A 72,089-nucleotide genomic window follows, 5' to 3' on the forward strand; every position below is an offset into this window, starting at 1 on the left:
TTATTCCACTTGCCTCTCAGTTTGTTTCAAATCTTCATAAGAACAATTTGAACAATGAGTTAACACGCCTAGTTTGCAAGTAAAATAAATATATAATAAAAGGAGTTAAGTAATTCCACTCAAAGCATCCAACTCATAATGGTAGCTTTTCAACCAGAGCTTAAGATTGTCTCATTCTGAAGCCAAGTTCTGTGCTTCCCACATTACCTGTTCACAACCATGTTCTCATTAATAATTATAGTTCACATTTCCTTTCCAGAATGTTTACATTATCTGGCTTTGTTGTAAACACTCCACTTTCTGCTGGTATCACTTAATCCTTGTCACAACTCTATGGGGAAGACATATTGCCGCCATGTTTTCTGGAAGAAGACACTGAGGTATAGTTACTCTTCAAGGCTGGCTGTTGCTGTGCTTTGTAGGCCTGGTACTGTAATCAAGGAATGCTGTGTCCTTCCCTAGTGACCAATGTTCTTTAAATGCCATTGCTTCTCAAACAATTATCACTTACAACATAGAGGGAACATCTTTCCCTCTATATAACCAGGACACTGGAAGTGTCAACTTTTCTACATTATAATGCCTACATCTTGAACGGGATCTAGATCTGGGCATCCTGGATACCAGCTCAGTGTTTGATGTACTCCTTTAGGTCAGGTGGCAGGAGAAGGGAAGCCACTCTTTACTTGTTCTGTGCTTAGTTCCATGTGTGCTGAGCATGTGTATAAAACAGATTCTGGAAGCAGGGAGGTCATGCAACTTGGGCTCTGTCACACTTTTGTATTATTCTGACTTCTCTCTTGAATGTCTAGATTAGCTCTCTGGCTCGTCTTGACCGTCAGTGTATACTTGATCTCTCCTCTTGCCTCCTTGTTGTGTGTGTGTGTGTGTGTGTGTGTGTGTGTGTGTGTGTGTTATATATCTTTTCAATGTAGCATAACATATCTGACATGTCCTGATTAAGTAGATAACTTATATCTAACTCTTGCTGGCTATATACTATTAGTATAACACTCAGAGATAAATAACAGCTGTTTTCAAATGCCCCGCCTTCTATTTCTGTATGTAAAGTACAAACGAATATCTACATACATTCTTTTCTTGGCAGCAGTGTGATCTAAGAACTCTTAGTTCCTCCAACAAAATTGTCCCTGAGATCAGGTACAGTTTGCCTATTTGTCAAGGCTGCCACAGGGGGACAGCACAGATATAGACACATACCCATAAGAGAGGCAAGAAAAGATATGGAAAGGGAATAATCTTTAGTGCATGACCTTGTGTGTCAGGCATTTGCTGATATATCACCTTGCTTAATTCTGATTAGTTGACATATCACAATCATAATCACATCTATGTTTAGAGAAGATGAAGCCACAATTGAGATGTGTGCACCCGATCCAACTCAAAATGGCGGAACCCATCAGAGTGTATGACTTCAAAACCAATGTCTTTACCATAAAATCTCCATCTTTGGCAGTTCCGGATGTTTATATGCATGTGTTTGTTTGTTTGTTTTGTTTTTTCTAGACAGGGTTTCTCTGTGGCTTTGGAGCCTGTCCTAGAACTAGCTCTGTAGACCAGGCTGGCCTCAAACTCACAGAGATCTGCCTGCTTCTGCCTCCCAAGTGCTGGGATTAAAGGCATGAACCACCAACGCCAGGCGTATATATGTGTTTTTGTCACACAACACTGTAGTGAAATATTCACACTGCTTGTACCTGTTGCACTGACCATGCCTTTTTGGGCATGGTCACAGGTGCGGACATGATGGGGAAGTCTAGGTCTGGGGTCCGGGACATCCCCCAGCTTGCCCACTCTTGATTATGGTCAGGCCACAGAGAGGAGCCTGGGTGTGGATCCTTGGAGGGGGAACTTGTGGGTCATCGGTTTCTTATGTAAGTGACTTCTCCCTGAATAAAATTAACGTATATTTAAGCCCATGTATCTTAATCTGTGCATCATTGCAACACTTCTTTCTAAAGGTATATAAATGACACATTTTTTTTTTTTGGTACCTAGAAGTTTGCTGAAGGTCACAAGGTTGTTTCTCAGAATTGCATTGTGCAAACTTACCAAATGAACACATTTCACATATTGGCTGTGGCCAAAATTTCAGATAACTTCATTTTTCCCCCAAACATATGTACTTAGACTATGTCAAATGTGTACTGATCTGAAAGACAGGTAAAAATCAAAGAACTCCGTACAGGAATGGAACTCTCTGTGATTGCTCAACTTAGGATCCACCTTTGGAGGAGGTACTCAACTGTATATAAGCACAGACTAAGTGTGGGGAATCTTGGCATTTCCCTTGACTAACCAACAAAGTCACACATTTTCAGAGTCAGTCCGTTTTAATTACCACTAACGGGAAGTGTGCATTGAGACTGAATGGATAATAGAAAAAAAGTAGGCATTTGCCCAAAAGCAAGTACTGAACTATTTAAATCCTTCCCTTTTAACTTAACATATTGTACATCTACCACCTCTTCCTTTAACTTGTGTCTAATCAAAGGACAAAATGCAATTTGTAAAGGTTTGGTGCTGTGTGCACTTTTCCCCCAGCACAGTCTGTATTACAGTCAGTCCTTCTAATTCTACATAAAACCGCCTTCTGCAGCTATTTTCCTAGGCTGGCCTCAGATGACCTTATTTCTGACTTAGACTTCTTGATGCATCACTCTCCATTTTAAAAATAAAACTCTTGTTCCAAGACCTCTAATCTTCCAATTAAAAAGAATGACAAAATAAGAGCTCATGCAATTAACATCTTTAAATTAAAATATAAAAGTCTCAACGATTTTCTGACTGTTTTCTCTGAAAGTAATGTGTACCATATCACCCAGAGTCCTGAGGGAATCTTTCAGGAAGAAATGCTTACTAGTCCTCTAATTCCTTCCTGGTTTTTAATGTGCATGGTTAAGATATCCGTGAAAAAAGCAAAGATTGGGTATCTTTTGCAGGCACTGCATCATAGCAGGTACTATGGGGGTACTTGGTAACTGTAGAAAAAAAAATAATACTCAATTTGACATTCTCAGTTAGTTACACTGGGACGACATGTTTTCACACAGATTAAAAAAAAATGTGGCCATCACAAGTTCCAAAGAACTCTGTGTTAATGGAAATTGAAACTGGCACTTGACAGACAGAAATTTTGAGAAGCACAAAGACAATGTTGGCTGATGTGACAGCAAATGGTGGACACAACAAGTTGTCCAATCTGCAGGCCATGGGACACAGGCAACTCAGGATAGCTGAGGCTTTGGGCCAATATAAAACCATAAATTTCAAATACCGCGAGATTTTAAAATATGAATGTATCATATGGTACTCAAGTGTAAAGTTTGTAGATGACAACTCCATCCTGCGATTTTAAATTGTTGAAACACCTGCAAGAGCACTGGGAAATGCTGAAGGATGGACTTAATGATAGCAGAATCTTCTCAGACAAGGATGAGAAGGTGGAAATGGTACAAGCTTTGCCAATCAACCACTTAAATCATTTGTCTGCTCTTTACCACCCAGTCACAATGCCAGGTACATGATTTATCTCCCATCAGCCTGAAGAGTGGGATCTAGGAAGTGGAGATAGTAAGCTTATCTACAATTTAGCATTATTGTGAGGAGTTAAATGTAGCAGTTTGACTGCTCAACTATTAGATGGTTTTGGCAAACAATGGGCCATGACAAAAAGTAAGTGGGTTTTGGAAATTTGATAAAAGAGAGCTTTTGCATCAACATTTGGTAGCAGTTGGGTCCCTGTCTCCCTGCCTCTACACTTCCCATGAGGTGAATGCTGCCCTTTTATCCATTTCTCCTCTAAGCCCTGTATGGACATCCCTTAGTTTGATGTTAGCTAGTCTTTCAGAGTGATGAGGAGTCATGGGGGGAGGCAGAGGGGACTCAATAGTATTACAGACACAGCTATGCCAAATATGCAAGGCTTCCAGGCTGGTTTGTCAGTTTTCTGCTTTGTTTGTGCAAGTGTAGGGGTTTCTTATACTCTCCATTGTCAGCCACACATCTTGGATATCGCTCACTGCATCAATGAGTCATTTCTGGTATCATTTAAGCTAGGATTTTACCTGAGCTTCATGTACACCTGGCCCCTGTGGTGCTGATGAGGGCTGTGCTAACAATAACCACTTGAAATACCACATGTAGAGTATGGACTTCTGAATGATTTCCTTCAGATATGAACCAATGACTCTGTGAAGTGGTTTCCTAATTTCTGTTTTCCAACTAAAATGTCTAGCCTAGGAAGACAATGTTAAAAATGTGTTTTGTCGGCTACTGTTTTCAAAACAGAGAGAACAATGCTAGGCACACCATGGTTACCTGATAAACATGATGTGAATGAATGGACTTGGTGAATGAATCAGCTTATCTCCTTTAAGGCATAGATTAGTTTAACACAATTTCTTTATATGCATGTAGATACTGATATTCTCTAAATTACAGGTAGGAGAGAATAGGAAGCACCTGGCATATTGTATGCTTTCCTCTCTCTATCATCCAATATAAACTCATTAGACTTACTCTCAGCAAGTCTAGCAAAGGTCTGAACAAATCAGATGCCAGCTAGTTTAAATTAGATTCAATAGAAAATTTTACCCATTCATTTTTTCCATGAATAAATTGGAGATGATCTCTCCATTCGATGCACTTCATTGAGCCATTGGGACACCTAAAATGCAGTGAACATAGCAAAAATACACAGAACACTGTATCACTAGACAATGTTTGCAAAATATGCAGCACTCAAAGACCCCCATCAGCAGCATCTGGACTACACTGAAAATGTTGAGTCCTGGGATTCACTCTATGATTTGCTAATTTAGAGCTGAGCAAATGGATATTCACATTTTAATAAAATCTCCAGATGAGTCTTTTTTATTCCCTTGTAAACATTTGAGGGATTTTTTTTTTTGTTGTCCTTGTTTTTATTTTTATTATTATCATCTTCAAGTTCTTTACCAACACAATTAAAATGTTGCCTAAGAGATAAAGAGAGGGATGGTCACAGTGTGATAAGGGTGTTTACAAAGTGAACCCCAACCATTACTGGACAAGAACTCCCCCATGAAGGCGAAGGCATTGGCGATCTGCTTATCATTGCACTGGGGTTCCTAATATAATGACTACCCTGTTATCAACCCTTAGAAAATGGCTTGTGAATGAATGGCATTGGTAAAGTGCATGGTGTCTTTTGAACTCTCTGTGACATCCAGCACAGAGGAAGTGACCCTTCCTCCTTGAGACAACAAATGCAGGTCAAGCCATGAATTTCTCTCTGTGTCTTGCCAAAAGGAAGAGGATTTCCTTCCTGTGCTTGCTTCCCCTCCCATTCAGGATCCACAGGCAGGGAGAAGGCACATAAACATATACATTGTGTTTGTACATCAGACCCTGAGTTAATGGCCCCGTTTCCTGCCCTATGAAACTGTCAGACCCTCTGCTATTAAATGTCTCTCTGCCCCTAGACTGCAGTTCGTTCACTGTCCCTAGAGGAAAGGAGGGTGCCCAGGGGTCTTGTGTTATATTGTTAGCCTTTAGCTATCTCCTTTCAACCTATTTCCACAGTGCTTCATCAGAGGCAAAAGGGAGTTCTTGGGAAACTACACAAAGCTTGAAGAGATAGTCGTAGCCTAACTACAATGTAAACATTTTAGTTTCTCCTGTTGTGATTGCAGAATTTGGGGAACTCTTAGTATGGTTTAAAAAACACAGAAACCTCTATGAATGAGTAGATTGCTACAGTGATAATTCAGACCTTTCCTTAACATACATACCTCCACACAGCTGTCAAATTCTGGTAGCAAGCTGCTGAACCAATCCCGCCTGGGCTTTATGTAGAGCACAGTGCTATTTATGTAGAGCACACAAATAGAAGCTGTAATGCAGCATGCTATCTTTTAAAACTATGTCTCCAGCAGACATCATTGGGCCAGGAGGCAGAAGCGGGTGATGGAGAAGGAAGGGGAAAAGGAAGTAAAATTACTTCATGTTAGCAAAAAGTGTTGCCAAAGTGAAATAAATTCTGGGCCCTGAAGCTACTGATGGACTGGTAGCTGTGGTTAACTAACCTGTAACCACACAGTTTCCAACTAGTTCAGATCCCAGCATCTTTGCTTCTTTCTTTAATTCTGTTTTGGCAAAATGAGGTGTCGATGTGCTTCAAATGAAAGGTGCAGGCATATAGAACATCCCTCAATTGAAGCCTTTTGTTGTTTGAATGTCAGGTATTTCAATGTTCCCTAGGAAGAGGATAGGCTTGGTCTCTTGAGCTGTAAAAGTCCAGAGTCATTTCTGGATTTTATTAATTACTGGGTGTATCATCATCTCTTGGTTGCCTCCTATCTGAAATTTCACTGTGTCTCATCTTAATTCAAAATGGCTTTAAGAGTTAGCCTTTATATAAGTTTCCCTAAAATATGTCCTTAAGAACATATACACTTAGAAGTATGTTTAAGGATTTGAAATTTTCAGGGAAGATCACTGAACTTCCTGCCTTCTCTCACTTACCTCTCTCTCTCTCTCTCTCTCTCTCTCTCTCTCTCTCTCTCTCTCTCTCTCTCTCTCTCTCTCTCTCTGTCTTGCCCATTCTCTTTTGCTCTCTACTCTTCTCCAACACCAAGCACTCATTGTTTGTCCAGCTATCCCCAGCTCTTACCACTGTTCAAGGCTCTGGATGTCCGGAGCAGAAAAACTTGAGTGTGAAGTTGGAAGGCTTCCTTGGCTATCAATCACAACATCATCTCACTATGATGTCTTTGTTTTCCAGCTTTGTATGAGATAAAGAATCATAAGAGAAGTAGCGTTGCTTTTATTGACATGTGGAGGAAATTGGATTTGATTTTGTGTTTCTTATACTGAAACTTATTGTCTTTCTGGTCTTCCACATCATGTTCTGGCACAGGGCTGAGGGGGAGGCTCAGGAGATTATTGAAACAACTTTATCAATGGTAAAATCAGTGGATCTCACTCTTGGCAGAGTCCAACACCATTGACTATAGATCCAGCAATGTAATACTACCCCTGCAAAACAGGAGATGTCTGAGTCAGCTCTGCCCCTCAGCATTTATGCTTAGTTTCAGATTACTGCTGTACTAAATGACTACAAGCTAAAAGACTTACAAAAACAAAAATGTTTTATCTTAGAATTCTAAAGGTTAGACTCTCCAAATCAAATTTATTGGGCTAAAAATCAAGACAGCAAGAAAAGGGGGAAATTTTATAACTTATAAAACAAAAAAGAATTATACTGAATCTAATGTATAGTCATATTGAGAACAATTTAGTCTTTACAACTTTCTTGTCAGTTTCCATTATAGACTATAGGTATGTTTTGAACATCTGTTACACATTGGCCACTGGGTTTGGTACTAAGGGGACAAAGATATGAAAATATTAGCACTTCTTTCAAGGATCTCATAAACTGCTACCAACAATCTTGCAACAAGTATACAAAACCCTTTTAAGAAAATTGTGTATGGATGCCTGATGCACAGAGACACATAGGGGTCGGGGGCGTTTGCTCTGGCCACTGGCTGCCTGCAATACCTTCATATATTTGTCTAGCTTCTGTAACCATGAGAAAAACAAAGTCCTCATTTGCCTTCTTTCAGACAGGATCAACCAAACTGACGACATAGTCAACAGGCCACTGTTGATGATTCTAAGGGAACTTTGAGGGGTGGAGAAAATGAAAGGTTGAGTGATTAGGGAGGTTCCTACATTTTCAATCAAAATGAAGCCTAGCACATGATAAGATTTTATTGAGAGAATATTCCAGGTATTGTACTAAGGTATTTAATGCCTATAGCCTGCCCACAGAAGACAGAACACATGAACCCAGCCATCCTCTGGGTTACACAATTCCTTGAGTTATGTTTGCCTTCCTGGCGCACACAAGCAACACAATAGTGCCTTCCACGATGATTCTCTTTTCTTCTGGTCTCGGAGGACATGTAGGTGAGCTGTAACTTCAGGTCATTAGCAATGCATTAGTTTTCTAATGTCTTGTGACAAATAACCACAAGAGTAGAGGTGTAACAAAGTAGTTTATTATAGTACTGCCAGTTGGAGGTTCTCATACAGCTAACTGGATTCTCTGTTCAGTGGATCCCAAAGGTTAAGTTGAGGCATTTACAATCTTCTCTGGAGAGATGGAACATTTTTCAGTATGGAATTCAGTTACTTGCCAAGGTAGGATTGAGGCCCCATCCTGTTGCTGGCTACAGGCCAGAACTATGCTCAATTTCTATACATGACTTCAGTTCCTTGCCAAGCAGCTTCCTCTGAAGTCTGTTCTCATGCTCCAATGTTCTGCTTACATTTAGTGGCAAGAGATAATTAGAAGTCTGAACATAAGACAGTAGGGATTTAGGGAGCATCTTAGACTTCTCCCCATCTCAATCACCCCCAAAAGACATAAGATTAGAGGGATGGGGATGTGTGTCCATTCATTGTTTTCTAAGTAAAATCGTTCATGGTACAGAATGCTTAATTATGTCACTTCACTAGACAGATGTGCTGATAAAGACCAATGCTGTGTGGTTGTCCTGGGCCAGCAATCGTACAAAGAGCTTATATAACTTTTTGATTTTTCTAGAGATTAGATCCAGGGCTGCGCGCGCACACACACACACACATATGTTAAACACGTGGCCTCCCACTAAGCTATGTGTTCTCCAGCCCTTCCAGTCTAATTTTTACAAAAACCCTGTGAAGACTCTGCATAGTTCACAGATGCAAATACAAAGCCACCAGGGGAAAGATGAGTAATTTGTCCAGCTTTCCCAACTAGTCTGTGGCAGACAGAGGCAGGAACTCAGACAGATAACCCTTCAACATGCCATCATTGGATGAGGATCCATAAGTATCTCTTCTCCATCTCAGAAAAATGAGTTTGGCACCAACAGCAAATGAAGTCCTTTGTTTGGTTTGGTTTGTTTTTTTCAAGATAGGGTTTCTCTGAAACTTGCTTTGTAGACCAGGTTAGTCTTGAACTCACAAAGATCTGCCTGTCTCTGCCTCCCGAGTGCTGGGATTAAAGGGGTGAGCCAACACTGCCTTGCTGAAGTCCTCTTTTCAATGATATTTATTTATTTATGTTTGTATGTAAGCACGTGCATACATGCATGTTTGCATTTGTGTTTGCAACGCCACACATGTGGAAGTCAGAAGATGCCATGCAGTAGTCAGTTTTCTCCTACCTGGTGACTCCCAAGTAAGCAAGTCAGGCAGTCAGGTGGTGGCAAGCTGCCTTATCCGCTGAGCAATCCCTGCAGCTGCAAATGCAGTTCTTAAAGACCATCCTTTCCTCAAAAATTACAGATGAAAACAAACCAAACAAAACACAGAAAGGGATCATATACACCACCCAAAACGAGTTCCTCTTAATCAGAATGTGTGAGCTATCACAACTATCACATCCATTCTGTCAAGAGAAAGAATGAAGACTTGCATTTCAAATTATTGATCATAATACATTTCTATAAAATGCTTCTTAAACTTTCAAAAGGGCTCATACATGACCAATCCTTAGCTAAAGTAGGAGCAAGTAATGTTTGGTTTCAATTCTGTTTATTTAACCACCAGAGTGATTTGCTTATTCAATGAAAAGACAAGGGACACATTTGGTGGATCGGACAATCAAGCTCTCTACGAAGATAACTATATTCAAGCTAATGGGGGCATGGCTCAATTATTAGTTTCCTAGCAACATGTGGGGGCTACTTTCCCTTCTCTCTAGTTAGCTAGGCAGACTTTGCCAACCTTCATAGTTCATGGTGTTATGGCAGTTTCCTTTGACATAATTGTCTACCACGGGTCTTTCACATAGAGGCACCAAATTGTATCTGAGTAATTTTACTTTATCATAAGAGTGGAGCTTGTCTGTGGCCCAACAGCAGACAGGATCTAGGTTGGTGTCCATTGCTCCCATTGTCATTGGGGGCTGAGTGGATGCCTGGAATCTGCACAGCTATCTGAGACCACATGGGTGTCCAAGGGCCTTTCTGTCCCTGGGGCCATACTGGTCTGGGTGATCTGTGCTGCTACTGGGGCCATGGTGACATCAGGGCCCCAGCTGCTGCTGAGGGCATATCTGGGTTTGTATCCCTGATACAGATGTGGTCTATGATGATGCCCATGGTCTGTGTTACCACAGGGGTAAGAAGATAGTGTGTTGAGATCTGAGCACCACAATGAGCAGGATCCACCCCTCACTGGCCATGGGGTACCTGGCTCTGCCCCTTGCTGAACACCGAAGCAGGAGAGCTGGCTCTTCATTGGAGAGCTGTCCCTACAATAGGGAGATAGCCTCATCCCTCACCACAGGTGTGGGAGAGCTAGCCCAGATGGCATGAATATAAGAGAGCTGGCTTGGTCTCTCTCATTAGGGGAAGTCCCAGTGACCAGGACTGACAAGCTCAGCTACCAAGCAGACCCACATCCTGGGCCTTGGGGTTGCCTACCCTAACATCTACACCATCTATGATCTGCTGGGATGCGTTAAGGGAATGGTCATGTAGAGCGATACACATAGAATATCTATGGCTCACCATGATGTATCCAAGAGGGGTTTCAATGAGGAGAGAGTGATGATGATGTGCCGGAGGCCTTGAAGAAGACCAGTGACTCATTTCAATGAACATTTTGCAGGTGGGGCTCATTGGAAAAAAGTTAATGTCACTATTATTTATTTATTTATTTTTATGAATTTGGATCACATACTTCAGGAGTGAGGGGCAGATATAGAGGGACTAGGAGATGAGTAGGATTGGGGTGCATGATGTGAAATTCCCATAGAACCCATAAATAATTAATTTTTTTAAAAGAGGAGAGCTTGTGACTGTGATGTCTCTCAAGGAGGAAGCTGAAGTTGTGGTAGAAGACATCCCAGCACAATGGGCTATGTAATTGCAGAAATAAAGGGTATCACAAACATCATCATACAAAGTCAACTTTCAAAGAAAAAATAGTCCTTTACCAGAATGTGCCAGAAATTTTCTTGACATATTTATAAATGTAGTCAGAGCTGTAAGCAGGTATACCCAAATCATAACACAGTTTCAAAGTGCCACTATCTACCTATGTTTAGAACAATGGGAGTTCATTTTTTTTTCTTCCAAATTTTGTGAGACAGTCTTGTTCTACATGGGCGAGTCTTGTATGAGTAGAATTCTGCACAATCATGGTTCCTTTATACAACAAATTTCCAATTCTTGTTTTTATCTCTATTTTTATTATTACATTTTCTTATTTTACATAACGATCCCAGTTCCCTCACCATTCCATCCTCCCATGCTGCCCAACCTGCATCCCATCCCATTCCCCACCCACTCCAGAGGGAGGGTGAGGCCTTCCAGAAGAGATAATCAAAATCTGTCAAGTCATTTGGAATAGGGTCTAGGACCTCCCTCCTGTCTCTAGGCTAATTGCACACCCTACCTAAATTTCTGGAAATCATTATTAAAACAAAACTAAAACTAAAACAAAACCCTGCTTTACTTTTTTCCTATCCATTGTTAATGTTTTAGTACTTTGCTTTGGAATATGGTTTGTTCCCCTGTTAAATAGAAGGACTACACTACAGTGTCCCTCAGCAGATCATTTTGAACAATTGGAGACTTCAACTTTCCCAACTTCATTTCTGTGTAATGAACTATTTTTTTCTATACTATATATAGGACTTAAAAAATAAAATGATTTCATTTTAAGGAAAATGAAAACTCTACTCAAGTAGGCCAGACATGAAAGACAGTTATTTAGTTATATGACTAAGAACTCCAGAGGCAATGGCTTTGGGTACAGGTTGATCCAGCAGGTTAATTATATTTACATTAGAAGTCATTTCTTTACATTTCTCAAGAATCTGTTCCGTGTTCCAGTTTGGGCCTCAGGCTTGAATTGGTAATGGCATCGGTTCCCTAACCACTTCTCTTCCAACAAAAAAGCAGGTGCTAGTAGCCAGCTTGTGTAGCCTGCTTTCCAAAGAACATTCTGCTCGAATGAAGGTGACCAGTATCCACTTTAAACCAATCGTGATCCTGGAGAAATATTACCCCAAAGAGTAACTTAAGAGAGCCAGGAACTCATCCTGGAGGTGAACCCATTACACATAATGTTATGTGGAACATGGTGGTTCCTCAGAGAACATTTGAGTATCAAGAGAGAGAGACAATAGGAGTAGTTGGCACTTAACTCGCAGCCAACTCAAAGGCTGCTGTGACGAGTCTTGATTTGGGATTGCCCAGAAACAAACTGTAAAAGGACGTCGCCATTAAGATTAACTGAAGGAAGAAAGGCATCACTTCCACAGTGTGGTTTTGTGGCTCCATCCCATAGGATGGTGACCCATTCCAAATATAAAGGAACCAAGGTCAATGTGAGCAGAGCACTAGCACCCATCTTGCTCTGCTTCGTGGGTTAAACTTCTGCCTCCTTTTTTCTTAATGAAGATTTACTTTGCTTTCCTTTGATTCAATGTCAAACCCTCAGAAAGGCTTAGGCCCACAGTTGATCCCCTTAAAGGTAAGAATGGGTTAATGACTGAAGGCACAGCACTTACTGTAAATAATGTCTCATGTGTCCCCAGTAAAAGGCCTGGTAGTACATTCCCTCAATTTGCATTAACCCAGAGGCCACTGTGTGATTATTTAAATGAGATTTTTTTTTTCTGAAGAGGAATGATTCCCCAAGGATTGACTGGAAACCTATTGTTGTGTGGAGCTAGTCATAGCCTGAAGGAAAAGAAAAATCTTCAATTTACTGTGGAAGATGTCACTAAACGAAAATAAACTCTTCTGTTTCTTAAGAAGGGACCTTTGAGGCTAGAGTATGTCCATCTACCTAATCCTCACTCATGAAACAATTCCCTGCCTGTGAGCTGATAGCATCCCTGTTGCCATGGCATCGAGGGGTAGGAAATTCAGGCATCCAGGGAGCCTTATGAGCAGGTGCAAGCACTGTAAAGAAAAACATGGGAAGCACAAACACAACCTGTAAGGAAACACAGACACTTTCTCTTAGCAAGCAAAAAGGGAGGGGTCTTGACCCAAATATGAAGCGAACTACCATTAAAACTGGTGTCAGGAGCCTGGCTTCTTTCAAGACCTTGTATCTTCATCTTCTTTTTCTCCTCTGAAAACGTATCTTCTCTTTTATTCATCTTCAAGTCCATGCTCAAATGGTACCCCTGCCATTAGCTGGAATAGTTGCAGCTACCTTCTGAAGGCTGCTAATGCAATGCCCACAGAATGCACCTTCCTCTGTCATCTGCTTTCTTTACCTGGGAAAAGCGTTCACCCTCATTTTCTTCACTTATAAGATACAGACAATAACTCCTTTGTAAAGACAGATGAGAATGGCATAAATATTTACCATTTAACAAATGTTGAGCAAATGTCAACTCGAGTCCTATAGAAAGGTTAAAATTGAAATAAGTTTTTGTAAAACCAACAATACTTAGGACCAGATGCAGCACTGCAATCAGCCACACATACAACACTTACGGAAGAAACGGATTTCTTAGACTCAGTAGACTGTGGTCATGACCCAGCTGGGATTAATACTACTTTCCAGAGAGATTCCTGTGGTACCCAGCCTGCTCTGTGCAGGCTTCCATTTGCTTTGCTCATATGGAATACTTAAAAAAAAAATACAGATTCTCACAGAGGGCACAAATATCTTGTCTCCCTTAAATGTATCAAAGAGCATCTAAGCGGCAATACTATAAGGGGGCCTTGGAATGATTCCTATGCTAACACCAACATTCTATGGAGCATCAACCCAGGTTTCTGAGGTCTGCAAGCAAGCCTTGTTCCTTGGGTGAATTTCTTTTCTTCTTCTTTTTCTTTCCATGTGTCTTTTATTTGTCTGGACTAGTTTTTCTTTCCTGTATAGGGAAAGTAAATTAGTGTCAACATATAGTTTCTCCATTAAAAGATGATGGCACTTGAGGTCATAACAACAGATTTATGTTATGAAATAGTTGGAAGCAAAGTCGAAAATAATTCTAAAGTTTTACCTTAGGATATGGATGATTCACATGTCTAAGCAACTTACGTATTCTGCATATTTTTGAACCTTTCCCCAGAAAACACAGAACCATCCCAGGCACCAACTTCAGTACAGTTTCAGCCCTTGGGACAACTAGAACACAGTTTCACCACAATAAGAAGTGAAAAATACCTGTGCAATGTCTTTTCCTTTTCTCTTTTTGCAATGGAGGTGGAAGCCGGTGATGAAAAGAATATTTACGTAACCCATTGGATGGTGTCTCTGATACTCAGCTGGGCTGGACTCTTTCCAACACAGCATTCAGCAGGCTTTGCTCCCTCTCCCTGCAAGTTCCCACCTGCTCATCGCAGGGCTTATTTTGCTTGCTTGAGCACCTCTGCTTCTCCCTGTTCTAACCGTGGTACCAAAGAGAAGCACAGACTAATGACTGCCTGGGTGTTGTCAGCTTTATGGATGGGATTTAAAGAGGATAGGTGGTCTTCTTTCCTGGCTGGCTTGTTTGTGCCTCACTTCTTGGGAGAAAGTGCAATGAGGGCCTTCTCTGGGTATTGCAGGGAAGTAAGGCTCTAACTGAGAGGCAGAGAAAAGCATCGCTCTCTGTGGCCATGCCTGTGCCTTTACTTTTCCGTTTGCAGACAGCCAGCAATATGGAAGCATGATAACATCAGTGAGAATCAGATAGGGATTGCTTAGGTGTTTCTCGTTTGCTAGGTACTGCCAAGCTAGTTTCCTTCCCTGTTTACACTTTCATTCTGGGGAGAAGGATCAGCGACAGCTGAATGGAAAAGAACAAAGAACATGACTTTTCTACAGTATTGCCTGTGCAGAATCAACCATGAAACACTGGGGAGTCGTGACACTTTCAGATTGACCACACCCATCTCCGTAGCCTCTGTTTCCCTAATTCTGTCTGTTCTGCTCTTTTCCTGAGGCACTTGGGTTCCCTGGGAGCTTCTTTTTCTTATTAATCCTTATCTCTAGAACATGTCCTAAACTTATCCCATGCTAATATACAAAGTACTTTTGAATTTCAGCATAAACATGGGGATAATGTCATAATCCAAAATAATGATTCACTGTGGACTATTAGACACAAGGAGATCAATATTTACTTCTGTAACTACGTTTCCTATTTATTTAACAAGTGTATGCAGACATCACTTCTCAGAGCTGGGTGGTAGGAGCCTGGAGTGTAGGATTGAATGAGATGTGATCACTTTCCTCAGAGGTCCCCTAGTATTGTGAGACACAGCTGTGTAAATGCAATGACAACAGCCAACAGTTACGGAACACTCACTATTTGCCAGGCACTCTCCTATGTGCTTTGCATACACTACTTAATTTATTCTCAACAGCAGCTGAGTGACTTGAATAGCATTATCAGCTACGGTTCAGAGTCAGCAGTGGGCTACCCAGAGTCACGCAGCTAGCTAGGCAGTGTAGTCTAGCTCTAAAACGTTTTTATCTTTACCACTGGGCTTTGTTACCGTGCCATATACAGGACAGCTTAGAGTATGTGCCTACCATCCCCATGTGAAGTAAATACTATCTAAATACTATCAGGAGCATGGTGGACAGACTGTTTGAGAAAGATAAAAGAACAGGAGGCATTAGAAGTATTGGAAGTACCTTTCAATACGACAACCTTCAAATTGATTTTAGCTTTCTCAAATACTGTCTCCTGCAATGTGTCATTTGAATTCAAGGGTTTCGCCAGTATCCACGAAGGTTAAAGAATTGGAGGCCAAGCCTACCTGCTGACTACAGATTTTTCTCTTGCTCTGATCAGTCGATGAATAGTCTCATACTCCATGGTACACTGAAAGAAGTTCTCTCCTGTGCACAAACAAGGAGGAGCCAGCACTGCTGGGGGGCTGCTTCTAACTCTGAGCCATGAATGATCTCTAAATTTCCTAGATCTTCATAGCATTAACTTGGGAAAGGACTCACTCAAAGCAAATGATGTTGTGTATTGAGGATATCACATGGGTACCTGTAACATATCTCCTGGCTCACCGAAGGAATTTCACTGGTAGTTGGTAGTTACGATTTCATTTCACGTAACTATTAGAAAGCAAGCTAGAGATTGGACCCAGATCTGTCCCCATTAGCCCAGCTCCTCTCTGCTGTGGCTAGAGTTACTCCCTAGCCTGCTTCTCTGTTTCCTCTGTATTCTGTGGATGTTTTTCCTACCTGGAAGCTATGACTTTTCGTTGGAGATAAGCGCATCCACTCTGGCCACTCCTGAAACTATCAGGAATTCATGATGGCTTCTACATCAAAGGCACAGGGAGTGTGCTCAGGAGAGTGTTTGCGTACATGCTGTTTCAGGCTGTACCTGGGAGGGTAATCTTTCATTCTCGCTGTGCCTTCCTTAGAAGCCTATCAAACAACTCCTGGCCTTTTCTTACTCCTTTTTATCACCCCGTGGAATGAAGTTGGGACTTGTGCAATGGCGGGGGATCTTTTCTGTGGGAACAATAATCTCATTTCAATATGTGTGGGTGGGTAGATTATACATTATGGGCTTGGAGCTCAGTTGTAGGGCTAGGGAGGGACTCGGTCAAATAGTTGTATGATTAACAAGCTGCTGCATTTTTATGGTCAGTGGAAGAAAGGCTGCAGTGGGAATAATTGGTTCAGATTGAGAATGAGTCAGACTAAGGTATTCGGTAGCTTGCTTGAGAAGAATTGAATGTTATTTAGCCAGAGGTGTTTGAGTGGGTTCTCCCTACTTCTCTTCCCCCTTCATCTGCCTCACCTTCTTGTTCTTCCTTTTCAACTTCTCTACCACCTTGAGAGAAAAATCTCTGAGTTTCAGAGGGAAAGGGCCCTGTGATAGATATTGCTACTACCTTCCATCAGAGCTTCCTGTTAGTAGCAGGCTATTAGTTGCTAGAGCAAAGAGTTGGGCATCTGCTGTCAAGCCAGGCTATTTTTCATCAATCTGATCACCCATCTTAATTTTACTTATATATTTGTAAGTTTAAATTGGGTTTAAGGGTTTTCATATGTCCTCTGAGTTCATCTACTCATTGAAAGTTTGTTGGGACGTGGCAAATTAGTGTAGGGCTGTATGTCTATCAATGAACACTTAGTCCCAGCTTGAGCTTTGAACCAGTGGAGAGAAGGACACTAAAGTTAGGTGGATGGAGACAGGACTGTCACCACTTCTGTGGAGAAGCATTTCAAAGGCTCAAGGTTCCAGGGAAAAGCACTAATGGCTTTGGTAAGACCCAAAACTTCAAAACATAAGCAATTTCTTCAACCACTCTCCAGCTCGGACAACGATCTCTCCCATCAGCTGTAGATGGAACACCACTTCTCTGAGAAGCTTGCAGCATGAAATCACAATCCATGCTATGTCTTTTGCTCTCAGGTATACTCCCAAGACTCCCAAAGTAGACTTCTTGTATTAATAACCTTAGATTTTGCTTCTGAATATATTAGTAACTAAGTCACTGCCGCCCCTTCCCAAAAAGTGACATGTGGCATGGCCCAGAAACATGGAATGTGGAGAATGGCTGCAGTAGAGCCAACAGTCATCTTTCTAACACCTGTTGCTCATTTTTATGCATCTCAACCTATTTGGTTGTTAGATCAAGGGCATGAGAACTAACCTGGCCAGTGGTCTTCAGCAGAAGCCATATGTGTGGACTGAATGAATTCAAAACTTCTGAAGCCAGAGGTCTTGAGCCAGATCAATGATTCATGGTAATGAACACCTAAAAGCAAAACTGATGGACTAAAGGGTAAACTGTGTGATTCAATAGGGCAGTTACAGTTTCCTTGAAACAATTCTTCTTCTTTCAGTTGCTTTGTTTTGTTTTGGTTTTTCTTTTAAATTTGGCTTTTATTGGGGGGGGCGTTGGGAGGGCAGAGGGCAGATACAAAGACACAGGGAGATGAGTGGGATTGGAATGTGTGATGTGAAAGACACAAAGAATCAAGAGAAGTTAAAAAAAATCCTTTTTCTCTCTTTCTGCCATGGTAACCCCGAAGGATGTATGTTGTAGATGGCATAATTACACTGTGTGACTGAGAAATCAACTTTATGTTTCTGAACCATTGAGATGAAAAGGAGTTTTTGTCGTTGTTGTTGTTATGGAAACAAAACCTGTTCTCTTCTGACTAAAAATATTCTTTCTTCCTTAAAAATAAAGGACACGTAGGCCTTGAAAATTAAAATAACTTTTGAACTGAAGAAATACTTAGTCTAAGGGGAAAGACAGAGAACACATAAGGTAGAAACAACTACTAACTGTGTTAAGAGCTCTGAAAGAAATTTGAGAACAGTTCTTGGAGATGCACACTAGAATGTGTGGTCAGAATAAAGATCCCATATAAAGGACACTTTAGCAAACATCAAATGATGTGTGAAAATAAACAGTGATCCATCTTGCACACAATAATGCCAGCCTCTTCTCACGGGAGAGCTTTCCCCCTAATGATGGTACATGTGTAGGGTCTAATTTATAAAAAGTTTATTCTACTCTTTCCCCTTAGCTAAGAAAGTTTATAACATTTCTCTTCCTCTTGTGGTTTCTTATAAAATGTAAAGCTTTGATTTCAGTTTGACAGACAGGTACTTACACTCTTAAGTATGAGATCCAAACTATATGAAACCCCATTCCCATCATCATGTAATTGTTTTTCTGCAACCCCACCTTGTTTGATATATTATGCCTTCTTAAATATCACTGATTTGGAATGTAATCCTGGACCCCAGCATAGATGGAGACCCAGTACTTGCATCCTTCAACCAGGGGAATGTAGATATTCCCTTTAAAAACAAGTATTGCTACTTGTCTTTGTAATTTAGACAGGGCTGTGCTAGTCAGTTAGTTGGGCGATCTGTGTAGAATCCATTGTTCTTTATTTTGGTGACATTATTTTATTTTCCTCCCAACTCTCCATCTACCTGCTACAGATGGACATGTGACCCAGATCCCCACTCTGAAGGCAATGTTAATCTTCTGACAGTGAGTGATCCAAAACTGGAGCTGTTGACTCAACCGAGTTCACTAACGGTTAAGCTTTAGACCTCGGGGAGAATCTAGCATCTTTAATTTTGAACAGAGAGGAAATAAACTTTCTTTTCTATTGGCTGTCAACCTTGGAGAAACAGACCTGTAGCTACTAGCTTCCGTGTGACTTGCTCAGAATGCCAAACTTAAGGAGAGCAGTGCTGCTTCAAGCCTGGATGAATCCATCACTCGTGCCAACTTCCTCTTGGCCCCATGCCAACATGAATTTGCTTTTCTATAGCTTGCAATGAAAGGGAATCTAATTAATGTTGAGACAAAAATTCTCATGAGGAAAAGAAAGAAACCTATGTACTAATATCATTATTTTGCTGATCTGAAGTTTTTCTTCATTTTCTATAAATCCCTAAGTACTTTGAAGCCTTGGAAAGACTCATGTTCTAATCACTTTGCTTTCATTAATGTGGTGCATGCTGATTAGAAATAAGGATCAATTGTTTCTATAAAATAAGCAGTTCTATTCAAGGTGTGAAATGGAAAATGATGGCAACGATCCTACAAACAAATCTGAAATTTTGTAGTCAGATAACTACAAAATCAAAATGCAAAAGTTTCTATTTGAAATTTCTTTTCTCAGTGAGAACTTATATAAATGTTAACTGTTTTGTTGTTTGGGTGAACTTTATTTAGTGAAAATGCCTAGATATTTGATCTCTATTCCTAAGTTATACATTCTTGGGTATAGTTCTAATTCTAGAAGGCCCAAGGGATATTAAACAATTCAAAATGGATAAGTAGGTCAAATTCACCTTAAATTGTTCTTGGGTTTCTGTTAAGATTTTCTCTCATCTCTAGAAAGAAGGCAAGGAAAGGGGTAGAAAAAAAGAAGGAAGAAAATGAGGGAGGGGCTGGGGAAAATGAATAAAGGAAAAGAAACAGAAAGGGAGGGGAGAGAATGGAGAGAAAATGATTACATGCATTATTAAAACCTAATTGTCACTATAATTAACCTTATGAGATAAATGTTATTTCAAGTTTATGAATGGAACCAGGAGCTCTGAGAGAGCTGTAATTAATCTTCATTTCAAACATTGTAGTGTTTTCTATATGCCTGTTATGAAGTGTTTAATTCTCACAGCAACCTGACAAAGTAGGCAAACTTATCTTTAGTTTATAGATGAAGAAACAGGAGTGGAATTATGCATCCGTGCTCATAAGACTTCTTTTAGAGTGAGGACTCCAATTCAAGTAGTCCTGCTCTCAAACTCGTGTCCTAAACCATTAAACTTCCTTGTCTCTGTGGCCAAGGGATTTGTGCAGTTCATTTACTCAAGCTTTCAAAGCCCATTAGTTGTTATAACTGTCATGTTTCTTTAGTATAGATAATGTCATTACATTGTTATTTTCAGAAGAAAGGGATCCAATGAAGAATGAAGACAACTCCCCAAACTGATAAAGAGGGCTGGTGATACATTAACTAAACTTTTGGGAATGATTCCCAGAGCCATGCTTGAGAATAATCCACCCAGAGAGAGGCTGACCCTTCCATACTCAGAGAGGTATTGATCCAGGGGAAATCAGCGTTTCCACTCAGGGTTCTTAGTCTATTAATAAAAGAACTTAAGAATGGAATCAAAAGAAAATTCAAGTAAAATTTCATTTTATTTTAACAGAATAAACACTTCAGGGAAGACAACCTATATATCTCAGCAGATGCACAAAGGAGGAGAATGGGGGAGGGAAAGAACAAAAAGGCCATGTTGCTTAAGCAGCCATGGAGGTCAGACACGTAGTAGGCGAGCAGCCAAGTGGTGTGGGGGTGGTGGCTATAGAAAAAGAGTAAGAAAGCAGAAAATATAAGAAAAAGTATACTTGGATTCTGGCCAGCATTCAAAAGAGGGCTGGAAGATGAATTCCAACCTCCTGGCTTCACAGCTCATGGGAAATGCACTGTGGGACTATAGTTCTGGGAGGAAAAAGCCAGTATCCCATCAAAAGAATAGCTATTACACCCATCTCTTCAGCTTGGCCTAAGGTGAACTCACCTTCTTAGGGTAGGTCCTTTGGCCAGCTCATTGATCTAGTTCAACTGATATATTTGATCTCCACTCAGGCCAGATTCTAGAGAAGCCATACTAGCCGAGAACTTCAGAACCAAGCTTCATATCCATTAAGCTACTTTAAAAAAATACAAATTAATACATTTCATTGGGACTTTTTTATATTTATTATTTTTTCTTATTTTACATATCAATTCCAGTTCCATCTTCCGCCCTCCCATGTCCCCCAACCCCCTTCTCCCATCCCACCCCCCAACTCCACAGAGAGGGTGATGCCTTCCAGGAAGAATCATCAAAATACATCAAGCCATTTGGAGTAGGGTCTAGGCCCTCCCTCCTGCTTCTAGACTAAGGGAGTATCCCTCCATGGGGAGTGTGCTCCCAAAGTCCTTTCCTGCACCAGAGATACATCCTGGTTTCATTGTCAGAGGTCCCTTAGACTGCCCAGGCCTTCTAACTGAGACCCACGTTCAGGAGCTCTGAGTCAGTACAATGCTGGTTTCACAGATATCAGTCTGGGGGTCCATGAACTCCCCCTTGTTCAGGTCAGCTGTTTCTGTAGCCTGGTCTTGACTCCTTTGCTTATCACTCCTCCTTCTCTGCAACTGGATTCTAGGGGTTCGGCTCAGTGTTTAGCTGTGGGTATTTGCTTCTGTTCCCATCAGCTACTAAATGAGGGCTCTGTGATGGAATATAAGTTAGATATCAATATCATTATCAGGAAAGGGAATTTAAGGTAGCCTTTCCACTGTTGCTCAGATTGTTAGTTGGGGTCATCCTTGTAATTCTCTGAACATTTCTCTAGAGTCAGTTTTCTCTTTAAACCTATAATGGCTCCCTCTTTTATAGTATCTCGTTTTTGCTCTTGTCTATTGTCCTCCAACTCAATCTTCCTGGTTTCACGTGTTCTCCTTTCCTCCCCTTCTCTTTCTCCTAACACTTTCTCCACTCACTGACCCCCCCAATATGCTCAGAAGGCTTTGAAACTTCAAAGTCTACCCCTCAGTGCTTCCAATGATGCACTTCCTTCAACAAGACCACACCTTCTAGACTTCCCCAATAGTCCTACCAAATGGAATCTAAATGGCCAAACACATAAGGCTATGAGGAACAGACTCATTCAAGCCACCACACATCATCCTGTACAGTACAACCACTCTACATGGCAAGCCATACTTTTTTTCTTACTACAACCTAATCACACTGTACAGTAACAGCTAATCTCAAATTTGACAAAGCCTTACTGCTCCACAGTAATGCTGGTAATTCTTTTTCATCTTCCCCACAACCCCACACAGCACCTAGACTCCCAAGAGACCCGTTAGCAGAGCCATTCCAAACTAAACCCAGTGCTCCATCCACACAATCATGTCATACTTTATAGTAACCCCTATTCCCCCTGCTCCCTAGGTTTGCCAAAGAATATTGGTTATTCAGACGACATTTTGCAGTCAAATCCAAGAGTCAGGCTGCTACAATCTAGTCTGTAGTCCTAAAAACCTATTTGTCGATTCATATTGCAAGACTAAAATCCAGTCTGTGGCCCTAGAAACCTATTTGTGGATTTATATTACAAGAGACTTCCTTTTTTTTTTTTTCTGCACAAACATGTATTTTGCTATGATGTGCTAAGGGTGTCAGGGAAGTGGAAGTCTTTCTTACAAACAAGCCTTGAATAATGCACTATGGTTAGACAAAATGTAGTCTGCAATGTGGAGCCTGTTCACCTCATACCATTCTCATTCAGAATGATAATGTCTTGTAAATTCTAGCTTCTCAACTCTGTCCCTGTGCTCAAGGGAAGAAGATAACACAGACAAAAATATTTGGGGAGAGTACTGGGTTGTAAATGTATCACATGAAGATTTGTATATACTGTCAAATTAGTTATTATTAGGGAAATCTAGTCCCTCATTCCACCTTCCAGGTACCATCTTTATGTCCTTGAATCCCCCCATGAATCCTGATAGAGAAGCTACATTGGAGGCTCAGGGGGATAAAAGTAAGCTATATGTCCAACACCTAGCAGAGGCTTTGTTGTATGTTTAAGACATCCTGTCTAAAACTCATTTTAATCACATGATATTGATTATGTTGTTTTGGAGAAGGTTTAAAGAGTTAATTGATTGTCTGCTATTCTCTTTAGTCCTTGTAAAATGAGGCTGACTTATTTGTCTGCTTATTTTCCTAACTTAGAATCAAAGACCTTGCCTCTCTTATTCAACAGTATAGCTTCATAGCCCAGGTGCTCAACAAATGTATTTTGATAGGTAGTTACCTATTTGGAATTGTGAGAAAACTGTGGTGTGTGTGTATATATATATGTGTGTGTGTGTGTGTGTGTGTGTGTGTGTGTGTGTGTGTGTGTGTGTTTATATGTGTGGTATGTTCCAAATTTCATCATTTATCCTCTTTGGCTATATTTTTAAAAGAATAGGTAAAAGTTGTAAATGGTAGAAGAGTAAATATAGACAAAATAAAATACAATTAATGTAAGGATTTTGAAAACTCAGAAGTAATGTTAAAAATTTAAGGTGTTTATTTCACTTCTTTTAAATTATATAAAGCATAGGAAATTAAATTAGGAGCTATCATCCAAAATAATTTGCCCATTATTGAGAATCTGTTTAGGTTAGAAATTTTCAGCTACCATTTATTAGCCAACAATCCTCATCCATAATTGGAACTGTATTAATATCTTAAGAAAATTGTGTGGAAGAAGACACTATCAAACAAATTTTGGCGGAAATACCATTCCACCAGTTGGCACGCAGTTGGCAATTACAGGCATGTTTGATTCAGGCATGGCTCAGCCCAGGTATCAATGTTTGGCTATTAATGGTAGTTTCTTTTGCAATGAAGAGAATAAGAGCAGATTTTGAAATGGTTATTGGTAAAAGCATCAGGTTTCACATCCTCTGTCTGAGGATATAACCCATTCTAGATCTTTTTTTAACAGTTTAATAATCTTAATTTAAAAATATTATCTGGTGATACTGGCTGAGGGAAGAGTGTGTAGTGTAATAAACTGTTGTATAGCATTTAATACCAAGAACAGAACTTAATTGCTGGTAAGAGGTGATGGTATTTCATGGCTAACTCATTTTTACTGGCTCTTGAGATCCTCTCCAAACCAGTTGAGTACATTAACATAAACAAGTCAAGTGTATGATGTGAAAACTAAGATTTCCCTGCAACCAATGGGTATGTAATAAATAGTCTATCAAAACAACAAAACAAACAAACAAACAAACAAAAAAACCAAAAACTAAGATTTCCCAAAGAACCAAAGAGAAAGCTTAAATGTCTACACAAATGTCTAGTCTGTCTGGATTCATACTTTCTACACCTGGAAGAGCTGAGGTGCAGGCAACCTTGAGCTTTGACAAGGCAATAGCTTCAGATAGTCTCAGTACATGAAAGAGCCAGAAAGAAATGGCACCTTAATTTATGTGAACACTTTATAAATTAAACTCAACATTAAATTACTTCAACCCACAGTTACTGTTTGGTCTGTCTGTTGACCAGAAGTTTTCAATATTAATTTGTATATGCTTAATAAACAAAACAATGGAACAATCTAGGATGATGAAAATGGTCATGCTTAGTTTTTGGATCACTTCTTGCAGAACACTGAAATGTTCTTGAGCAAAAGCCACAAGAATGCCCTCTCTTTTAAAAAGACTGAATGTTGGTACAGTTGTCTCTTGATATCACCAGGAAGTAGACTCCAAGGTAAACCCAATGACTTACAAAATCTGAAGGATGAAGGTGGAGGAGATGGCTTAGTGCATGAAGTGCTTCCTGGGTAAGCATGAGGACTGGAGTTCACTGAACACAGCCCCCATAGCATCTTGAGTGTGGTTGCTGTACCTGTAACCTAAGAGCTGGTCAAGCAGAAACAGATCAATTCCTGGAGCTATCCTAGATCAGCTAACCTAGCCTAATGGTAGAGTCCCAGGTCAGTGAGAGACCCTGTCTCAAAACCAAAGTTAAGGTGTGAATCCCACCAGAGGAGAATAAGACAACTACCACAATTTAAAGCCAAATTTGAATCACCTTTTAATTAAGTCTTGACAAGGGTGAACTCTGGTGAGTTACATCTCTGGATTCCCAGAAAATATCTACAAGGCACATTGGAAGGAATTTAGAAAGGTATAACCTACAAGTCACTGCATTTCCCATCAGGTCCAATCAGGGACAAGCATGCATCCAGATTTTCTGCTCTTGTACTTCCTGAGTACATGTGATCAGGCACAGCAGGTACAGATGGGTCAAATCAACATAGGACTAATAGGAACTCATTCTGAACTGAAAACACAACTCTTTTTTTTCCCTTTTTTAATTTAAACAAGGTTGTTTTACATGTCAATCCCAGTTCCTTTACCTTCCTATCCTCCCCTATCACCCCACTAAACCCCAGCCTATTCCCTTTCTGCTACCTAGGGAGGGTGAGGCCTTCCATAGGGAGTCTTCAAAGTCTGTCAAATGACTGGGGCAGGGCCTAGGCCCTCCCCCCATGTATCTAGGCTGAGAAAGTTGAGAAAGTAACCCTCTATGTGGGATGAGCTCCCAAAGTCCATTTGTATACTAGGGATAAATACTGATCCATTACTAGAGGCCCCCTAGTCTGCCCAGTCCTTCTAACTAACACCCACACTCAGGGGGGTGGGTCAGTCCTATGCTGGTTTCCCAGCTATCAGACTGGGGTACATGAGTTCCCCCTTGTTTGGGTCAGCAGTTTCTGTGGGTTTCTCCAGCCTGATCTTGACCCCTTTGCGCATCACTCCTCCCTCTCTGTAACTGGGATTCCAGGAGTTCAGCTCAGTGTTTAACTGTGGGTGTCTGCTTCTGATTCAATCAGCTGCTAGGTGAAGGCTCTAGGATGACATATGAGGTAGTCGTCAATCTCATGGAAGGACTTTAAAGGTACCCTCTCCACTATTGCCTTGATTGTTAGTTGGGTTCACCCTTGTAGATCTCTGGGTATTTCCCTAGTGTCAGATTTCTTCTTAAATCTATAATGGCTCCCTCCATTATGCTGTCTCTTTTATTGTTCTCCTCTATTCTTTCCCTGTCTCCATCTTCCTGCTCCATTATGCCTACCTCTACCCTTCTCTTTCTCATAACCCCCTCTCCCATCCCTCCATGCTCCCAATTTGCTTGGGAGATTTGTCCCTTTCCCTTTCTCTGGGAGACCGTGTATGTCTCTCTTAGGGTCCTTCTTGTTTCCTTGCTCTTCTGGCGGTGTGAATGCTAGGCTGGTGATACTTTGTTCTATGTATAAAAATCCATATATGAGTGAGTATATACCATGTTTGTCTTTTTTGTGACTGAGTCACCTCACTCAGGGTGGTTTCTTCTAGTTCCATCCATTTCCCTGTGGATTTCAGGATACCATTGTGTTTTTCCGCTGAGTAGTACTCCAATGTGTAAATGTGCCACATTTTCTCCATCCATTCTTCAATTGAGGAGCATTCTTCAATTAGGTTGCTTCCAAGTTCTGGCTATTACAAATTATGCTGCTATGAACATAGTTGAACAGATGTCCTTGCTGTACGAATGTGCATCTTTTGGGTATATGCCTAAGAGTATAATTACTGGGTCTTGAGGTAGACTAATTCTCATTTTCCTAAGCAACCGCCATACTGATTTCCAAAGTGGCTATATAAATTTGTACTCCCACCAGCAGTGGAGGAGTGTTCCCCTTTCTCCACATCCTCTCCAGCATAAACTGTCTTTGGTGTTTGTGATTTTAGCCATTCTGACAGGAGTAAGATGATATCTCAGAGTTGTTTTGATTTACATTTCCCTCATGGCTAAGGATGTTGAGCACTTTCTTAAGTGTCTTTTTGCCATTTTAGATTCCTTCATTAAGAATTCTCTATTTAGTTCTGTACCCCACTTTTTAATTGGTTTATTTGGTGTTTTAGTGACTAGCTTCTTGAGTTCTTTGTATATTTTGGAAATCAGCCCTCTGTCAGATGTGGGGGTAAGTGAATATCTTTTCCCACTCTGTAAGGAGCCATTCTGTCTTGTTGACTATGCCCTTTGCCTTTACAGAAGCTTCTCAGATTCAGGAGGTCCCAGTTATTAATTGTCAATCTCAATATCTGTGGTACTGGTGTTATGTTCAGGAAGCGGTCTGCTGTACCAATTCATTTGAGAACTCCTAACTTCCCATTTTGGTCTCATAAGGATATTCAAGGTAGAAATCCAAAGTAGATTTCCAGTCTCCATAACTACATACATGTTTACACATGTGTGATGGCACATGTGCATGTACACACACACACACACACACACACACACACACACCTCCAAATCCACAAGTGCTTACATGCTTGAGTCCTGTAAACAAACTGCATACCATTTACATCTAATATATATAAATTCTCATGTTAAATTTAAATGATCTTTAGACTAGTCTCATACCTAATATAAGAGCTATGTAAATAGCTATTGTATTATATTGTTGAAAACAATTTCAAGGAAAAGTATGTACATGTTCACAATATGTCTTCATGGGGATAATTTTGATCAGAGGTGTTGTTTGCATGCGTAGAGGCAGAGGTCACAGGTCACAATCATTCATGCAGGAAGCATTATCCTTCTCCAGGCTAATGACTGGGCTGGACCAGTGCCTCATCCTCCCTTGTGCATACATAGGCAGGAAAGCAAGCATCTTATCTTCTTCACTGTTTTGTTTTTTGAAATTTCCCCAGGGCCTACTTAATGAATATCACTAATTAACATCTGATTCAATCTACTGTCCCAGGTAACATTTTTTTTTCTGTTCTGTAAATATTAGTGGATCTTTACTTCCTGACAATGTAACCAACACTGAATAGTATCATAGAGTGAGGCATTTATTTGTAAAGTACTAGCCTATAGTGTCTTAACCAGAGTCTGGTCACTGGGCTCTTGTTGCCTCAGCAACAATCACAGAAGCAGAAACTCAAGTGTGTTTTCCCATCTTATAGCATCAGAGCACTGTTGAAGACTTGAAATGTGACGATCTAGAAGGAACTGCTTTGAAGGACAGTAACACAAGGCTGTCTGGAGCTGGGAAGTTCTGGTCAGGAGCTACACAGTGTGACCCTATTTGGGGCATCACAGTAGCAACTTCCCCAGGAGGGGCAGAGGAAACAGAAGCCGAGTTCCAAAATTGTGATGTTCTGATAGGAACATCTGATTGGAAGTAAAGGGTGATGTCTGGGAGTGATAAGACCCAGTTATTTGTTTGTACCTTACTGGAAAGCCATGCAAATGACAAGAAACTTCCTGGCAAGATACCTTCCTTGATTTGGAGCCAATCACTAAACTATCATGTGAGGTTGATAATCCTAGGAGAGGTTTACTCATACCCTATTCTTTTAAACCCTAGAGGCAAGTTTTCTCCTTACCTCAAAGGAGTTAGTAAGTAGAAGCTTGAGAGGTAATGGCAGCACAGAGAAAACTGGGGCATTTCCTAAGCAGCCTCTGGACATCACTTAGTCACCCTCACAGCCTTTCTCCCAGGCCTCGAGGACATCTTCAACAGGAAAGTCTCTCCCACCCCCATTCTTAAACTGAAGTCAATGCATGGTGATGCTCACCTGTGTGCCCAATGTTGCCTCTGGCATTTTAAAAAATAATTTAAGAAACACTATTTGAATATACTGGATTAAATAAAATGGCATCTGAAAGTTTCTAACACAAAGTAAATTCTCAGTAAACTAGAATTGAGTAGCAGTTGAGAGCTATAGTAGCAGGGTGCATAGCACCCAGATCCCATCCTCCGTGTGCTCCTGGTCTGGGGCAGAAAGACAAACAAACGAAAAATGTAACACAGTGTTCTGGCTGTTTGGGAGTACCTTCCCTGTGTCCTGTGATTAAGAGGGAGGAGGATGCCCTAGAGATTATGAAGCAGGGATGAGGGAGAAATAAATACCTGGATTTATAGCATCTACACATGTACAAGTGTCATCCTATGTAGGCATGCTTATTACATATAGTAAATACCTTATAAACATCCTTTTAACCAAGTCCAAGGGTAAAAGTGCAGATTATTATTCTTTAGAGAGCCTCTTATTTGCAAAAAGGATGCGGGCAATGGGGAAGGCATCAGCGCCATATTTGTATGTGTACCACAATATATCATTACAAATTATAGAAGAACTGGTTAAGGTGTCTTCTATGAGGAAAGACAAAGGAGAGCGTTTCAGACTTTTTACTCAGGAAGGAGTAGATTGGGGTGGCAGGTGGGGACAATAATATGACACCAGTAACAAAAGCTGTGACAAGAATGTGGCCCTACACAAACTGTCAACTAATAAGGAAACCATGGAAACTCAGTACTGTGATCATTTATAGATGAAGAAATGAATCCTGAAAGCAGTTTGTGAGTCAGTCAAGATTACACACTAAGGGAAGAAGTGGGAAACCATACCCAGGGTTATTTGGGTGAGAGTGTTATGTTTTTCATGACATTGCTTATTAATTTAGAATATATATATATATATATATATATATATATATATATATATATGTGTGTGTGTGTGTGTGTGTGAGAGAGAGAGAGAGAGAGAGAGAGAGAGAGAGAGAGAGAGAGGGAGAGAGGGAGACCAATCACCTGCAACAGTGCATACGTGGAGATCAGAAGAGAAGCTCATAGTCTGTAAGTGAGTATGAGAGAACAGGATGGATGTGGGAGACAAGACAGAAACACTTCTTCCTGGGACAGACAGAAAAGCACAAACTTGTGATTTAGTTGGGTGAACAACGTTGGTGTCACTTTGAAGAGTTCCATAAGTGTCTGATGCAAAACAAAAAGCTGCCTAGGGTGGTAAGTGGGGGGCGGGCCAGGCTACTGAAGAGCAGGTTTGAAGATAGGCTGCACAGATTCAAATCTCAGCAGACAGTTTGCCAGTTTGCCAGATACGGAATGTCGAAGACAGGAAGTGTTAGAGGTAGAGACAAACAATGAAGAAGAGAGCAGGCACTGAATTTACCTGTCCCGGTTCCTTAAAAGGAAGAGTCAGGAACCAATTAACATAAATGATCTTGTGTTAGGAAGCATGAATTAGAATGTATAAAACTTGCACTTGGACAGGGAGAGAATGTAGAACAAAGAGATAGGATGAAATTGATTGATGAACTTTGCTAAGATTGGAGAACAAGAGAACTGAAGCTTGCAGCCAGTAGAAGAAGAATGTGAACATACCCACGTGTTGTGTCAGCTCTGTTTAGAGAAACTCAGGTTCAAAATCCCCTTCTGCTGAGTGGACCAGATTGTTCTGGCCCTTAAACAAAAGGGCTGAGATTTACCACATATCACCTATCATTAGTTCCTGATGATGTTTTATAAGATATTAACAATAGAATTCCTGTTTTCCTGGGTTATATGGAATAATTATATGCTATTCGTTGCTGAATCAAAAACTTTGTCACACAGAGCTTGGAATAGCATGCTTGACATTAGTAGGATACACAGAACAGGAATTAACATACACTGACCCCAGCAAAAGCAACTGCATGTCATGGGCTCTTCTTGCACACCCAGCAGCCATCAGTCATAGGCAGGAAACAGAAATCAATGTCTCGTCTACAATTTCTTTCCTTCAGTAGGAGGAAGTCAGTTTCTGGGAGTCTAGAAGGTTCCTCCAAGTGTGGTCTGAGACCAGGAGTGTCAACCCCAACATTACCTGGAAACTTGTTTAAAATGTAATTGTGGGACCACACCCTCAAGATCCTGAATCAGAAATGCTGGGCTCGAAACAGCATCTGTTTTAACAAGTTTGGTAACCACTGACCTAGAAAAAATGTGATAATCTGGCAGGAAACATGACCGAACAGTTATGCTGCATATAAAGAACATCCCCGACATAACAAAAATGCCACTTTTTTGAAACACTCCAATTAAGCAGCATCTAAACTATGTAGATACTATGTGTTTCAATGTGGCTTAAAAAAAGTGATTTTGCTATGATTTCATCTTTTTGATCCTTTGATGGACTGAATGCTATATCCCCCCAAATAAATATCCACCTAGAAGCTGAGAATATAATTCTTTTTGTGAACAAGGGTTTCTGTAGACACAATCAAGTTAGTTTGTAGTCATACCATAACAAGTTGAGGAGTCAATTTGGCAACTAATGCCTTCATAAGGAGTTATATGTCTAGAAATTTGGATGAAGCCTCTATGAGCCTAGGGTAGCCTTTCCAAACCTCCGCATTCAAACAATTGTTTACCTGTTGCGTGCATCCCACTCAGTTAACACCATGCTGTCTTAATTTGACTTGAACTTTTTGTCTTCACAGTGACCTAAAGTATCATTTTATTATTCCATATTTTACTTTAAAAAAGAGAGAAAACAGAACACAATTTTCTGACATTTCTTGTGGCAATGCCACCTTAACATGTATCTGTTCCATATATTCAACTTTCCCCCAGTTAGTATTAATAAAAATTCCATGTCGGTGGCCAAAGCCAGCCTCTGCACATTTGCACCAGAGCCCAACCCTCTTGCCTACTCAAAGATGTTGCACCAGGGAGCAAACCTTTATCTCCAACACAAATGTTTGTACTAGCAAATTAAGTGGGTGTGTGCCTTTTCTCATCTTCAAACCCCTCGCTCAAATGCCAAGTTTCTTTCCTGCTACCACCATCTTTTCCTGACTCCTAGTTTAGCCAAACTTTTCCAAGGACAGGCTTATGCTTCTAGTAATCTTGTCTGTCCCTTTTTCTTTCTGGAACTCACTCCGTTCTTCATAAAAATGTCTTGCCAATGTCTCCCAAGGATTATATGTCATCAATTTTGTTCCATGTATTAATTGACTACCTAGCAACCCACTCTGCATGCAAAGATGTTCTCATTTCTTCCAGGATACCATCCATGTACTCTATCTCAATTACCTTTTAACTCTCTGAACACTAAATGATCCAGGACTAGAATTGATGACTCACAAATTTACATGCCAAGTTTGTGTCTCCCTTGCAAATACCACAAGGCTATGTGCACGATTAGTTTGACATTTCCTATTGAATGTTTAGGATCCTTTGTTCCAGCCCTTCCCACCTTAGTAAACAATAACTTTACTTCTTAAATAGTCCAAAGTCAACAGCTTCCCCTTTATTCACATTCCACATCTAATTCATTGGAAAATTCTGTTGATTCTGTAGGAAGAATGAGTTCAGGACCTCTCCCCACCCCAGAATTCCATCCCTATCATTGACACTGTGGCCTAAGCCACCATCATTTCTTATTGGGTTTCTTCCTATATTCTGTTCATGTAGATCTCATCTTTGCTTTACTTCCATTCTGAAACTAGGGCCTCAAGAGATTCCTACTTCATGATTCTTCTGCTTAGAACATTCTTCTTTCATATGTCTCTCACTTTCTTCAGGTAATGGTCAAAATATCACTAGCCAGAAATGCTTCCCATTCTTTATTTTTATTTTTCAAACTACATCACAAGATCAACCTTTATCTATTTTACCTGCTGCTAAATGGCTTCAATGAGTTCCTGAAGCTAATGTGTTAGAAACACAACCCCCAGTGTACCCGTGTTGAAATGTATGACCTATGGGAAGTGAGTTGACTTGAATATACAGTTAAATGAATTAATATCATTGTCCCAGGAGAAAAATCAATACTCCATGATTTTACCATGTTCTGTTCATTTAGTCTGTCTTGGCCCCCAATCTTCTGCACTGGGACTATAGTCTAAACACACTCTCCAGAACACCCTTGTTCTTAGATTTCCAGCCTTAGACCTCTCATACTTAACCTCATCCTCTTTATATGTTACCCATCCTAACTCCCTTATAGTAACATTAAATGGAGTAGAATGTCATTTTTAATCATTTCCATAGGACATATCAATATCAAAGTACTAAGTTGTTCTTCTATCTGTAAGAAAACGTCACTGGTAGGGATTTTTGTGTATTTGGGTTCCAAGTGCACTCTCACTGTGTGAAAAGGTATATATCACATACTGTTTGCTGAGTTATTAGATGAATCAATGTACATGGTATTTTTATACTCTATAGATGGGAATACACATAGCAAGAGAACAAGGATGTCTCTGCCACTCATTTGTGCATAGGCTTTATCTGGGCTGCTCACGGCCCCTCCTTTAGTATAGTGAGGTGACATAGTGTTCTACTATTGACTCTGTGCCCTTTCCTGTCTCTCAGTTATACTCTATTACACTCTCTGATTTTAAGGTGGGAAGAGATTTATGATCACTGCCCCCCCCACAAAAAACAAATTGAAGCACTTAATGTTATGTACTTAATCTTCCATTTGTTGTATGTGAGTCTTAATTTCCCTTTTTATTTTTTCCTCTCCTATTTTCTCCTTTCTCTTTTACTACCATCACCTCTTTTCTCACTGAATTGAAGCATGGAAAGCAATCTTTTTTGTTACAAGATTTTTGATAATAGAGAGAAGAGAAAATGAAGCAATATTACTAAGGCTTCCTACTCGTGTCTCGCCAGGTCACCATGATGCCTCTAGACTTTTCTGTCATTTGGCATGTAGATTGTCTTAAAAATTTAACAACTTTTTTATTACAGAAATGTAAACTTTTGTATATAAGAATAGATATTATACTGGGCATACATTTCATAAGTAGTCATATAAGAGTCAAATAAATTCATGCATATGTTTCTTCTATACCTTTCTTTTTCTGTATCCCAAGAGATTATCAAGGATAAAGAAGAAGCTGATGTGGCCTTGTGAAGACAGGGAGCATGTGGCTCTCATATTATCTTTATCTGGAAACTTTCTTAGCAAATGCTACTATTATGTCTCAGATATTTCAATATGAAAGAAGATATTTGCCTTTCCTGGCTCATCTGGAAGCCCTGGTTTCTGAATTCCTCTTTTTACTCATCCATTGTCTTTTTAAAGAAGGTAGCCAGTTTGAAGACAAGGAGCTGAATGTTTTTAGTTCCTGAACATGTATTTCTTTTAAAATATGTTGAGTCGGTGGTATAAAACCGCATGGATTTGATCTACTGAAAACCAACAGAATGAAAGCAAAATTCACAAAAAAAGGAGGCTGAATAATTCATACCAAAGTGGACAAGGTTGTTTGTTTCACAGTGCTGATTATAGGCTTGTGAGAATGCTGGGTCTGATACAGGGACATTCAGACATGGCTCCTAAGGCTATTAGAGTGCTGGAAAGAATTTAGGAATCAAACTTGGGGGGCATCATGGGCACTATAGGTCTGTTTGAGATCGGTCTCACCCATTGTTGTTGAATGTTTTCTTACAAGATCTATTCTGATCTGGTTTGAGAGAATCAGAATTTGGCTGCTTGCATTCTTGGACAAAGCTTGATCTGTAAGCATGTTTTCTTCCTACCCCAAGACTCAGTATGAGTCTAGAATTCACTATGTAGCAAGGATCATCAGAGAAATAAAGGTGGCTAATGCTTCCTTTCACAATGCTACCTAGGGAAGAGAGGGCTGTGTTGCATTGTTACTGCTCCAAAAGAATAAGGAGATCTAAAGACAGCTTAGAGTCAAGTTATATCCTCTTAAAAATGAGAACTTAAGGATGGGAGGTCACAGCAGCACTGGAGGTTGTGGGCAAGGGTGCTGAAGTCTGCAAACGACATCTGCTAGTCAAGGAAGTCTGAAATAAATGATGACATGGCATCCAAATGCTCCTAGACTTCAAAAATTCATTCTCAGTTCTAGAGAGCTGCTAGGATACAAAAAAGGTTTATAGGAAAAAACTCACAGAGGCCAGAGTTTACCTCAAAGAGATTATTCCAACCCATAGCTTCATCCAGGAGAGTGCGATCTTCAAACTCAAATGTTAGAAGGAGATAATGTATGCTTATACCTCATTCGGCTGCACAGAGCCTATCCCTGAAAAAATGTCTCAGTACATTGGGATGATGAATAAGTAAGTTAAATGACAACCCTGTTTACTACCACATGCTATAAAGATAGGACTGAACTTACAAAGAAAATAATAAATGGATAAAGGCAGACACACAGCTGTCTTTTGTCTCCCAAACAAACATACTATTATGGACATGGATGTCATATTCCAAATCATTTACTGGGAACAAGAAACCAAGCTCAATCTAATGCAGTAATAAGGAAGTACAATTTCTAAGGGAAGAGAAGAGGCAAGATGGATTTGGCAGTATTAACAGAAACAGAAAGCCTGGATCACTGGACCTTGAGGAACACTGACATGTTCAGCAGCGAAGAAGATTTCAAAGTGCACAAATGGTTCTAGATTCCAGAAATGGGAGGAGCATTGACAATACCTATATATACAATAACGTATCCTTATATTGATATCATCTGAGGAGCACTTGAGTAATTGACTTAATAAAACAATAAAAAAATCAAAACAGTAATGGTTAGTTTAAGGTATAAAATATTGCCTCATAAAATAAATCACTTTTCTTTTAGCTTGCTCCAGAACATGAAAAACAACCAGAGGGATGATGGTTTTGGATTAGTAATAGAAAAATAATGCAGCAGACTGCCCCAAAAAGAGATAAGCTTTCATCCCTATCTGGTAGCAGGATGCTGACCTTTGGGGGGCCCAGAAAAGTTTGTATTTGGTTTGGAGTGAACTCATGGTTTGGGTCATAAGTGGTCTTCACTCTTGAAAGCTCATTCAGTTGACTCAACTAAGACCATCATAGGTCAGCCAATTGTTAGTTGATCCTAAACCAGGTGAGTGAGTTCAAATAAGATTTATACTGCTAACTACCCAACCTGTGACTGCCTGTCTATGCATTAGCAAGCTCTGATAATACCAGAAGAAATTACCCAAATGATCTATAGACTTGTGAGGAATATAGAGGTTCATTGTTTTAAACATTGAGTTGGGTGTGTTTGTTACATACATTTGTTGCTCACTACTGGGGCCAGGGGACCTGCCTTGCAGTAGGGTGCAAGGGAAAGGGAACCTACTTAACCTCTTTAGCTTGAATTACTTTAATTATAAAGTCCTGTGTGTACTGCTATGGATCACAGGCTTGGGTCAGTAGAGATCTTTTACCTGTAAAATTCTGACAACATACATGGGACCTATCAAATTTCTGGGCATGAGTCAATGCCATAATTTAAGTGAAGTAGTTCATATAGAACAGAGCACATAATTCTCATTTAACAAATTTAGTTCATTTTCAGTATTTTGGGGAAATATAGACACCACATGGGAACAAACTCCCCATGACATGCTTTCTTTCACACATCAAAGGACGAAATAGTTATTTTCTTTATCTTTCTTGATTGATGTGTTTATTTTGAGAGAAATCACTTCCTTTACACTTCTGTGTACTGGGCATGCATCCAAACCAACACAAAGAGCTTTAGATGATGACACCCTCTCACCTACTTCTTCATGGCAGCCCTGTGTTTTCCTGCTTTGTTAGGTTCTCTTGTGAAGGCTCTTTCTCTGACCTGGTGGATGCTAACTGTTGGCATTTACTTGGGTCCAAGGACATAATGTGGTTTTGTAACTTTGAGTCCTCCCCAAGCAGAGGAAGGAAGAAACCAAGTAACTTCATTTTATAGGAATGTATTACTTCAAAAGAAAAAGTGAATGGCCACACTTTCAATTACTAGAAAAATATCTTCTACAGAGAACTCTGTGTTGTCTCCATCTACACATTTCACAATCGCAAGCAGGAGTTTACAATTCTCCTTTCTGTACAGGTGAGATTTCCGAGCCAGTCTTGATCATTTAACTTAGCAATAAAAAGGACTTTTTATTGGATTCTCTAATACTGTCACTGTATTCCTGAATCTCTTCCAAAATTGCTCTTGCATTTATAATGAAATACTTCTGAAAACCTTCCCTCCTGCCTTCCTTCCTTCCTACCTTCCTCCCCCCACCTTCCATCCTCCCTTCCTTTGCTTTTTCCTTCCTTTCTGTTTCTGGCTTATTAATTAAGAATTTAAGTACAATGTACTGTTCGGAAAGCTGTTCTAGTATGCAAGAAAGACAGATGGGGAATTGTCACAAAGGATGGAAGGAAATAGATTACAGGCTCTATTTTTAAATCAAATTATTGGTTCAAATAACTTGGTCCAATTCTTCTAGTAACCAAAGTTCTTAACATGTACATTTCAGAATTATCACATTTGGATGGTGAAAGAGTTGCAGTATGCATTCACCAGAATGTACAATCCAGGTTGAATCTGCTACTTAGAGGAATTAGTTCCCATGCTAGAAGTAGGCATTGATTGGTGGCCTGTACCATATGTGTAAACACATTGCAGTTCTCTGGGGAAAGACTATGGTGTTAAAGGTTGGGCTTGCTTCATAGGTGTAACCACAGCCCAGGGATATGTGTAGAGCTCCAAGAAAGCTTGCTGCAGAATGGGAGAATCTATTATTTACTGCAAAGGTCACTCACCTCTTTGCCCTCCCAGAATCCCTCTACTCTTGTTAATTTTTCCTGTGGGGGGGATTTGGAAGTATGTGGGTTGTAATTGGGCCTACCATGGAATGAGCACGATACACACTGTGGGTCAATATTACAAAGCATCTTGTAGTGACTGGCTTAGAGGTGGGTGTATGATCAAAGTCAGTTTATTCAGTTGCAATCCTGGAGTTTTTCTAAGGCAATTAGGAAAGAGCAAATATTCCCTCTGTTGGAACGGAATGTTTGTAAGCCCAGACATTCTTGTTAGAGTGTCTTGTTATCTCTGTCAGTCCCTCACATTGAAGCTCACAGAAGAAAACATCCCACCTGATTTGAGCATATGTATCCAGCTTTCCTTGGACTTTCAGCTTCTATGAGCTTGAATTCACCCTGTGTAGTATAATTATTTTAAGCCACTAACTATCTTGCATTTTTTGAAATTTAATGTAAGACTACTCATAGAGATATGTAGATCAAACATTGTCTGCCTTCCAAATACCATCCCATTAGAGATGTGGAAAGTTGTGAAATACGGGTTACATGTACTCGGGTGGTAACTGAAAATGAACAAACATTTCTCTAGGAAGACATACAACCAAAAGTTGTATCTGAAAGAATCTCAACATTAGTAAGGAAACTAAAATAAAAGCAATACAAGTGTTTGCTATTAGTGGACTACAACACTTGGTAGAAATTCAAGATAGTAAAGATAGTGGGAAGCAGTGTTTGAGCTCCTCAGGAAACTGAAAATAAGTACTCAGGATCCACCAATCCCACATTAATTCAAAAGGTCTGAAATCAAAAACCATGAAGAGATAATTCAATATTGATTTCATATTATTCTCAGATGCTGGGATGTAAAAATGACAAAGTATATGTTGACAGATGATCAGATAAAGAATGTGAGTGGACCATGCAAACATGTATACAGGCATACACATTTGCACCAATGGTCTACAATGTAGCTATAAAATTTAGGAGATTCATTACATGACAATATAGAGAAACTTTGAGGTTATTATGTTAAAGAAAATAAGCCAACATAGAGTGACAATGACAATATTAGTTTGTTTATGGATATGTCTAAAACATGCATTCAATACCATAGTATAAAATATTAGGATGGTAGATGGTAGTGTGCCAGGTACTAAGGTGGAAGAAGGAAAAGACGAACGAATAAGTAAGGTCAAAATGATTCTTAAGGTAGATAGATAAGCTCTAGATACTTACTGTACTACATGGTACTTACAAGGATCCACTTTTGGTAGACCTCATGAAGGTTCTTACAAGAATCAAAAATGTTAACTGAGAATAGGGAAATATTTATTAAAAGTGAGTAAAATGTAGTTCAGTGGTAAAAGTGTTTGCTGTCCAGATATGACCATCTAAATTTGCATTCCTCTAACTCACATAAACATCAGTGTACATTTGTGTAGGCCTGGCAATCATGGAGTAGAGAAGAGTGAATTACTGAAGACTGATGGTCAGCATCCTAGTCAAAAACTGGTTATCTACAAGTTCAGTGAGGAGGAAGGGAGTAGAATACTCCCAGTGTATTCCTCTGGCTTCATGTACCTATGTGTGTGGCTGAGCACTCCCTCATGCCCATATATACACACATGTATACATGACACATAAATAAAGTAAAACAATTTTATAAAGTGACAATAAAATAGTCCATAGTAAACATCTGTTATAAAATGAATATAAAAAATAAAATTAAGCCTATGGGATATTTTTAATTATGGTGGACTGGCATTTGGAATGTACTCAATATTTATTGGTTGTGTAGGTAAAAGTGAGTCTATTAAACAACACAAGTCTTAAAATGCAGAGAAGGGAAACCTATATAATGTGGCTCTTCAGACATATGTATTTTGACTTCAGAATATTCAGTGTACTTGGTGATACCCAATGAAAAGTTACAGAATTGAAAGGAAGAGTACTTTGGGTACTTTCTTGATATATGACTGGTCCAAGTCTCATAAACTGAGACTTCACATGTGCATACATTCATGAAGCTGTCACATTAATCAAGGAAATACCAAGTTTGTATAGCTTTCATGAATTTCTTGGGGAATCTGATTATTTGTGTGGGTAATAAGAATTCTCAACTTGAGTATCAGGGAATAAGAGGGTCTGGAGCAAGCAGTAAAGGGAAGGGTGAGAGGGAGAAAAGAGAAGGAGGAAAGTAGTATAATTGTATTTTGATTAAAATATATACTTAAAAATTGTCCTCATCTGCTCTGTGAAATTATCATAGCACACAGCTCATGTCAGGAGTTGTAGGTACTGTTTTGTACATCACATCTCTAGAACTTGTTAGCATCTGTAAGGAAATTTTGTAGGCCCAGGCAACACATGCTTTCTCAGGTGTGATGTTCCTCTTATTGGTTGATAAATAAATGCTGATTGGCCATTAGCCAGACAGGAAGTATAGGTTGGGCTTCCAGATTAGAAGATTTCTGGGAAGGGAAGAGGCAGAGAAACAGTCAACAGGGAGATGACATGTAGCTATAAGGAAGATAAAATGCTGAGCATTCTCTGATAAGCCAAGACTATGTGGAGATAACATAGATTAATAAAAATGGGTTAATAATTAGGAGAGAGCAAGCTAACAAGAAGCCTGAGGTCAAACAGTTTATAATTAATATGAGTTTATAATTAATATGGCCTAAACAACTACAGGATCAGGAAGAACAGAAACTCTGGCAACAAGGTATTATTTTGAGGCTCATCTGAGAGGTCTATATGGGGAGTTAAAGTTTTCATGCCTTTTTGTTCCTTCTTTCCTAGGATAATGCCTCTCAATACAATACCTATTTTCCATATAATATCGCCATGACCCTAAAAGTGAGATATGGTATTTGAAATGATGATTGCCAGAGAAAGAGTCTAATGTCTACAGCATGACTTGGGCTTAGTCAAGTTTGACTACTTTTATCTGAGCATCATTCCAACAGAACATACAATTACTTAAAGCTTGCCTACCCTCTCTGCTAGTGCCTTACTCCATTGACAAAGTGATCTTCATTTCTCTTAAGGAGAAATTGCTACCAAAACCCCAATCCCATTAAAATGGATAACTGGATTTACATGGATACTAAGACATGAGAGATCTTCTTTCCTGGCTCTAGCGTGAACATACAAAGCATGCCTGATGCTACAGTGGCATTGGTGCATGATGAAGGCTTAGGAAAGTTTCAAATCCAGACCAAGTCACAGTGAATACATGGAATGATGAAGCAAAAGATCTAATAAGTCATCACAAAGTGGGTTATATTTCTAATCATTTGACCTGCATTATGGGACAGAGAGTGCCCATGGAGAGACTCCCACCCTTTCTTAACTATGTGTCTTGTCCTTGATTATGCAAAATAGTTTCTTGCAAATTTTTACTCACTTAGTAATTTTGAGTCAAGGGCTTATTCTCTGGTCTGTGGTTTGGTTTCCTAAGAAACTCACTTGGAGACAGAGATTTGCATGCAGGAAATCCACATAATAAGGACCTTAGAAACAATGCCTGTAAGGGAAAACAAGATTTGGCAGAGGGAGAAGTTTGACTGCTGTGGAGATGCAGTTGAGGCTTAGCCTATTTCATGGGAGTTATAGAAAAGAAAAGGCCTGGAGAATTTTCCTGAATTTAAGCACAGGACCTCCATTTTTGTGTCTTTACATTGTCTCATGCTTAGTTCACTGACCTCAAGGTGGGTATATAACTTTGGCCAAATAGCTGCCGTTTAGTAGGACAAAATGAATCAGCAGCCCATGCTCCTAGCAGTTTAGGAAGTCATTGCCTGATTGTAGAAGAGTATCTGTGTTGTGGACCATAGTATGTAAAGATTTTGATCAAGAAAATGGAAAAATGCATTTGGCATTTTTAAAAGAAATTTAAAAGCAGGAAACAAACTATCCATATGTCTTTAAACTAAGCAAAGGAGCATAATATGTGATGAGGTTTGTATTCAGAGGAGCCTGAGATTCCACTTTGAACATTGCACTTTCAACATGATCTTGGAATTGTTTCTCCAAATTACTAGTTTCTCAGAGCATCAGATTTTATATTTGCAAAGTCATGGTGTTGATAATAATATTGTTTTTATGGCATGTTTTGATTATGATAAGAAAATTCACTTTATTTTACAAGCAGTGGTCATAGTATATTAAAAACATTTAGCCCCTATCATATAGCCCCCAGTTTATATCTACCACATCAAACTGAACACCTTGTATATGTTATTACCATGGTCATACTCTATAGCAGAATGTTTGAACAGTTCAGAACTGGAAGAATTCGAAGGTCTATAGTCAAGAAATGGGAGATGAATGCTGAGTCAGAAGCACAAGAACAGTAAGAGGAATCAGTCAAAGCTTCCTAGAAGAGGGGGATATCTGACCTAGGCTCTAAAGCACAAATAGGAGTGAGGATGGTAATGTAACAGTAATAGACAGAAGAGAGGGAGGGAGCTCGCATGTTCACAAGCAGGGAGGAATCAGAGAGAACATTTGAGCATACTGTGAATGGAAGTATCTTAGTTATGTTTCTATTGCAGTGAAGAGATATTCTGACCAAGGCAGCTTATGAAAGACAGCATTCTACCAGGGGGGGTCTTGCTTGCAGTTGCAGAGTGAGTGCATGGCCATCATGGTGGAGAGCATAGCAAGCAGGCATGGTATTGGAACAGTAGCTCAATCCTTGTTTCTTACCTGCAAGTTGGAGGCAGATAGAGCACACATTTTGGGCCTGGCATTTTGAAACCTCACCTCCCTACTTCATACACCTTCTCCAGCAAAGACCACACCTAATCCTTACCAAATCTGCTTCACCAACAAGGAACAAAACATTCCAATATATGATCCTCTGTGGTCTGTTCTCATGCAAAGCACCACAGAAGGCTTTTTTCACTGTGCTTGGAATTGCAGCTTCTAATCCATACCATGGTTTGAGCCACTTGTTTCCAATTTCCCCAGAAACACTGGAGGATGGAGATGGAGAGACTCATTCCCCATCTGTTCAAATAGAGTCTACCTGGGATGGACAGCTAGCTGGCACATGGCCACTTGCCCCATCTTGTTAACAGCTCTGGCCACATACAACATTCTTTGGACTTTGGTATGCAGACTGGGAAGCAATGAGACTCCTGCTCTGTCTATGACATGCTCTCCTCTGGAAGCTTTACTTTTTTTATTTATTATTTATTCTTTGTGTCTTTCACATCATGCATCTCGATCTCAGTCATTTCCTTATCTACCCTTCCTCTGCCCTTGCAACCTCCTCCCAACAGAAAATAAAATTTTAGAGAAAAAAAAGAAAACAAATACTGTCATTGAAGCTGTAATGTGACAGTGAGTCATGCAGGAAACCCTTGTGTCCATATGTCTTAACTTGCAAATGTTCACTGCAAAGAGTTAATAGTCTGGTTCGAGGCCTCTGGTTTCACTATGCCTCTAATGCTGGACTCTCACTGGGACTCCTGCTGGACATCCTGTTGTTGCCCTATGTCATGAGTATCCTACAGCTTTGGGTCTGTAAGACTGGGCACCTTCATGTACTCCAACAAATCAAAGAGAGGATAGATGTTGGGGTGGGCAAACTCAGCCTTGGTTCTGGACCTGGATTGCTGCAGAGTTGGTCAGCCCACCAGCTCTCTCTTGTCTTCACCACCAGGTTGAGCTCTCCACAATTGCCCTACATATTGCATCCCTTACAGTGATGAGCAAGGGGGAGGGCCGGTTCTCTTGCTTTCTTGCCCTCAGGGTTAGCTCTCCCATACCTTTACTATGGGGTCCAGCTCTGCTGTGTTTCCTAGGTGATGTGCAGAGGCCACTCTCTCCGGTGCTGCAGCTGGCAAAGGGCATTCTTATGAACTCAGGGCCAGCTCTCCCACCTGCCACGGGCGTCTCTCCCCAGCCCACACTTGTGGGATATTTGTACAGAGTATGAAGGTGTATTGTTGTGATTGGGGTAATAAAAGGCTGAACAGTCAATAACTAGACGGGAGGGGAGGTATAGGCAGAACTTCTAAACAGAGAAAGGAAGCAGGAAGAGATAAGCAAGGCACAGAGAAGATGCTAATGAGATACTATGGAGGGAGTCAGACAGACAGGCAGACAGACAGGAAGGAAGGAAGGACTGAAGGAAGGAAGGAAGGTAAAATGTCACATGGCAAAACGTGGATTAATAAAAGCAGGTTGATTTAAGTTATAAGAGCTAGTGGGGAAAAGACTAACCAAAGCTGAGTTTTCATGCTTACTAATAAGTCCCTGTGTCATTATGTGGGAGCTGGTGGCCCAAAGCAAAGTCCACTTACACAGACCTCAGACAGATGACGGTGTGGTCAGATCTCCCTTGCTCACATTTGTGGCAGGATCAGCTCTGCTGTGCTGCCCAGGAAGTGTGCAGGGCCCACTTTCCTGCGTGCTCTAGCCAAAACTGGAGTGGGTCAGCTCCCTCATACTCCGCTAATGGTGGGCGCTTCACTACCGCATGGCAGGTGAGGTGTGTGTGTGGCCAGCTATTCTACTTTCCCACCCTCAAGGCCAGCTCATCGATACCTCTGCCAACAGGGCAGCTCTGTTATTGTATCAGGTAAGGAACAGGGCTGCTTTCCTGAGTCCTCAAGCTTTGCTTTTGATGTGTGTGAAAGAGTACTTTAGGCTCTAAACTTTGTGAAAGTGAAAAACAAGTTTAGATGAGTATGTTCAAATTTATATTTAGCCCAAGAAGGATTAAATATTGATCAGTGGAAATAAAATGTTGCATATGATTTTAGCATTCAGGGAAGTCACTAAAAAGAAAATAAAAGTTCAGATGATTCTGAGCTGTTAAGATTTAATGAAAGACTTGAATTTGCTTATACTCAGCTGGTTCGGGTTAATTTTCATGTTTGGTGAGAACTAATGATACCAAACATCATCACCATCATCATTATTATATAGGCTTATACATAGGACTTAATGCTTTTAAAAAATTCTATTCCATGATTAATAAACATTTTATTACACTGAGGTGTAAGGGTGGTCAAGAAATAAAGAAATTGAGCCTTAAGCAGTTAAAATGAGACTCAGTGGCTTAACCATGAATGAATAGCAAGCATAATGTTTTTGGAACAAAGCACACATGAGAATTCACAGATAGCACAGCTGTGTGCCTTTACTATTTACAAATTTGCAGGCTTCATTCCCTTCTTCATAAAATCAAACTGTAGCATTACACAGAGTGGTATGCAGAGCAAATGAGACATTGGTAAAAATAGTTTGTATAAGTTTGACTCTCCCTTAAATATTACATATAATTTACATGGAACTAGACATCCAGTTAGGATACAAACAAAGATTCTTCCTATCACTGAGCCCCAAGTCAGAAAATGAACCATCATTATCAAACTTAGGTCATCATCACAAGTTTAGCAAGAAACTAGTTAGTTATCTCAGCACCCTTTCTAAGTACAATGGGCATTCTCAGATCTATTCAGTAGTTTCCTAAGAACCCTCAGCTACATTTGGCCCTCACAAAGTGGTCTTGAACAGGCACCATGTGGAGTGTACCATTTTTCCCTCACACTGACTATCTCTGCTTCCTGTTTGATTGGTTCTTATATAACTTTGAGTGACACTGTTTAATGTTCATGAATTGCACTTAGATTAGTTGAAGAGCATGAACCATGGAAAGACATCATCCCAGCCCTGAAGGCCTCCGTGTTCTCAAAGACATCAAAAGCCAGGCACACCTACTACTCTAAACATCTGCCAAATCATATATGCTGTAAAAACACTAACAAATATGAAATCAACCAAATATCAAAGAAGTGACTATGCACAGAAAATTCTTCAGTCTCCTCATGCTCCCTGTCAAGAAACAGAGTGCATAAATAAGTCTGCTCCTATAAATACATTCTAGTTCTTTATCATTGGCCTCCAATGCACATATTTCAAAGAGAAAGCAATGAAATGTGTAAAAATGTGGATGGTATCTTATTTATGGTTGTTTTCCAAAAACACTACAATGAAATAGAGGAATGTATATACATGATGACCTTATTTGATGTCAAGATTGATACCAGATTTTTCGCAATGATTATTTCATTTACTCTGTACACAATCCTTAAATGATAAGGCTTGGCCTCTTATTCCACTGGAAGACTTGAAACAGATTAAGTAACTTTGTCAAAATAACATATTTAATAAGTGGTAGAACCACAGATCTTAATAAGACACAGCATTAAACTGTTTAATGTATAACATTCATAATTGGGAAGTAATTGTCAGCAATATTTCTCAATAAAAGGTTGAAAATAATAGTCTACTATCAGGAAAGGAGAATGTAGATATAACAGGGATAATTATTCCATCTCTACCTCCTGCACACATGTGCACACACAGAGAAAAGTACAGATCTATCACTGGTGAGAGAAACAAAGAGCTGCAGGTCACATACTTTGAAGTTTTCTCTAAATCATGCAACCCCTAGAACTGATGCTACATCACCAGAAACAGCCATGATGGTTGGTCCCCCAATGCATAACACAAAGCTGCCACTCCCTCAAAGACAAATACAAGAAGGGTTATGTATTAGTGACTTTTTGGTGTTGTGACAAAATTTCATGAGCAAAATCAATGTATTGAAGGAAAGTTAGTTCATTTTGACTAATAATTGCTAACAATGTCTAGCTCACATTGAAAACAAATACTATGTATGATGGCAGAATTAATCCATACTCCCTGTTTAGGGCCAAATGAAGCACCCTCTAATGCCATCTCATTTCCATCAACATCAGAAGTATAAGAGGCATTTCATGATTAAATATACCAAATGCCATGTGTTTTTGAGATTGACTCTCAGAGGAATGTTTCTATTACAATTTTAAAAAGTGAGGTGGATATGGTGGTGCAGGCCTTTAATCCCAGAACTCTGGTAACTTCCCAATCTTCAGGAGAGGAAAAGGAAAAGGAAGATTCTAAAATTTCCTTATTCCCTAACATTTACACTTTGTACTGCATATGAACTGCAAATATTATAGATTAGGGTACAGATATTTCCATTTCAATTCTGTTTATTCTTAAATAGATAACTGAAGAGATTATATAACAATTAGTTTATATTACAGATTCCATATATGTATACAACAATAAAAGTTAAATATTTAAAAATATAAACATATAATAAAATTAGTTAATATTGGTATATAGTGAATTATATTGAAATTATGTAATATGACTACATATTAAATGATATTTTTGATAAACGAAAACATGAATGTTGCTTCACATATATCTTAGGTTTTGATGAATATACGAAAACAAATACACATAATAAAATCATTTGATGATAATTGTACAGGATTTTTAAGTGGAAAATTTGTGGTTTAACAGAAGATAATGACTGTAATGGCAGCGCTAAAGATTATAGTAGTTATGTGACAAACAAAATGTTTATTCAGTGATTGAACAGAAAACATCATAAAGGCTGATTTTTCTTTGATATAATTTTAGTCCTGAGCATATGATTCTTCATTGCATCAACCCATAACATACGCTTAAGTCAGCCAGTCTTAGTGGATGGCAGATATTGAGGGAAGGGCCTTTTTTTCTCCTGGCATTCCCTACCATGTGGGAAATCCATCACATCCCAACCACTCTCCTACCGTTTACTCACTTCCCTGAATATTTAAAATGATCTATGAATATGGGATGGGAATGTAAGCAAATGAAACCTGGTCTTCTCAAGAGCTACCCACAGGTGGCATGCTTATAGACAGCATGCATTCACTCTTATTTTGGACTATGGAAAAATTTTTATGAAATGGCCTTCATTGGAATTTTATACTGTACCCAAGGCACAATACATTGGCTTGCTTCTGGGACTTAAACTGAAAAGTCTACACACTCATAGGTATAATAAACCCATTCCCCAATGTAATGTTTTCCAGAGTGAAGGTATCATTTTCATCTCACATTTGTCTGGAGTTATAAAAATGTCACTGTATGAGCTGTGTTTCAGATTCCTGTGTTACCACCCTCAAAAGTACAGTTGTTAGGAGAAGATAAGTTAGTATTTATAAAGCATTTGAAAGAATACTAGACACAAGACAAGTGCTCTGTTATTGTTTGACATCAATTTGTCTTTTTATTTCATTGTTAGTATAGTTAAGGATGCAGGCCTGGGAAAAGTACTACCCCATCATATCCCAATAATAGGGTTTTCCAGAGTAATGTATAAGCCTATTGCAATTGCAAATCATTTTTGCAATTGGGTTAACCCTACACCCACATGATTCTTATTCCCAGAATAATTTTTATCTTTGTTCAGCTGAACATATTTCTCTTTTATTCTTTATAGGTCCCAGCCCCTACATAGTATTTTGACTCTCCCACAATATAGCTTCAACTTACACTATCAAATCCATTTTCCTTCTATACTGTTTTTCAAAGTTCACCCATACTCATTATTCCTAAATCTTGCATGCATTCTTTTTTTAAGGGAGTAATGGATAGTTTATTCTAGGTATTTTATTAAAGGGATATTTTAAAAATTCATAGAAATGAAAATTGAACTAATTTCCTTACACTAAAATTTATCCTTGCAAATAAAAATCAAGTGTTTGAAGAATTTAAGCTTTTTTTTTAATTTGTTTGTTTTTACATATTTTTATTTATCTAATATGAGGTATTTGAATTTTCCATGTGTTATTTGTTTCCATTTATTAAAAACTGATTCTTTTCTCATATAATATATCCTGGTTATAGTTTTCCTTCACTCTAATTCTCCAAGTTCTCCCTTTCTGATCTACTTACTTTCTCTCTCTCATTAGAAAAGAATAGGTTTCTGAGAGAAAACAATCAAACATGCTAAGAAATATAATAAAATGAAAGAAAAACTATCATATTAAAGTTGGCACAGCAACCACACAGGAGAAGAAAAGTCCTAAGAGCAGGCATAAGAATCAGTGCCAATTCATTCTCACTGTCAGGAGTTCCATAAAAATTCTAAGCTAAGAACTATATATAGTATGTGCACAGAGGACCTGGCACAGACCCATGTAGGCCCTATACTTGCTGCTTCAGTCTCTGTAAGCTCATATGTTCATTGCTTAGTTGATTGAGAGGGCCTTTTTCTGGTGTCCTCCATACCCCTAGCTCTGGAAATCTTCCTGCCTCCTCTTCCGTGGGATTCTCAAAGCTCTGAGGGAAGAGATTTGATGGAGGCCTCTCATTGCATAATGGGAGTCTCTGAATGTGTTCCTATCTGCTACTAGAGGAAGCCCCTCTGATGATGACTGGATAAGGCAGTATAGCAGAATATCATTAAGAATAATTTTCTTTTTGTTTTTTTACAAGTTGTGTTTGTTTTTACACTAAGTCCCTGGGCTGCTTGGTCCCTGGTCCTTGGTTACCTAAGCTGTGTCAGCTATGGGTTTCTTCTCATAGAGTGGCCCTTAAGTAAATCAGACATTGGTTAGCTAATTCCACAAGTTGTGTGCTACTCCTGACTTAGCATATTATTCATGAAGCAGAGATTGTAGGTCAAAGTTTTTGCGATTGGTTTTGTGTCTACATTTCTCTTTCAGTAGCCTGCAGAGTACCCAGAAAGATTAGAACATAGGGGTGAAGGCTCCATGTTGGCACCAGCTGGACTCTCCATATTCAATGAGTTGTGTGGATTTTGTCCTTAGCAATAGGGCCCTGCTGCTAGTTTGTGGAGCATAACCCTTTGAGTTAGTATTAGCCTTGGTTGTTCTGGAATCTCTATGGAACCCATTTGGCCAACAAATCAATTAATTGTATTCAACCAAGTCCTTTCACTGAAACCTTTCCTGTTTACAGAAGATGGTCAGTTGAGGCTACATACCCCTAATTATTAGGAGTCATCATTGGAATCACCTTCATAGGTTCCAGGAAGTTTCTATTAGGCTTCCACACAAACCTCTAAATGCTCCCCAATTCTAGTCATCTTTCCTCACATTCCCTACCCCAACCTGAATCATTCAATACCCATCCCTACCACCCCTCAGTCTACCCACAAAATCTATTCCATTTACCTTCTCCGGGGAGATCCATGAGTCTCCTGTAGAACTCTCACATTTTTTTAAACTTTTTATTGATTCTTTGTTTACTTCACATCATGCATCTTGATCACACTCATCTCTCTGTCCCTCCTTATACACCCTCTGCCCTTGCAGCTCACCCAAGATAAAACAAAATAAAATTTAAAAGAAAAGAAAAATCTCCTGGAAGCCGCAGTGTTACACAGTATAGCGTTTAGTCCCTATATTTTACTTGCAAGTATTCATTGAAATGAGTTAGTGGTCTGGTTCGAGGCTACTGGCTTCTGCTACACTATTGATACTTGGCGCTCACTGGGACTCCTCTTGTATACCCTGTTGTTGTCCTGTGTCATGGGCACCATTCAACTTTGGGTCTGCAGGATGGGCCCCCTTCATATGCTCCAGAAGCTCATAGATAGGGTGAATGTTGGAATTGACCAACTCATAGCCCTGGTTCTGGGTCTGCTGGGTTGCTGGGTTGGTCAGCTTGCCAGGTCTTCCCTAGCAACAACAGCATGATCTCTCCAGCACACCCTATGCAGTAAGCAGCAGTGAGCAGGGCTGGGCTAATTCTCCTGCTCTCACACTCTCACAAACCTCAAGTCCAAGTGACTGGCTCCTTTACACCTTCACCTCCAGGGCTAATTCCACTTTGTTGTCCAGGTGAGGATCAGGGGTCACTGATGTATTTATTTATTTATCCGTTATCAATAAAAGATAAGGAGTCAGATACTGGGGTAAGAACCTGAATGATCAGAGAAGCTATGGAAATGCAACTAGTGACCTCCTTTGGTTTCTATTCCTCTATCAAAAAGGACCGAAATCCTGTTTAAGTCTCGCTTTACTACTTTCTGGCTATCTGTTCTTCAGTCCTCCAAAATCTCTATGGTTAATTTTGGTCAGGTAATGGCTAATTCTACCCTATGATTCAAAGAAAGCTTTATTGTTAGAATGCAATCAAAATACCACACAACAGGTCACTATGTCAACTTAGTGCCCTAACCTCTATGGGTCTATGGATTTTAGCTTGGTTATCTTACTTAATGGCTAATAACCACCTACAAATGAACATACCATAATTATCTTTCTGTGTCTGGGTTACTTCACCCAGGATGATTCTTTTCATTGGTCTGCAAATTTCATGGTGTCTTCTTCTTCTTCTTCTTCTTCTTCTTCTTTTCTTCTTCTTCTTCTTCTTCTTCTTCTTCTTCTTTGAACTGAGTAATCCTCCATTGTGTAAATGTAGCACATTTTGTTTATCAATTCTTCTATTGAGGGATGTCCAGGTTGTTTCCAGTTCCTGTATATTATGAATAAAGCCACAAAGAACATGATTAAGCAAGTGTACTTGTGGTACCATGGTGCAGTGTGTTCACATATGTGCCCAAGGGTGGTATACCAGGGTCTTGAGGTAAATCAATTCCCAGTTTTTTTTGAGGTGCCTCCACATTGATTTCCATAGTAGCTGTAAATGTTTGCACTCCCATTAGCAATGAAGTAGTGTTTCTCTTGTTCCACATTCTCACCAGCATGAGCTGTCACTTGTGTTACTGATCTTAGCCATTCTAACAGGTGCAAGATGGAATTTCAAAGATTGGCATTTCCCTGATGGCTAAATATGTTAAGTATTTCTTTAAGTGTTTTTCAGACATTTGATATTCCTATATCAAGAATTCTGTTTTAATCTGTACCTCATTTTAAAATTAAATTATTTGTCTTTTTGATACCTAGTTTCTTGTTTTTTTGTTTTTTTTTTTAACATATGTTTTGGATGTTAGTCCTCTATCAGATGTGGAGTTTATATACATCTTTTCCTATTCTATAGGCTGCTGCTGTGTTTTCCTTTGCTTTGCAGAAGCTTTTCAGTTTCATGAGGTTCCATTAATTAATTGATGATCTTCACACCTGTTCTATTGGTGGTCTATTAGGAAGCTGTCTCCTGTGCCAACGTGTTCAAGGCTATTCCCTACTTTCTCTAATGTCAGTTTAGTGTATCTGGGTTTATGTTGATGTTTTTTTTATCATCTTGGACTTAAGTTTTGTGCAGGGTTATACATATGGATTTGTTTGCATTTTTCTACATGCAGACTTCAGTTTGATCAGCAACATTTGTTGACGATGCTTTCTTTATCAGAAACAGGTGTCTAAATGTGTTTATTTTTATGCCACTACCTTGTGATTTCTATAACTATGCCTCTAGAGTACAGCTTGAATTTAGGGATGATGATACCTCTATCCATTCTTTTATTGTTCAGGACTGTTTTAGCTATCTTGTTGTTGCTTTTTGATTTGCAGTCAAGCATGTTTCCTTTAAAGACCTGTGACGAATTGGAATGAGGACAGGCACTGCGTTGAATCTGTATATTGTTTTTGGTAGGATGGCCATTCATTACTATGTTAATTCTACTGATCCATGATCAAGGGAGATTTTTATCTTCTGACACCTTCTTCAGTTTATTTCTGTAATATATTAAGTATTTAACCTTACAAGTCTTTTGCTTGTTTGATTAAAGTTAACCCAAGATATTTTATATTATATGAGGGGATTTCTAAAGGTGTTGTCGCCTGCCTTCTTTCTCAGCCCATTTGGCATTCATGTACAGGAAGGCTACTGATGTTTTCGAGTGAATCTTGTATCCTGACACTTCACTGAAAGTGTTTGTCAGTTGTAGAGATCCCCCAGTGGAATTTTTAGATTCATAAATATACACAATCATATCATCTGCAAATGATAAGACTTTGACTTCTTCCTTTGCAAATTGTTTTCACTTAATCTCCTTCAGTTGTCTTATTGCTCTAGCTAAAATTTTAAGAATTATATTCAATAGATATGGAGACAGCAAACAATCTTATCTTGTTTTAGATTTTAGTTGAATTCCATTGATTTTTCTCTCCAATTAATTTGATGTTGGCTGTAGGCTTGTCATAAATTCCCTTTATTATGCTTAGGTATGTTAATTGATCCCCTAATATCACTAGGATGTTTATTAGGAGTGAATATTGAATTTCGTCAAAGACCTTTTATTCACATAATGTGATGAGCAAGTATTATTTTTTATATTTTTAAAATTTGCAACAAGCTTTTAGCTTCTTTGTCAAAAATCAGGTTTTCATGGGTGTATGGGTTAATATCAGGGTTTTCAATTCTATTCCATTGATCTACCTGTCTATTTTTGTGCTAATACCAAGCTGTTTTCAGGACTATAGCTCTATAATAGAGCTTGAAGTCAGGGATGTTGAATTCCTCCGGAAGTTCCTTTATTGTACAGCATTGTTTTGGCTGTCCTGGGTCTTTTCTTTTTCCATATAAAGTTAAGGATTGTTCTTTCAAGGTCTGTGAAGAAATGTGCTAGGATTTCCATGGGGATTGCATTGAATCTGTAGATTGTTTTTGGCAAGATTGCCATTTTTACTATGTTGATCCTATGTATCCTAGAGCATGGGAGATCTTTCTATTCTCTGGTGTCTTCTTTAATTTCTTTCTTTAAAGACTTGAAGTTTTTATTTTATAGGTCTTTCACTTGTTTGGTTAGCATCATTCCAAGATATTTTATGTTGTTCATTGCTATTGTAAAAGGTGATGTTTCTCTGATTTCTTTCTCAGCCCCTCTATCATCTGTACATAGTAGGGTTACTGTGTGTGTGTGTGTGTGTGTGTGTGTGTGTGTGTGTGTGTGTGTGTATCATGTATCCTGCCACTTTGCTGTAGGTGTTTATCAGCTGTAGGAGTTTATCAGCTGTAGGAATTCCCTAATAGAGTTTTCAGGTAACTTAATGTAAACTATTATATCATCGCAAAAAAGTTTGACTTCTTCCTTTCCAGTTTGTATCCCCTTGATCTCCTTTTGTTTTCTTACTGCTCTAGATAGAACTTCAAGTACAACATTGAAGAAATGTACAGAGAGTGGACAGCTTTGTCTTGTTCCTGATTTTAGAGGAATCACATTGAGTTTCTCTTTATTAAGTTTGATGTTAACTGTTGGTTTGCGGTATATTGCCTTTAAATGTTTAGGCATGTTCCTGTTATCCTTGATCTCTACAAGTCCTTAATCATGAAGTGGTGTTGGATTTTGTCAAAGGCTTTTTCAGCATCTAGTGAAAGTGTAGTTTTTTTTTTTTTCAGTTTGTTCATATGGTGAATTATATTGATGGATTTTTTTATGTTGAAGCATCCCTGCATCCTTGGGATGAAACCTATTTGGTCATGTGGATAATTTCTCTGATGTGTTCTTGGATTCTATTTGCCAGTATTTTACTAAGTATATTTCATCAATGTTAATGAGGGATATTGGTCTGTAGTTCTCTTTCTTATTTGTGTCTTTGTGTGTCTTGGATACTAAGGTAATTGTGGCATAGTAAAAAGAGTTTGGCAATGACCTTTCTGTTTCTATTGTATGGAACACTTTGAGGAGTATTGGTATTAGCTGTTTTTCTTTTCTTTTTCCTTACTTTCTTTCTTTTTTCTTTTTTTTTTTTTTTTTTTTTTTTGAATTTCTGGTTGAATACTGCACTGAAACTATCTGGTTCTTGGCTTTTTTTGGTTGGGAGAATTTTGATGACTGCTTCTATTTCATTAGGCATTATAGGTCTATTTAAATTTATTATCTGTTCTTGATTTAATTTTGGCAAATGATATCTATCCAGAAAGTTGGCCATTTCTTTAAAATTTTCAAATTTTGTGAAGTATAGATTTTCAATGTATGACATAAAGATCCTCTGGATTTTCTCAGTGTCCATTGTTATGTCCCTCTTTTCATTTCTGATTTTGTTAATGAAAAAAAAATGTTCGCTCTCTGCCTTTTTATTAGTTTGGATAAAGGTTTGTCTATCCTGTTGATTTTCTCAAAGAAACAACTCTTTGTTAAATTGATTCTTTGTATTGTTTTCCTAGATTCTAATTTATTGATTTCAGGCCTTAATTAGATTGTTTCTTGGCATCTACTCCTCCAGGATGGGAGAAGGTTCCATGTTGAGCTGAATTCTTTTGTGTTTAAATGGAATTTTTATAAATGTCTGTTAAACCAAATTGGATCATAACTTCTGTTAGTTCCTTTGTTTCTTTGTTAAGTTTCTGTCTGGTGGTACTTTCTAGTGCTGAGAGTGGGGTGTTGAATTCTCTCACTATAACTGTGTGAGGTTTTTATATGCAATTTGAGTTTTACTATTGTTTCTTTTATGAATGTGGGTGCCTTTGTATTTGGGCCATAGATGTTAAGAACTGAGACCTCATCTTGATGGATTTCTCATGTGATGAATAAGAAATGACCTTCTTCATCTCTTTTGATTTATTTTAGTTTGAAGTCTAATTTGTTAGATACTAGGATTGCTACACCCGCTTATTTTTTGGGTCTATTTGATTGGAAATATCTGAGGTAATATTTGTCTTTTAAGTTGAGGTGTGTTTCTTGTATGCAGCAAAATGATGGATTCTGTCTTTGTATCTATTCTGTTAGCATATGTCTTTTTGTAGTATAGTTAAGTCCATTAATATTGGGGGATATTTATGAGCATTGATTGTTAATTCTTGTTTTATTTGGATATATTGGTGGTGGTGATATCATGTGTAGATTTCCCCCCATTTTTCTTTTGGCTGTTGGTAAAGTGGGGTTATCTATTGTGTGTCATTAACTTCCTTATATTGGAGTTTTTGTTCCAGAGCTTTTTGTAGGGCTGGATTAGTTGATAAGTATTGTTTAAATCTGGTTTTTGTCATGGAATATCTTGGTTTCTCCATCTATAGTGATGGGAAGTTTTTCTGGGCATAGTAGTCTTGCCTGGCATCTGTGGTCTTTTACTTAGTGTTGGTAGAATATCTATTCAGGACTTTCTGCCCTACAGAGTTTGCATGGAGAAATCAGGTGTAATTCTGATAGGTTTGCCTTTATATGTTGCTTGGCCTTCTTCCTTTGCTACTCTTAATATTCTTTATTTTGTATGTTTGGTTTTTTGATTATTATGTGGCAAGGGGATTTTTTTTTTTTTTGGTGATTCACTATATTTGGTGTTCTGTAAACTTCTTGTACTTTCATTGGCATGTCTTTCTTTAGGTTGGGAAAGTTTTCTTCTATGCTTTTGTTGAATATATTTTCTGCACCTTTGAGTTGGGTTTTTTTTTTTTTTTAATCTTTTTCTACTTGTATTATTCTTAGGTTTGTCCTTTTCACAGTTTCCCATATTTTCTAGATATTTTGTGTTAGGGACTTAAGATTTTCTTTGGTTGATGAATCTATTTCTCCTAGTGTATCTTCAGTGCCTAAGATTCTCTCTTCTATGCCTTGTATTCTGTTGGTTATGCTTGCATTTGTAGTTCCTGATCATTTACCCATCGTACTCTTTCCAGAATTCCCTCATACTGTGTTTTTTTATTGTTTCTATTTCTACCTTCAAACCTTGCACTGTTTGAATTATTTTTTGAAATTTTTGGTTTGTCTTTTCTTCTATTTCTTTAAAGGATTTTCTCATTTCCTCTTTTAGGGTCTCTAGCTTCTTCATGAAGTTGTTTGTAAGGTCATTCTCTTCTGCTCCAACTGTGTTGGGATGTTCAGTTCTTGCTGATGTGGGGTCCCTAGACTCTGGGGACATCATATTGATCTTTGTGCTATTCACTCTGTTCTTATACTGTCTTCTATCCATCTTTTCTTCCACTGCATTTCAGTGGGGTCTCTTCCACCTGTGGTGGAAACAAGATTATGGTTCTCTCCTAGTGGGTTCAAGCAGGTTCAATACTCTGATTCCTGTCCTCTTCCCATGGGTAGAGGTGGAACTATAGTGCTGGCAGACTCTAGATGGGCTGGACTGCTGGGACAGGTTAGTCTGTGTGCATTCCCCAGTCCTCAGGAGGCTCCCAATCATGTAGTTATTTTTTTTTTTTCATTTTGTTTATACGGTAAATTACATTTACTGATTTTCATATTTTGAACCATCCCTGCATCTCTGAAATGAATCCCACTTAATGATGGTTTGCAAGTAGTTTGCAAGTATTTTTACATCTGTGTTCCTAAGAGAAATTGGTCTATAATTCTCTTTCTTTGTTGAGTTTTTTATGTGGTTTCAGTATTAGGGTAACAGTGGCTTTATACAGTCCATTGGGCAGTCTTCCTTCTATTTCTATTTTGTAAAAAAAAAAAAAAAAAATGAGACGTATTGTCATTAGCTCTTATTTGAAAGTCTGGCAGAGTTCTGCACTAAAACCTTTATATTTTGAAGCTTTTAATGATTGCTTTGTTTCATGAAGGGTTGTAGGTCTATTTAATTGTTTATCTGATCTTTATTTAGCTTTGGTAATTGAGCACAACTGAGAAAATTTTTTTTTTTTTTTATTTTACAACTTGGTGGAGTACGGTTCTTTAAAGTATGTCTCTATGATTCCCTGGGCATTTCTCAATGTCTGTTCCCTTTTTTGCTTCTGATTCTGCTAGTTTGGAATATTCTCTTTCTATCATTTACTTATGTGGATGTGGGTTGTCTGTTTTGCTGATTTTCTCAAAGAGCTACCTCTTTGTACCATTGAGTCTTTGTATTGTTCTCATATTTCCTATTTTATTGATTTCAGTCCTCAGTTTGACTGTTTTTCTTGGCTTATAATCTTCTTGGGTGTCCTAACTTCTTTTTGTTTAAGAGATTTCAGGTCTACTGTTAAGTTACTATGATGAGATCTCACCAAATTCTTCATGAAGGCACTTAGTTCTATGGACTTTTCACCTAGCACCACTTTCATGGTGTCCCTTTAGTTTGGGTTTGCTGTGTATTCATTTTCATTCAATTCTAGGAAGTTTTTAATTTCTTTATTCTTTTCTGTCCTGACCCATTTTTTAGTCATTAGAAAGTTGCTCAGTTTCCCCAAGTTTGTAAGCTCTCTATTGTTTTTGCTGTTGTTGGTATCCAGCATTAATCCATGGTGGTCTGATAGGATGCCAGGGCTATTTCAATTCTCTTCTATCTGTTGAGATTTGCTGTGTGTCTAAGTATGTGGTCAATTATGGAGAACGTTCTGTGAGGTTCTGGGAAGAAGGTATATTCCTCTGTGTTTTGATGAAATGTTCTGTAAATATCTTTTAGTTCCATTTGGCTTATAATGTTTGTTAGGTTTAGTGTCTTTCTGTTTAGTTTTTGTCTAAATGACCTATCCACTGATGTGAGTGCTGTTGTAATTTAAAAAATGTCATGAGAGAGACAGACACAATGTGACAGCACACACATGGAGGATTTTTTCTTATTAGGGAAAGAAAGGAATGGAAAAAGGAGGAAGGGAGAGACAGGCCCCTGGGAACAAGAACAGCAGTAGAGAAAAGAGAGGTAGAGGGTGGGGGAGATATAGAGATAGTCAGAAAAGCAGAGGTGGGGAGAGAAGGAGAGGGAGAGGGAGAGAAAGAAAGAGAGAGAGAGATGGGAGGTGGGCAGGGCCCTTCTATAAGGCAATGTAGTGAATGTGCACAAGTGGTCCTCTTAGTGGTTGCAGCTGAGGGCGTTTCTTATCAGAATCCCAAGGACAGGCCAGTACAAATGCCTAAATACTAACAAGTGGGATATTGAAATCTCCACTACCAGAGTGTGAGGATCAATGTGTGATATATGCTGTAGAGTTTTGTTTTATTTTTATAAACATGTGGGCCCTTGTGTTTAGTATTACTTTATTTTTTTCCTTGAAGCTTTTAACATTTTTTCGTTGTTCTGTATGTTTAGTGTTTTGATTATTATATGGTGAGTGAACTTTCTTTTCTGGTCCAGTCTATTTGGTGCTCTGTATGTATCTTATTCCTTTGTAAGAATCTCCTTCTTTAGGTTAGGAAACTCTTCTATGACTTTGTTGAAAATATATTCTGGGCCTTCAAGCTGAGATTCTTCTCCTTTGTCTATTCATATTATTCTTATGTTTGGTCTTTTAATAATGTCTCAGATTTCGTTCTGCATGATTTGTGTCAGGATACTTCAAAATTTAACATTTTATTTGACCACTGTATCTATTTCTTACATCATATCTTCAATGCCTAAAATTGTCTCTTCTGTCTCTTATATTCTGCTGGTAAAGTTTGCCTCTACAGTTCCTGTTTGAATTTCTAAATTTTTACACTTCTATTATTCCCTCAATTTGGGTTTTCTTTATTGCTTCAATTTCTATTTTCAGGTCTTGAAAACTTTTATTTGTTTTCTTGCATTTTCTTGGCTTTATTTAAGTGATTTATTTATTTTCTACTACAATTGTTTGCTTATGTTTTCCATGATTCCTATAAGGGATCTATTTATTTCTTCTGTAAGGACCTCTATCATCTTTATAGAGTTGGTGTTAAGATCTTTTTCTTCTTTCTTGGCTATGTTGTGTAATGTGAGCTTTCTGGCCTGGCTGGTGCCCTTCTCAGCTCCAAAGAAACATAAAGATGCTGTGTTAGTTATTAAACTATTGGCCATTTGCTAGGATTTCTTATGACTAGCTCTGTCTTAATTATTAACACTTTTATTTGCACGTGGTCTCATCTTCCTGGGGTATGTTGTACCTGCAACTCCTTTGCCTGCTACATGATGAATGCTCAGTGTCTCCACAGAGAAGAGAGTTGTTTCCTGTTGATCTCTGCTGATATCCTCTTTCTGCTCAGCTATGTCACTTCCTATTTGGCCAATCAGCCAAACAGATAAGAGAAACATACACAGAAGAACATTCCGCATCATTGTTGGAATATTCAGAGCCTACTATAGTTGGATAGCTGGGATCAAGTGGAAACATTTCCTGGCTGCTATTGATTAGGCTAGTATATAGGCACTTGGTTTTGAGATGATTATAGCTAAGTGCTGATTTCTAGATTTGTCTTTACTGGATGAGTATTTTGTTCCTTGGTTTCTGTTGTGATGATTGCATGTTGCCTGTTTTAATGACCTGCTCAGCTGCTGTGTTCATCAAGAGCACCTGCTTGTGCTGGAGATACAGCTATGAGTTGGGGAGTGAGTTTAGGGATGGTCTAAGGAATCCACAGGAGATGTGGGAAGTGGAGAAGGAAGACAGAAGCTGATGTTCTTCTGCAACACTGGGAGCAAGACTGAGGGATTATTCTGGAGAAATAGAAAGAGATGAGGATATCTGCGGGCAGCCCACCTGCTTCATCCCAGCACGCATTCTTTCTTCACGTTGTTCTAGTCTTGACATTTCTGGGTTTCCCCTTCTCTTCTTCTGAGTCTAGAGCTTGTTTTATGTGACCTAGCATTAAAAACTCTGTCCTTTGTGGAAGCTTTTCTTCCTCTAAACTCACAGAGACCTTTCTGTGTGATAACTACCAAAGAACACATCCATACCTTCACACTCTAGCTTGAACATCGGAGTTTTGTCATGGATGGTGAGCTCCCGAGGTTCTTTGGGTGGGTTCCTGCCCTTCTCACTCTCCTACACCTGTCCCACCATACACCTAACATGGAGACTTGCCCCAGTGAGGCTATTCATGTATCTGTGCATAGACAAATCTTATTCGTACTCTCCACAATACTAACAAAAGGACCTTTTTCTTCTCTTCACATGACTGCCATCATCTTTTTACCGATTGTGCTCCAGTGGTTCCTTATATCATCGCTGGTCTTGAACATTCAGTCCTCTTGTCCTCATCTTTCCAATGCTGAGATCATAAAACTCAAATCTCCTCACCAGACACCTCTTAAATGGCCAGGTATTACTTCCTTTTCATGCCCTCAGCTCAGAAGGCTCCTTTTAAGTGATACAGAGAATTCTTCTAAGATGAGCCACCCAAACTCCCCGTATTTTTTTGGTTATGCTATTATAATTTTCAAAAAACTTCCTATACTCTGATGTTTACACTTCACTCATAATTGTTGGTAACATCTGTGGCATGTGTTGTCCAAAGATTTAATGTCTGTGTTTTCCGTTAGTTCATGATTCTATGATGATAAGAACAAAGACAGTCCTGTGATCTTACTGGCCTGTATCATTGGCTCCTTGAAATTTGAACAGTGGGTTTTTGGTTATTAGAATTCTGAATCTCCAAGGCCAAGCACACCAGAGGAAGTGAGAAATGGGTTCAGAGAAAGATACAAAAGAACATAGAGGCCTTCAGAATTCTGGGTATATTAGGTGCACAGAGCATACTTATTCAAAGTTCCCATTTCACATGGAATAAAGTCAATATCTAGGACTTGAAAGGAGATTTCCTAATAACCCATATGGAAGGCCTGCTACTTAATTCCTGCGTTCATTATATAGTTCTTTTGTTAAAGGCTTCTAGAAACTGTGCTTTAACCATGGGTTATTACTGAAATGATATGACAGGAAAACCAAATGCATCAACCTTTCACTGAGAAATGAAAGCAAAGATTAAGGAAATGCCATCTGACTAATTTTTAACCAACATAGGCATTCTCTCTTAGTCATCCTTAACCAAAGTGTCAATGTTCTACAAGTATGGTAACAGCTGCCAGGGCTAGAGCCCTGTACCTGAGAGGAGGTTTGGGATGCACAATGGAGAAGCTCAGGCTTATACTTATTTCTTGGGCAAACTCCCCAAACAAATATCTCATTCTTCCATGGAATGAAGGGTCTGTCACCACTTTCTGTGGTGTATTTATTCACTCGTTGTCTTTGTTCATATTTCTCTTCCTGTTTCTAAAGTAAAATCATATTAGGCACTTATCTATAATGTATCTACCTATCATCTATCCATCTATCTATCCATCCACCCATCTGTCTGTCTGTCTGTCCACATAACTAGGGAATATCAGACATACCTTTTATCCTGAGATATATGTGACAGTTATGAAGTGAGCTTGTGGCTAAGCATGGTTCTGAGTTCTGGGAAGAGAAACAATCTCTGTTGAAAACAATATTTTTCTAAAGATAGCAGTGCTCCAACCTTCTGAGCGCCCTTACACCTAAAGTCCAGTCTTGCCTTCCAAGACTGTAGGGTTGATTCTCAGTGGCCACAAGGCTTTGACAATTTCTGTTTTCTTCATTACCCGCCTAGAAAACATTAGATCTGGTTTGGTGTTTGGCTCCATCAGTGCCTAGAGTAAATCTGGCTGCATCCCCAAAGAGCAGGTTAAACACAGCTGAGCTTCGTAACTCAACCACAAATGCAGAATCTTACCAGGGTGAAATTTGGACTTTTGGCTGAAGAATCATTACATTTACAAATGAGCACATGAAATTCTCCTGTCTTCTATCTGTTGGCAGCCTCTATGAAGGCCCTGACTCAGCGTTAGTCATTCCTAAAGCTCTCATTTGTCCACCGTTCTCTGTGGTGATTGATTTCAATGTTGGCTCATTTTCACTACTTGAGTGTGGGATCTTTGGAGTGCCTAATTCCTTACAAGTACCACTGGAGGGTGGAAGGGCAAGAACAAGCAGTGACGGGTAGACAGCCTGGTGACTCAGGAGCTTAAGTATTTAACTAATTAGTCAAGAACAAAAATGTGGCCCAGATTTGCAGTGAAGACTGACAGAAGAGTCACTTGCGCCTGAATTACGCAAGCTTCTATTTCCTTTTGGGACTACATCAGAAATTCGGAAGAAGAAAGCCTACCTTTTACCTTTGAGGAATTTCTCAAAGCATTCCTTTGGTCGGTGCTGGTGTTCATGGACAAAGAGACCAATTTCAACACTCACAAAAATGCCTCATCATTTCCTCTTGTGAAATCTCAGTAAAGGAATGCAGACCTTCACCCAGGAAAGTCATGTCCAGCTTCATTTGTGACCAAAGGCTGCTACCAAGCGGTGTGCTGTTGAGGACGGTCAGAGACCCTGTTTTGCCTAGCTAGTCTTTGACCTGGGTGAGTCCTTGAATGGGAGGATGATGCAATAATTAACAGGACAGCCTTTGGTCAGCTGAGTTCAGACACAGTACCACCACTTTCAGGTTACAGAATGTTCCTCTCCAAGCTTCAGTGTTCTTGTCTCTAAGACAGGGCTAGTTATACCTAATATACCTAAAAATCTATATAACATATGACATTTATTAACCTCCGTTTTATACCAGAACAATTAGGCTATAAATATCCCTAGCTCTGTAATGTAGGAGGGAGGGAGAGAGAGAGAGAGAGAGAGAGAGAGAGAGAGAGAGAGAGAGAGAGAGAGAGAACCTCTCCAAGTAAGTGAATAATGAAGCATGAGCCTAACCCTTCTTTTTGGAGACAGATCTATCTCCCTTTATAGGCCTGGCCGCCAGCTTGTGTTCTTCTTGCATTAGCTTCAAGTGCTGGACCTATAGCGTCTGGCAGACCTAAGTGGCTTTTGAAAGTTACTATTCTAAGACACAGGCAAGTCCTAGACACTGGCCAAAATTCTAACCTTTCCACCCAGCAAAATGTCACACAGACTCACAGATACACCAAGTGCTTGTAACAGTGCTTGATGACGAATGGTTTTTCCTCATGCTATTTATGTTCTCTTTGGCTGGCAACGTTAAATCAATCACTTGGTGTTGCTGACCACTCCCATTTATGCGGAAAGGACTGAATGTCAAGTGGAAGGCTTGAAGAAGTTGAAACCATGTTGAAGAAGTTTGGACCAACTTTATCTGAACATTTAGCCTTCCTCCTTGGTTGTCCCTTTTTACTTTATGCCCCATTTTCTTATAGTCACTATTTTTTTTTTTTGAGTCCTAAAAATACACATTAGAATGCCTCATCTTTCAAAGCATACAGAGAGAAAAATTATTTACTAACTAGAAACCACCCCTAAGCCCTCTACACAAGTCACATTTTCTGTAGGTTTCTACTTAGCTTTTCATAATTCCCAAGTTTTCTCAGAAAGTGTAAAACTGGTATTGAAAGCCAAGTACTCCCAAACAAACATGAAGCTCAAAGTAGGTTTTCCTACTTTCCTAGCTCACATTCTTGGGTTTTTTTTTTTTTACATATTTTCCCAGGTTCTTAGTAGAGAAACAGGTAATACATTTTTTTTTTTGTATACATATACTAACGTGTGTGTGTCATTCTCTCTTTCTGTGGGCATGAAAAATTCCAAATATCCCAATATCTGCAGAGATAATAAACTAATTTTTGAGCTATGATTATTTTCTTCTTGCCTCAAACATTATCATAACCATTTTTTATTGTAAATGCTGGAGAAATTTTTCAGTGTTTTATGCTTTACTTCTTTTCATTTTGCACTTACAACTTGGGAATAACTTTAATATTCTTCCTATGGAGTTCTATCTTATAATCTGCTCAGACTACAGATATCTTCCTGCCTCCTTACTGAATATGAAACCTAACACTACCTCTGATGCTTCACAAATATCTATATGATGTAATAATGAGCCATCAGGTTATCTATATCTTGACTTAAGTTTGTCTTTCTGATTTTGTGATACTGGCCTGGCACCAATTTGAATTCTTGGTACCTGCAAATTTAATCCCCACATTATTCTTCTGGTCTGCCAATTTTCACTAGAGAGAAAGACTGACTTAGGCATTCAAGATGCCACTTGGTTCCACAGAGGTGGACACACAGGGGTTTAGTTAGTTTTCTGGGCAAATATAAATATTACTTTCAAAATGGAAAGATCCATAGTTGGAGGGAAGGCTCAGTGGGAAAGAGGGGTTGCTGGTCTTTTGGTAGACCTGAACTGCCAATACCCATGTCTCAAGGCTAACACTACTCTAACTCAGCTGAAGGGGATGTACTATTCCCTTCTTCTGATAATCTCTTCTGGCCTTTAAGAGCAACTGTCTCTCTGTGAATTAAAGAAATTTCATTTAGTAGTCCTGCTTGAGTTATAACAACAATTGCGATGGTGTGCAGGATTTTCTGTACTCTCTGGCACATTTTCCGGGCTAAGTATCCCAACAGTCCATAATAGCCTCCCGATTTCAATAATATCTTCAACAGGGACTTTTTGTCTTAATGAATTCCTTAATGTTGCATGTGGTCATTTGGGATATTTAAAATAACCACCTCCATATCTGGGTCCTCATATTGCCTCATATGAGATGGTACTATGATTTCCTCTTTCAGATGTTAAGAAGAATTAAGACATTGATCCTATTGACTTTATGGTTTTGTTTTCAACATCATTTTATTAACAAATCCACCTTGTCTTGTCTACTTCTTTTCAGGAGAATCTTGCATTTCTACATATCTCCCTTTTAATCTTTGCACAGATGTCTTGGTCTGGAGAACATTCCCACTAAAGAAAGCATTTGTCTTCTTTCTTCATGATAGCCTCATGTGATTATTGGAATTGCTGATTAACCAAATTAATTTGGTACAGACTTAGAACTGAATCCCTCACTTCCTTAATCTATCACCCATCCCAAGAGAAATACACTGCTTGCACAGAACTCTGTATTATAGTACATAGAAAATCCCTTAATTGCATCCTTGATTGAAGAAGGAATCATTTACATAGTAGATTCTCTGTTTGCTTTCCTCTAGATTGGTGATTTTACTTCCTCATCTCTGAATGAATGAATGTGCTTAATCCCCATTTTGGTCATGTTATCTGGATGAGCAAAAGTGTCTGTATAATGACTTATATGTTCCAGATGCCAAAGGAATAAACCTAATTAACATGATGTTTAACCTATTTTGAGAACAGCTTCAAGCCATGATCATTAGTGTTCTTGCAGACTGTTTTACATTCTGATAGGTGCTAAAAATTCCTGCATCTAATGGCTCCAATCACCTAGATATCTTGTAACAATAACACTGCTGATTTAGACATTAATCTTAAATATCCAGGGACCACTAAAACATTGCAACCCACTGGCAAAGGCCATGGTAATAGCCGCATAAATCCCCTCTATAATCTGCCACCCTTTATGACCAGCCAGCCAATACTTCCTTTTAAATCATCCCAACTGAACAGAACCTTGTAGAAGGACTGTCACTTACATGTAGCTCAGATTCTTGTTAATATCTGCTCTCCCTTTTACAAATGGAGTTCCTCATCTACTCCCTTATTCCAGAGTAGAGATGCCTTGGTAAGTAAACAAATAGGACATTTAAAGGAAAACAGCAATCATAATTGGCACCAGCTGCAGTGTTGAACATTGAACTGTTCACAGAGAAAGCCCCGTGCTGTTCTTTGAAGGCACCCACTCCTTTATGGCTGGATAAATGTATAACTTCCAGGCTAGACACCACCCAAGTGCTGAGGGATGGACTTTGACCTTCTCTACACTTTATCTTGGAACAGTCACTGTCAGCACCGATTTTGAAGTTGAACCTACCAGGTTGACTCTACTGTTCATCGTAGATAAACTACTCATTTATCTATTCATTTACAAATAGTTTGTGGCATACACCATGCACAAAAACATGGTGGAACTCAGAGAAAACAGAGAGATGGCTAGAGAAGACATCTGAAGTAAACAAATATAGAATATCAGGCCTGGTTTCTGTCTTAAAAATGATTGCTGGCTTATATGAGATGGTATTTCCAAATAGATAAGTATATCAGACAGAGATTTGGAACTGTTATGTCTCCCCAATGTTTTTGTCTGGCTATAAGAAATGTACCTTTTATTTAATATAATCATGTAAGGAATAAGATGTAAAGAAAGGAAGAAACTACTTACATTTTATACCCAAAAGATGCTTGCATTCTGTTAAAATCTTACCAAGTTTCTAGATTCTTTTATAAGTTTATATTTTGCAGCTACCACATGCCAGTTCACATATTTAGAACCTTTTATAAAGCTAGCTGTATATCATAAGTTTATATCTCACAGCAATCACTAGACATATTATCTTCAGTGACCTTATATTGGATTGTATGGAATTAGCACAATTTAATGTAACATTCAGCTATTTCTAATCCCCTGGGATTATTTCTATCCACAGATATTATAACACAATTTTTGACCACTGTAAATTATGCTTAAATGAACATTTTTGCACCTATTATTTTACTATTTCCTTAGGCTAGTTTCCCAGAATTGGAATGACTGGGTCCTAGGCTATGAATATTTTTAAGGCTCTGTTGTTGTACTGCTAAATTGTCTTCCAAAGAGGTCATAACAATATACATTCTCCCTGGGAGTGAGTGAGTAGGCCTGTCTCTCCTTATGCTTGCCAGCTAAACTGTCGTTAACGTTGCTGTTCTTATTATCATGTAGTCCTCAAGAGCAGCAGGTTTTAAAAATTCAACTTAGATTTGTTTTCTGCTTCTGAATTTAAAACTACTACCTATACATTGAAATTGCTGGATAAATAAAGGAAAAATAAACATCAAATACATAAAACAAACCAAAACAAAAATAGATTCACTGATCTTATAATCATTCTTACCTACTCATCCAATTCCAATGTATTGATATGCTTATTCTTTTTCATACTCATTTAGTATTGCATGTACTTAAATTTATATTTTGACAAGCCATGAAAAGTCTTCCTTTTTTTTTTTTTTTTAATGTTAACACACAAGATTTTTTTTTTATCACCTCTCTTTTCTTCTCCCTTGATTCCCAACCCCTTTGCTGGTGAATTTCTTTGAAAATCTTATTGAAAAGCAAATCCTTATACAGTCCTTGTTTGGATAGGTTAATTCCAGATTCCTCATACAGCCCTAAAGATGTGAAGAGTTAACTATCTTTGTAAAACCCTTCAGAATTCCTCAACGTTGACACATTTTGCAGAGTAATTTTCTAGTGAAGGACGGTCTTATGCATCAGAGGAACCTCTGGCCTCTGAGAACTGTGAAAACCAAATATACTTGCAGTCATTACCAGATGTCCTCTGGGTAACACAAAACCCAGGGTGACACCCACCACTTTGTGCTGCTTGAGTCACTTGTCAGCTCCAAAGTGAGCATCCTGTCAAGGTCATGTCACACCAGCTGGTACTGCCCAATCAAATTTTCCATAGTGCTGTCTATGAAGGTCTTCCTCACACAGAATTAACAGTCCCCAGTTCAGAATGTTCCCAACTCTTGCCACTATTACATCTTTTTTTTTTTTTTTTACATATACAGAAGTATTATGTTATTTTCATGTATTTTTTTAATTTTAAAGGCACACATCATTTCCAAAGTAAATATTTCCTTTACTTCTTCTCAACTAGCCAAAAGTCCTCTCCTACCTTGGTGTGTGCTCACCTAATGCCTAAATGTCTTCTTCTGTATCAAACTGTTCACTTGATTTTCTGACATAGGGTCTCTTGCTGAATCTGGAACCCACTGTGTGGCTTAGACTGGCTGGTCAATAGTCCCCTGGAGTCCTTGTCTACACTGCTCCCAAATCCCACAGCCAGTTTAGAGATGCATGCTTCTCTGATCAGCTTCCTGTGGGTACAGGCTCTCCAAGCTCATGGCTGCATGCTATGTGCCAAGCATGCAGCCTTGGAGGCATTCCCCTAATTGAATGTATTTTGCTCTAGGAGAATAGAGACCTAAAGCCTAATGCATTGTTATGATTTCAAACATCAAATTTAGTCCTTTGGACACAATGTTGCATCAAGGATTCTTATTTTATTTGCTCTCAGCTAAGGATTTTTAAAATTTTATTCACATTGCCCCTGTTTTAGGCTCATCATGTTGATAAGAAGAGCTGTCTTGCACATTAGTTATGGCAGCACGGCCTATTGAAGCTAGGTAGAATATTAGTGTAGTATAGACTGGTAGGTGGGAAGGAACCACAGAACCCAGTTATTTTGTGTTCTCTTTTCATATGTGCAAGAACAGTAGCTCAGAGAAAAAGCTCTGTGCAATTATAATAGCTACATTCTCATCATGAGCCTTGACTAGAAGGTTGTCTTACAGACTACTGTTACTCAGAGATACTAAGAGGAACAAGGAAAGGGGTTAAGGGAAATATACATAAACACACACTTATACGTACACCTGTTCACTCTGATATTACAGATAGCTAGAGAAATCAAATGATCTGAATAGCAGGCACAGCCTGTATCCATGCCATCTGTAAAGATCAAGAATAAGTGAAATCTTCAGGCAGTTAGCAAGTACTATCTTGACGACGGTGAACACATTTAATAAAATATATTTAATTGGCTGGATGTGAATTAGGAAAGAAATGAACCAAGTATATATTGCTACAGCTGATGGTTTTGGTTCTCCTTTTCAAGACTGTCACTCTAAAGAAATCTCAGGAACTGATGACAGGCGTTCTGGTAGGACACCCGTTAGTGCTACTCCAGATTTCTGAGCAAATTAACCCTGCCCACAAGAGTTTCCTTTGTTTTTTCACCTTTCATACTTCTGCCATTGTTCGAGAGTTAGACAAAGCTCTCGTCTACTAGCCAGAGTAAAATTCATAAATTGAACCAAAATGTCCTAGCAACACGTTTTGAAAGCAATGATGTGAAATCACTCATGGGGCTAGTTTCAGTTTCCCAAGCACCCAATGTTCAATAAATGGACAATATAAATAAACAATGCATCTATTTCACAAGACACTAGTGATTATCCGGGAAAGCTTATCTGTACCTCCTTGCAGCCTTTTCCCTGTCAACTCATAAACTTCTTATTTGCTCTGTGACTCAGCATACCTGTGACAATAACTATATGGCAATTCATAGATATCAACAGGATGTTTGGTTTAGGTTAGCCATGAATAAATACTGATATCACTAATCCTAAAAATCACATGTATGATAAAAATAAATATTCTGACCTTGCGGTGAGTGAGTAATTGGACATGAATTGCATTTGTCTTTCTGATAATGATGCAAAGCAGAATGGCAGAGCTAAGAGACATCCTGTATTTATGTGCTTCTACTACAATGGGTAATTAAGTGGAGTTGAATAGTTTAAGGTCAGACTGTAGTACTTGCCCTTGATTTGAGCAGTTGAAATGGAGATGGCAAACAGCAATACCCTCCAAGTTAAGGGCTCAGAACACAGTGTCAGCTTTAGTGGGCTGTACTCTGCCTAGTGTAGCTGCTTGTCTTAAGCTCAAGCGAGATGGATTATGGTCATGTCACAAATAGTAAGAGATTTATAATATAGACGTTAATATTATTGTTTCCCTAGGAATAATTGATGTTTCTAGCTTGCTTCATTTCAAGTCAATAGCTCCTAACCCTTATGAAAAGTGATAAGCAAATTTAAAATAAATTCTCAAGGGTCACTTCTCAGAGGCGAAATGCACTCCTAAATACTTCTATGCACACACACACACACACACACACACACACACACACACACACACATATATATATCTTTATTAGAATACAGAAGGTTCTTAGAGCTTGAAAAAGCCTTTCATGTGGTTTAGATCACAATCTCTTGATTAAAAATGTTTTAGTAGAAAAAATGGCATTCTATACTTTCCAACAAAGAAACTAGGACATACATATATATCTTTTCCCTTGTCAGATGTTTTAGTGATACAGGCTTATAATCCAAGCATCCTGGAAGCTGAGAAATGTATTAGAAAACACCCTTGGCACACAAGAGTACCATCCAGTCTGTACTACATGTCAAAACATTATTTTAAAGGTTTGTCTGAGTGTTCAGTCCCTTCCCACCTGAAAACCGAGGCAGAGAAGTGTCAAATAATTTGTTCAAGATCTGGACTGGTGTCCAATGTACTTTGATGTACAGGGCCTTGCTACTGACAGGGCTCTCAGTATGCTGAGTGTTCTGCTGTTGTCAACTCAAAATGTTGGTCCTGCACCCTTTCACTCACTGGAATCACTATCCTGATGCAATGGGTTAAAAAAAAAAAAAAAGTACATGAAGTTGGAAGAGATGTGATGGGTACATTGGAAGGAGTGGGGAGTAGCTCTGATGGGAGATGCCATTATGTATATATGTTTCTCATACTGGTTAATAATAAAGCACTGTTGGCCAATGGGAAAGGAAGATAGGAGGGACTAGGAGACAAGGAGGAAATAGGAAGTAGGAGGGAGGAGTCAAGATGGAGAGTCTGGAGAAAGCAGTATGCCGCCGGCTCCCTGGTAAGAGAAATACATAGATCAGCAGAAATGGGTTAATAGTTAAGGCAGAGCTAGCCGATAAGAAACAAGTAACCGGGCCAACAGCATTGTATCAAATACAGAGACAAATGGCGCCCAACATGGCTAATAAGAACTTCCACTTAAAATTTAACAGAAGCTTAAAAAAGGGGTTTTAGAAACAAAAGAACACAGAAAAACAAGGTTCTTGGTAGCAGCATTTTTCTCGGTTGAACTCTGCTTTGCGAGAGACAAGCAGATATTTGTGCGGCTCCTTTAAGGGAGGATTCCTGACTCAGCATAAGTGGCAAAAAAACTGCATGGCTTTTAAATAACTCTGCTAACAATTCATTGGTGTGTATGAGAGCTGGCAATGGCAGGGACCACATCTCCAAGCCAGCAGCATGGGGCTGGATGGCAGCGGAGACCAAGGCAGTGAACACAGCTCTCAATGCTGGCGGTAAAATAGCCGCCGCCATCTTTGGTAAACCAGGCAGGAACAACTATGACTTTCATTTTAGCAATGTTGTTGTTTACCTGATAAAAGACTCGTGGCTATAAAAAGATTTACAGTAAAGAGAGATTCACATTAAGAAAAAGGCGCTAAAAGTTTGCAGTGTGTTTTAAAAAATACATAGGCTTGGGAGAAAAAAATAAAATGGTTTTAAATAGACAAAGAGAAACTGGGTATGGTGGCACACACCTTTAATCCCAGTAATTGGGAGACAGAGGCAAGCAGATCTCTTGTGATTTCAAACTAAACCTGGTATGCAGAATGAATTCCAGGACAGATAAGAGTTACACAGAGAAACCCTGTCTCAAAAAATAAAAAATAAAAGTAAAATAAACAGAGTAATAATAAAGCCACGTAAAGATGAAAAGCTCAGAGAGAATCTGGTTATTGTATGCTATTGTGTTGTCTCTGCATTGTTTGACTGCTGAAAAAAATAACAACAACTGATAAAGGAAATGCTGCTGCATTAATTCAATTTATATTTTTTAAAAATGCTTTGACTCTAACATTTAAGTTCAAGGACAAGTTACTGGGGAAAAGGATTTCTATTTTTGTTTCCACAGAAAATAAAAAGCTGTGGATTCCTTCCAGACTTATGTGGTTTGATCAAGCCAGACCCTCTGAAACAGAGGACCAGGTGATCCTACATTCAAAACAGCTGAACAAAGCAGCCTTGCAGACTACAGCCAGAATTTCTGTATCTTCTTAGAAATCCCCCATGACAGCGCCCCCTATCAGCAGGAAGTAGTTTGGAAAGAACGACGCCCAAATTCCCAAATATTGTTTATAAATGTTTGGTTTCATTTAAATGGACTTGGTTATAAATGGGTAATGATCACAGCCAATTATTTTTAAAGGTAAAAAGGGAATTATGGTATTGATATGATTACTTTGTTTTGGAATGGATTTTCATTTATTGATACAATTTATGGTCAATGTTGTTATATGTATATTTCTCTTCTTGCTTATGTATTGTGTTTATATAGCTCATTTAAAAATGCAATGTATAATTTAGTACAGATTTTAGATAGTTACCTATAATAGTCAAAACTTATAGCTAGGTGAGTTAGGTTTTCTAGATATGCAAAGATGTATTTGAGATAGATAGGAATGCTTCAAATCTTTCAAATGTCATACAGAATATGGCATTTAAAATGGTTTAGGGTTTTTCTTGACAGTGAGACATAATTGCTCTTGGCAATACCACCTG

The sequence above is a fragment of the Phodopus roborovskii genome, unplaced genomic scaffold (genome assembly GCF_943737965.1).
Source record: "Phodopus roborovskii unplaced genomic scaffold, PHOROB, whole genome shotgun sequence".
In the NCBI taxonomy this organism is placed as follows: Eukaryota; Metazoa; Chordata; class Mammalia; order Rodentia; family Cricetidae; genus Phodopus; species Phodopus roborovskii.